Raw genomic sequence first — 72,089 nt, forward strand, 5'->3', positions numbered from 1 at the left:
TTTGGCTATTATACTGTTACCAAAGAAGAAATATATCAGATGCCTGCTCATCTAGGCATAACTCTAAAAGATTCTGAGGCACTGTAAATTGTATATCACTAAACCGTAGAACATTTAAAGCAACTAACTTATTCATTAATTATTATATCTTACTGACTAGAGTCAAGAATTATGACAGACAATTTAATCGTTAAAAACCTCACGCATAGTTACTTGAAAGTGTTGTTTTCTTTTAAAATAAAACACATCCCTAGGTAAAAAGTCAAAGATTCTGCTTCTCATGCACACATTAATAACCATATAGCACTGGATTGTGAAGTTCTTAGTAATCAAATTATGTTTGTGTTTTATTGTAAGTTTCTAGATCCTCATAAGAAGCTTAATGTTATTATGCAGCAAAAAAGTGTTAGGGCTCATCATAATAGCAGATAAATTAGCTTTAATATGACTGTGGTTCAATTAGAGTTGAAATTAAAACTTTAAAATATGTGATTTGAGTTTTTTTTTTTTTTTTTTTTTTTGCGGTACGTGGGCCTCTCACTGCTGTGGCCTCTCCCGTTGCAGAGCACAGGCTCCGGACACGCAGGCTCAGTGGCCATGGCTCACGGGCCTAGCCGCTCTGCGGCATGTGGGATCTTCCCGAACCGGGGCACGAACCCGTGTCCCCTGCATCGGCAGGCGGACTCTCAACCACTGCGCCACCAGGGAAGCCCTGATTTGGGTATTTTTATCTTCATCATATGCATTACCATTATGCAGGTTCTTGTAAACCATCTTTTTGCTGCTCTCTTTTCCGTGGTCACTGAGTTACTAAAGTTAGCTTTTGTGCTGTCACCTACCCTGAGACTTTTCTGTGATTATTACATGCAGTCACGGAGAACATTTACAACTGACTGTGCACTTGTAGAAGCATAGAAACAGAGATTTGCTCAATGCGGTAAAATTTCTTTATGTACCTCATGCCCCTCTCCCTACCCGCATTTAAAATTCACCACTGAGTATCAAACAGTAGGTTACATACAAGAATTTCTAATCATGCACCATAACAAATCATTCCCCCAAGGAAAGGAGCAAAAAAGGCATCAGAATGATCAAATTTACTTAAATCTCTAAACCAAGGATCTCTTCCGTATACACTTTACTCACATTGCTAGTATTCATTCATTCCACAATTATTGATCAAGCCCCTATCATACACAGCACGATGTGAAAGGCACAGATACAACTTGTCTTCAATTATTTCTCTGATAAGCAGACTTTGAGTCAAGGGTTTGAGAATATGGCCAAAGCAAGACAGAGAAGGAAGAGAATCAAGCAAAGCTGTAATTTTAGGTGAAGTCCCAGCCTCAGCCTGTTCCCACGCGTAGGGGCTCTGGAGTGGTTGGTCACCTCTCAGATGAAGGAACTAGGATTTCCTCCCTCGCTCCCTCAATGTTACCAGGAGGATTAGTCAGTCACTGCCTTCTGGCCTGGCTGCATCAACAGAAAATAAACTCCCAGGCACTTGTTGCCTCTAGCTGGGCTTGGCAGCTTCAAGCACCCTGACCATCTTCTGAAGGTCACAGCAACACATAAAGGTGCTGGGAATGGGTGCACAGGCTCTCAGGGATCTGGGGGGAGTCACCATGGTGTCAGCTGCACAATTCTAACAAGAAACAGTATTTGTACTAAAATGACTTTATAGTGGGTTTGAATTTAAGAAGCAAGCCAAAAATAAAAAGTTCCATTCTTTGGTGTTTAGAACTGCTGCTGATAGACAAGAACTAATATAAATTGATCACACAAAAGGCAAGCCTATACCCAGTGTTTTACAAATGGATGCTATCTGGCCTATAGCAAACTCAGTTTCGTAGTTGCTAACGCTTGTCCTCAACATCACCCAAATATATTTTCTTTTTTTTCTTATTTCTCCATAAATGTATATGGAAAAGAGCCATTTTGGAACTGTACATGCAAAACCCATATGGCTAAAGGCTGCTAAATGCCTGGAAGATTATCCTGAGAAGTTCTGTAGTTAGTTTTATATTCACTGCACTCAGTGCTAGTTTGATAATTGTAAAATTAAGGAAGAGTAAGTGGAAAGAGATAAAAGGTATTGTAACTACCCCTTAATTAGTATGTTTTAAATGAATCTGAATCTTTGCAATTAGATACCACGTTATTTCAGTTATTTTGTGGGAAATAGATGACAAAAGAAAAAACATTCTCCAGTACTGAGGCATTTCTGTGTGTGTGAAAGCTGTTCAAATAGAAGTTTTATCCAACTGGCTAAGCACCCATCTGCTGGGCAGATGATAATAATTCCGATTAGGTGCAACCACAGCAGATATCCATTGCAAGACATCAAATTATTCATTAGTCTCTATGTGTTGGCTTCTGTCCTGATTACGTTAAAAATACTGCGGTGTAAAAGACTCCTTAATAAAAGCCCAACATTATTTGTCCTCATGCCAAATAATTCTATTAAGACAGTAAAGTCTTTAAAGAAACGTCTTTCAGGAATTGATACAAGGACATTTACTTTTCTCTTTACATATGGAAAGAGAGAAGAGGCTAAGAGTGACCTTACCAGATGCAAAAACATGCCCTCATTTTCAGAATCATGAGGTAAATTCATTTACCCTATGGAAGTTTCTTATATAGGCTTAAAGTACCACTTGAATTCAGGTTTCGTCGCTATTTATGTACGTGTTTATAGCTATTAGAAAGCAAAAGTTGGCCGGTTTCCTAGCTGCAGCCGCCGTCTCCGTCGCCTGTGCAGGTGCAACGCGGCCGCCTTCCGCCAGCTCGCTCTGGGGAAGGAGAGCGCGCGCCACCGCCGGCGTCCTAGCCCCAGCCTTTCCGCGAGCCCTGAATCCCAGCCGCGCCCGGGGCGGCGAGATCTTGTACCCCACGGAGAAGGTGAGCTGTCTGCGTAAGTTCTGGCCTAAAGCATGCTTCCACTACGAGACCTGCAAGATGACACTCCACATGAAGAACTACAAGGGCTATGAGAAGAAGCCCCGGTGCAATGCACACTACCCCACGGAGTCCTTCACCACGGCGGCGACATCCCGGAAAAACAACAGAGTGAGCTCCAGAGTCAGGTGCGCTGCTCTGTGCTCCCCCCGCCGCGGCATCCTGCCCATGCTCACTCCCCATTTACTTAAAGCCTCCTTGAAGCAGAGGGAGAGGGTCCCAGGGCTACAGAACTGGAAGCACAGATCCGGGATGAGGAAGGGAAAGATGCTGCCACCTCCAAGTCCCTTCTCTTGCCTGTTGGGGGCTGTGCTGACCCTTGCCTGGCTTTATTCATCTCTGGGCTTTCTTGTCACCCTTCTGGGTCTCCCCCTCCCATCTTCACCCCGAGTCCACTGACTCAGGCCCCACGGTTGACATCTTTGCATCCTTGTGCCCTGCCGGAGAGGAAGGGGCCTGCAGGCATACTTAGCATCAAGTCCTCACTGCTTGTGAGTTGACTTGGGAATATTTACGCCAAATCAGAGGCTTGAGCCCCTGTCTGACCAGCCCCTTTCCCTCCTTGGCCAGAGCCAACGTGAAGACAGGTGGAGTGTCTTATATCGGGCAATTTGGGGGATGAGGGAGGCAGTGAGGGAACAATTGTGGGAGCCTTGGGACAGGCGCTGGTCCATTTTGTTTTCTCTTGATCTCAAAGCACAATGTGGATTCTGGGACCAAAGGTCAGAGACACATCCTGTTGGAGAACCTGCGGTTGGCAGGGTAGTGAGAGGGCCGGCGGAGGACCTGGGGGAACAAGAAGTAGCCTGTTTTCACTCAGCTTAATTGTCCTTCCAAAACAAGGCAAGCCAGCTGCTGGAATCCTGCTGCCAGCCCTCTGCTCCTCCCATCCCAAAAATAGGGGACCTTTTCTGACACACTCCCAGAGAAAGGAGGGACTGTCACAGTGGTGCTGAGGGACCCAGGGGCTGCTGGCAGTCCTTATTCCTTTCCAGGACCGTCCATCCCTAGAAGAGCACAGAAGCTGAGGGCTGGGCTGAGTCCCTGGTCTTTTCTTACAGTTCACAGAGGTGTTTTAGTCAGTCTAATCCCAGCAAAGAAGATGCAGCAAAGCTAGAATGTGAATATAACTTTAGTGGACCAATAATAAAATGCAAGAAGCGCAATGGTGAGAAAACTGAATTCTCTCAATATTGCTTCCTGTTTTCTTCCTCATATCCCTCCAGGGAAAATTACTATATTGCTTAATTTCTGCCTCCTTCCCCTCACATATGCACTTTTGGGCCTTTTTTTTCCAATAGCTGGAAAAAAAATACCACCCCACAGACCTGTATTTTAAAAGAAACAGAAATGACCATGTGAAATGTACCTCTGTCCAAACATTTCGTGTGTGTGTGTGTGTGTGTGTGTGTGTGTGTGTGTGTGTGTGTGTGAAGCTGTCCGCTCATCTTTTTACATGGGGTGTTGTCTTTCCTTGGTCTGTTTTGGTCCCCTCCCTCGTGGGCTTGTGCTTGGGATCAAATCTTTCTAGCCTGTTATGATTTTGAACATTTGACTTGGACCACAAGTGAATCTTTCTCCTGGTGACAAAAAAAAAAAAGTTTTCTTACAAAGATGAGTGGCAAGACAAAGTATTCGTTACATCCTAGCTGTGTATTAAAAAAGCTGGATTGACTTGATCCCTCTGGCAATCCTCATCATTAATATAGTGAATGATGATGTCTGGGAAAAGTTACCTACAGTCAACCTCTAATGCTTATTTCATTTCAGAGCCAGTAAACTCCATTTTCATGTTTAGCTCACCTGGACAGCAGAATAAAAATCACAGCTTGTTAATGGTGCTATATCATCCATAAACTAAAATTTAAACAGTTGTTTAAGAGAAAATGTGCAGGCCTCCACCCCACCCAATTTGCCTAAGTGTGTGAAAGTGGAGTGACTAATAAAGAGAGCAATTAGACATACAACCTGAACAATGCCATTAGGCTTATTATAGAGTTATTTTGCCACGTTCCTCATTTACATAAAAACAGATCTAAAAGCATCATCACCAAATAATATGAGTGATTATATGCAAATTATAGGGTAGGCAGTAACTGGGCTTACCTCATACTGGGATAGTACAGAAAGCAAGCAAACTAGACCTGGAGGTGAGAGTTCTCCAAGCAGCTCTCGAGCTTAGCAGAAAGCAAATGAACTCACCCTCTCAAAGTTACAAATACTTAATTCTTTTATGCAGAACTTCTCTGTAAATACACTTTGCAGAATACCACAGCAGGAAAGTGATTGAGTTTCAGATGTTTTATTCCTTCAGAGATGATATAATTTTTAGGAACATTAAGGTGGTGTAAATAACCTGTCCTTATGTTTATTGATTTATTCCCTTTTAAAACAATTGTTCTGTGCCAGTCATTCTATGTAATTATCACTCAGTCTGTAGTTATGTGTATTTTTCCTCTAAAAAGTAGACATCATCTGAATGAAATAAGTGGCTAAGGCAATATAAAAGAAAGGATATTATTGATAAAGACTTTAAGGTAAATGTATGGGCCACCATGTATTTTTTAATGTATACCAGAATTTTTAATAATTACCAGAATAATTTTGGTAATGGAGCCATTAAAAATTATAGATATTTAAACAGTTTAGACCTACAAAATGACAGTTTCCTATGAGTCAATGTAAGTCTTATTTGACATGCTCTCTAGTCAACATGAAGGTAACAAAACTTCCCAGACTTGCTGTTTCTAGGTTTCTTAGTTTTCTAAAATGTTTAGAATATAAACTTAGTGATAGTAATTACCATTATCGTTATTAATATTAGCAATGGTTTCCAGAGTGCTTTACTATGCTAGACACTGACCAAGAGCTTTAAATGAATTGTCTGATTTTACTCATAAAACATCCATGTTAAGAGATTAAATATAAATGGGACAGACCATACGATCAGACCACATGTGCACATACTCTGACCCACCAATGCTGCAGCAACCAGCCCAGGAGGCCAAACAACAACTTCTGTAGCAACTGGCTCAGAACCATAAGGACTTGGTAAGTAACTGCCAGTCTCCCTAGATTCTGCCCTGCTTCCAGTTCAGGACCTGTCAGAGAAGGTCAAATAATCTCCCCAAACCAATCACATAATACGCCCTGCTCCTAATTAGTCCCCTCCAGCCTCCCCATGCCAAAGCTTCCCATCAGCGTCTTTGAAGCCTTCTTTTTTTTTTTTCACTATAAAGCTTTCCCAGCTGGTTCAGCTGCTCCTATGCAGGACAAATTGAAGAAGGGAGGGACTTCTAGAGCAGGGAGACCCCTTTGGAGGCTATTATAATAATACAGAAGAGAGATGATGAACGCCAAACATAGTAGGGTGATACAGAAGGAAATGATGGTATATAAAGAGAAAGTAAAAGTTGACCCTCAGTTTAGAGCCTAGATAATTTGAAGAATAATGACGTTACTTACAGGATTTAGAGAGACATAAAAAGGAGTCACTTTTTCTGGGAAAATAATAACTTTTTAAAAAGCATAGTGACCATTGAAGTTTCAGCAGTGACCCACTTGAGCTGCAGTGTCCTATAGGCAGTAGGGGGCATGGAGAGAGTGGAAGAGAGACCAGAGTTGAAGTTAAAAATTATAGCTGATTGTTAAAATTTTTTGATTAGGATGACTGATTTCTGCTGAAGAGTAAAGAGCTGAGGGTAATAGACTAAATCCTTAGTGCTCACACAAATGGGAAGCAAAAAAGGAGTCAGTTAAATGACGCAGAGATGATGCAGTCAGGTGTGTGTGTGTGTGTGTGGTCTGTGCAGAAATATAGGGCCCCACTTGGCATGGTGTCACCAGCCTAGGGCTACAAAATTGATCTCACGATGCCACAGTCCAAGAGAACAATGACAGACACAACACATCCCAGGTTCCTTTGCCCAGGAATCCCAAACATCTCCAGCCACTGACCCTAATAAAGTCATGGGCCCCAGGTTCTTTCTCCTTTGCCTACACTCTGCTTTGACCCCTCCATGTGGCACCTTGAGGCTTGTGGTGTACTTCTCTAGGACCTGTGAGTAATAATCTTTTTCATTTCAATTTCTCTTGTGGTCTGTTGAACCCTGGCTCACCATGGGGCATCCTGTGCCCCACTTAACAAATGTTAATTTAACAAAGTCATAACACCTGTATAAAACCAAGATTGGTAAAGCTAACTTTTCTTTTTCGATAGGAAAAATAAAAAACTAACCTGTAGACAAACAGGATTGGAAAATATGACTGTAATTACAGATCTAGGTTCAATGTGAGGAAAAAGACAAGGCCAAACAAAACAGAACAAAATGGGGCTTCCCTGGTGGCTCAGTGGTTGAGAGTCCGCTCGCCGATGCAGGGACAGGGGTTCATGCCCCTGTCCGGGAAGATCCCACATGCCGTGGAGCGGCTGGGCCCGTGAGCCATGGCCGCTGAGCCTGCGTGTCCGGAGCCTGTGCTCCGCAACGGGAGACGCCACAACAGAGAGAGGCCCGCGTACCGCAAAAAAAAAAGTAGAGCCCAAGCAGAGGTCATGTCTCAATTGCCTCACCTTATATTCATCACCCAGCACAAGGTCAGCACTGAAACAAAAGTCCTTAGAATTCTTTTTCGTTTCCAACAATATTATAAATTTCTGTAACAGTATGAAGAAGTAATGATGATCACATTGTTAAAACTCCTGCAGTTGGCTTAGGGCTATTAGAGACACAAACATTTAAAAATCCATTGCAGAAATAATACACAAAGATTCCCTGCATCTGTTTACTGAAGTGTACCTTGAACTTTGATAATGTGTCTGTCTTGAGGATATTATTCACAATGTCATAGATGTCCTCAAAATGCTTTCACTCCATGGGAGAAATTGTGCTCATATCTTATCAGCAAAAAAAAACCCAAACAGTTATTTATGTAAAAAAACTAAGAATGTTACATTGACTATGTTTCCTGCTGTCCTTTGACATTTTGGAAATTTAAAGCCGAATTGTTTTGTTATTTGATAGCACATGAGATATCTTAATGATATTAATTTCAGTGTGTTTATCTTTCCTTTATTATTATAATACATTATTCTTCGATTATTTATTTTTAGCCTTCCAATTATATATATTTTTGAGCTTCAATTTCTTCAAATTCTTTCCAGAATAAGCTGAAAATAAATTAGCAAATCACAGAGTTTTACCAATAAGATATAATCACCTATTCCTTTCATCCTTTTAGCACATAAACAATGAGTGATTTTTCCTTCAAAGACATACAATATTTATTGGTATAAATAGTTGAGGATAATATGTAATTCTGAACTGTGAGTCTAATTTATAAATTTTCCCATCTTAAATTACCAAGAAGTACAGTGATAACTCCAACTCCAGTGCTCACTGTTCTATCTAAATGCTTCTCTTTCTGCCCCATTCCAACTCCACTCTCACCATAAATCTCATTCTCTAAGTGCATTTCCAGATTGAGTGTTCTCATGTCCAAGCCTTAGATGACCTTATTTATCATAATCTTATCCCACAGCATCTCTGCTAACAAATATAGGTCTGTCCAGTTGTCAATGATGTAGAGTCATTATCTTCCTCAAGCATCTATCAAGTGCCATATCTGTTTCAGCGCAAACTGCTTTAAAATAACAATGTCAGAAGGGACTCGTGGAAAGTTAAGAAGAAAATAAAGATCTTTAAGTTTATTATAATTGGTTGAAGTTTGTGCATGTGATATTCCAAGAACAGTCACCAGGATCTGGAAGAGTTGTAGGGAGTTCAAGTTAACTAATTTTATGCCTCAGAGCACTCAGTAAAAAAGAAAAGGAAAAGAAGGAGTTAGAGGGGGAATCATCTACTTAACTAAGCTTGTATCAAATACCACCCTGCTGGCCATGCTGTCCATTTCTGGAGGTTTGATGTGGTTAATAAATTCACAAGTCAATTCTGACTTCTGGAAACCAAAGCATTCCTCAAATGATCTAATCAAGTCTTACTGATTTTTCTTTCCTTCAAAGAGAGGTTTACAGTAAATTAGGGGTTGGTGGTATGGGAGGAGGATAGATTAAACTGCAGAATTGGGGGAGGGCTGAGAGATGTAGAGAGAGAAATCTGTAATCATCAAATAAATTTGTAAAAATATTCAATCAGAATTATGATGTTAATAATGATATTCATACCTTGGCCTCACATAATTAGCTTTAAAGATAGAGCTCTGATTTAATAGCATTAGTCATTTCCTTTCTTCTGAAGTTGCGGGAATCAGCTACAAATTTAAATTTTTTAAAAAAAGTGAATAGTAAAAGTGGTCTTTTTTCTGAATATAGCATTTTATACTGTCCATTAAAGATATAAGATTAACTATAAAGAAATGACACTGGCACAGGCAATGAAAAGATAAAGAGGAGTCCTATTAACAGATTGCAATTATTTTAAACCTTTTCATGAAGATTTCACATGTTGACAAAGCAGTAATTATTGAAGCTGTGTGTACAAGGTGAAGTGCATGTGGAGTGGACCAGTTAGAAAGAAATTACAGGTGTGCACGTTATCAGGCCTTGAATTGTGTATCAGGCAGGTCATGGTGCTACATGCATATGTTTCCAAAGCACAGCTGCCTCTCATTTGGATGCTGAACCGGATGCCTCTGTCTCCTGGTTTGCTTTGTCCCTTGCAATGTAACATTAATTCTGTTCTTCACTATATTAAGTAGGATTTGTATAAAGTCATAAAAACAAAATGAAATTTCAGTTTTCTTTTATATAAACAAGATGCCCACTGGCTTCAATTTCTTTTTACCTTAAATCAGCTCAGTTGTTGAATTTTTAAGGTATAGCATAACATCAAAGCTAAAATGATTGCAAGAGAATCTATAAACATTCTAACAGCATTTTAACTGAGGTGTCCATTAAATTCTAACCAACTCATTTCTTACTTTACTTTTTTACCTCTACAGAGTCAATAGAGTGTAGAGCTTAAGAGCTCAGTCTCTGGAGCAGGATGGTTTGGATTTAAATCCCAGCTCCAACACTTACTAGTTGAGTGAACTGAGGTAAACTATACACCTCACTTTCCTCCTCTGTAAAAAATAAGGATAAAGAGAGTAGCGTATTATGGTATCCCTATTATTATAGGGATCTTGTAAAGATCTCTAAACACTTGGAAAGATGCCTAGCTAATAAGCTACACTATTTAAATATTTACTGTTGTTATTGCTTTCTGCCAAGATTCATATGTATTTTGAATAAAAACAGTTATGTGATCAGACTTCTCACAATCAATCTATAGCATCATATTTAAGAATAAAAATTACTCTGGACCTCTCTGAATTAAAGGAAACACAACTGAAATATAGTAGGGAGAGAAGCTTTAATTTCTTGAGAAAACCTCAATAGTGCATTAAGTATACCAGTCTTTATATAACTAAGTAAATAAACTAGATAATATAGAAAATCAAAAGAAAGCATGCTTTAATAAATATAAAGCTGTTATTTTTATCATAATATGCTACTCATTATTTTAATTAGCTATGAGGGTTTAAGATTTTAAATGACTTGAGTTCAGATTATATATTTAGTATTATTTTTCATAAAAAGCCATGTCATATGTCCCGGAAATTCATTTATCTAATTATGATTTGTTTAATATGGTCATAATGAGATGGCACTGTATTTCCCATTTTAAGTTATTTTTTACATATGATCTATGATAGTATGTAGCCAACATTTTGTTTTTAATATAGAGAAATCTCACACATGATTGTAAAAATAGTCCATTAAATTATATTTAATATTTTACAGAAGTAGGTATTTGAGAATATCAATTATTTATCAAGAGTATTCCAATTCTCAAATAATGTGTAATAAATCACCCAAATATAGCAGTATCACACAAAAATACATTCTGTGAGTCAGGAGTTCAGCAAAGACTCAGTGGGTTGGCTTATCTCTGCTCTACAATGTTTGGGACCTTAGCTGCAAAGTGAAACATCTGGGGATGTCTGGTGTCTCAGATAACTGGAGATCTGTGTCATCTGGAGGCTTTTTCACTAACATGTCTGATGCCTGTGCTGCCATAACATGGAGGTGGGCTCAGATGAGACTGTTGACTGTAATACCTCCCCCTTCCTCCATGTGACTGAGGTTTTTCAAAGCAGCTGGGGGAATTCTGAGAGGAAGCATCCCCAAAAGGAAAAATGAGGATTCCAAAAGACTGAAGCAGGACTGCAAGACTTCCTCTTACCTAGCCTTGGAAAGCATGCTGCATCACTTTTTTCACCACTTTCTACTGCTATAACTGAGTTAGGAAAGCCATACCAGATGCAAGGGGAAGGTGATTTGAGTTTACCACTTGATGGGGGAGTGGCAGAGTCACATGGCAAAAGGACCTGTGTGATTGTTGATATTGGTACAGCCACTTTTGGACAAACTGATCCTGCTACAGGGATCATGTGACTTATAGGATTATTAGGTCAGTTTTAGGTTAAGCAATGTATACAGAAATTTAAAGTGCATACACAAAAATAACAAGCTTAATAAATTAAAAAAAAAAACAATTTACTCCTTATCTACAAGTAGAAAACATTTTCAGAAGGCTTCTCTTTTTAAAAAAAAAATATTTATTAATTTATTTTTGGCTGCTTTGGGTCTTAGTTGCCACACGCCGGATATTTCATTGTGGCACGTGGGCTCTTCATTGCAGCATGTGGGTTTCTCTCTAGTTGTGGCACGTGGGCTTAGTTGCCCCGTGGCTTGTGGGATCTTAGTTACCCAACCAGGGATCGAACCCACGTCCCCTGCATTAGAAGATGGATTCTTAACCATTGGACCACCAGGGAAGTCCCCAGAAGGCTTCTCTTAAGAACTCAAAGTTATAAAACTTAAGGTTCATTCATGACTTATTATAAGTAAATGGTATCTCTAAAAGAGAAGCCTCTGTAAAAATATTTTAAGTGCGGTAAAAGTTGCTAAAACTATGAATTAAGCTATCTTTTATAAACCATTTTGATGTGCAAAAAATGTTATCATATATGAATTATGATTAGTTCCAAATCACTTCTATTTAAATGAGCATGATAGCATCAGTGATCTCTGGAAACTTAAATTATGTTGGAGGGGTAGATTTATAAACAGATAAATATAATATAGAACCAGGCATTTTAAAATATGTTATCTGAGTACTTTGAAAAGAAGGAAAAAATGAAAATTAGCAGAAAACTGTGACAAAAATGCATATATTAATAGCTATAAGAGTCTTCAGTATTTTTTATTAGCCTGTCAGTTATATATAAATGTACATTTATATAGGATATGTACTTATACTTCATTATCACAGAAAAATGGATGATATTGGGTAAAAATTAAAGATTTTTTCTTCTTTAGAAAGACTAATACTGAATATCAATTTTGTATGAGATTTGAATCATTTTAAATAGTAATGAAGAAAACAATGAAAAAACTATTTAGAAACAGTTTTTGAGCATCTACTTACTAGTTGCTGAGGATATAAAGATGAATGATGTCTCCTATTTATATGACAGAAATGAAGTGATTTGCTTCATTTATCAGAGATTAAGGACAAAATCTAAATGAGCATTGGGCCCAACTCCTTCTCCACTTTTGTTTTCTCAGAAGAAAAATGAAAGGTACACATTTTAATCCATAACTGCAGCTAACAGCCAAAGGTTCCTGAAAGAAGGAAAATAACTGTGCAAGAGAAATATTTTCCTTTTTCTCTTCTGAAGTTCATTTTTCCATGTTTCTGAAGTACACATATTCCTGAGATAATTTCCAAACAGCCATGTTCTGGATATCAACATTTTAGCAACAATGTCTACAATCTCAATCAAATGTTGATATCTCCACTATTGATCCAGTTTTGTTATTTTTCTATCCTATGGCATAATAAAATCGTGTATTCAAGAGAGATTCTGGGGAAAAAAACAAATAAAACCTCAAACCAACTTTGTTATAATTCTTCCCAATGAAGGCACTCTAAGAGCAATGGCATATTTTTCTTAATTGTTTTTTATGTAATCCATTTATAATCATTAATCTGCTCTGGTTATATTTCACAGGATTTTCTTTTAAAAGTAGCAAATGGATCTTGGTGTCTAAAATGGGTGTTAATGATGGACTGATACAATGGAATACTGGAAAGGACTCTCCCAGTGCTATCTCATTAACCAGATGACCTCCAGACATTGTCAGTGCAACCCAGCCGAGGTGATTGATCACCAGAGAACAGAGGTTAGTAACTCTCCCCCAGGTATTAATGTATAGCATCTTCACTTACCCTCCTCTCAGGCTTTTCCAGTAAAAGATTGATTTATTATGCAGCTTCAATGGGGATTTGTCAAACTCTTAATCAAGGAATCCTATATTGCCACAAGTAAATCAATGACACTTTCTGGTACCTGAAAACATTACTCTGCGTGCAGGTACTGTTTGGTAACAGCAAAATATGTTCAGATATCAGTGAAGCAGAGATGGCCCAATGGAAGGCAAAAACAACACATCCATTCTTTGACAGATGCTATTGTAAAGTAAAATGTTTTTTCTGTTGTTTCCTGGAAAAATCAACACAGTTGAAAACTCTGGGACTTGGTAAAAGGAAGCACCGAAGGCAGAGGTGAAATGAGTAAGGAAGAAACATACTTTAAAGACTGAATGTTTGAGATATATATATAAAGAAAATGATAGGGAAAGAAATCTTAAAGCCTGACTGTTGACTACCTGTCCTATTTAAATGTCCCCAGGGATCTAGCCAGTAGCAGGTGCTTTGTTGATTTCATGACATATATTATGATGGGAATTCAATAATCAATGGTGTGTCTTATGATAATGACTAGAATTATTATTATTTGCCAAACCATATACCAAACAATGTAGACTTAAATGAATGTAAATAGTGCAAACTAAAGACACTAAAGTCTCCTAACCAAACAAAACATATAAACAACAAACCAAAATTTCTTCTTTCTGCTCTTTATGTCTAGGAATACATTCCTTACCTCTGAAAATAATTTTTTTTAAATAAGCAAACTATGTTCTCTGGTATTTTTTTTTGTTTGTTTGGTTTTTTGCGGTATGCGGGCCTCTCACTGTTGTGGCCTCTCCCGTTGTGGAGCACAGGCTCCGGACGCGCAGGCTCAGCGGCCATGGCTCACTGGACCCAGCCGCTCCACAGCATGCGGAATCCTCCCAGACCGGGGCAGGAACCCGTGTCCCCCCGCATTGGCAGGTGGACTTTCAACCACTGCGCCACCAGGGAAGCCCTCTGGTATGTTTTGAATTGTACTCTTCTTCAAAAGAAGATATGTTGAAGTCCTAACCCGCGATAACTCAAAATGTGTCCTTATCTGGAAATATAGTCTTTGCAGATTTAATCAAGCTAAGATAGGGCAATTAAGGTGGATCCTAATCCACTATGACTCATGTCCTTATGAAAAAGGGAAATTCAAACAGACCCACACCGAGAGAAGATGGTGTAAAGATGGCCATGTGATAGCAGAAGCAAAGACTGGATGGATATAACTACAAGCCCAGGAATGCCAAGGACTGTCAGCCAGTATCAGAAGTTAGGAAGTAAGAAAAGATTCTGTCCTGAGTTTCAGAGGGAGCTAAGCTCTGCCAGCACCTTGAGTTCAGACTTCTAGCCTCCAGCACTGTGAGACACTAAATTTTTGTTGTTTTAAGCCATCCAGTTTGTGGTACATACAGTTTGTTATGACAGCCCAAGCAACTAATACCCTCTCTGTGCACAGACCAGTCATTGTCCCAGTAAGGGAGACAGTTGCCATCTGGACTGACTAGACCCATGCAAGAATCAGCTCACAAGGATGAAGAAATAGGAGACTCAGTGCACAGAACTTAGAAGTTTCATGCCCTGGCCAAGGCTATCAGCGTGTGGAAAACAAATGGTTGAAACAAAGACCATAACTTCCCTTATCAGAAGAGAATAGTCCCACCTCAGTGATGATGGGCATCTCTGAGGAGTGATAGAGATGACTTCCTCTTTAGATATGACAGTTTTAAATATAGCATTAAAATCTAGTAATTATTGGAATTGTTTGTTATCTTTAGAAAACAAAACCAAATTTGATGTGATTGCTACAAGTGTTTCTGACACCCAGCCCCATAGGCAATGAGGATGGCTTCTTCACAAAGCCAGCAGTCAAATTATTCAAAATCCTATGAGCTTTGTAAGTCACTAGGGACCACATCAATTGACATATGTTTAATACAGTGTGTTTACCAGTAATTCATTTGTTTGAAGAAATCAAATATGACAACAAAGCAGGGGAAAGCTCAGTTGCACTGTAAACTGGTATCCTCGCTGCCAAGCTTGTCCTTATTTTATAACTAAGACCTATGCTTTAAGGGCAAAACACTACATCCTAAGTAGAAAGTACTACTTTCATTGCGAGGAGCATTTCATTGTAATGTGTTCCTTTAAAGAAGTCTACTATCTCAGAAAAATAATTTGGCTTTGAAGAACTGCAAGGACGTTTGGGAATTACTTAAAGGTTTTCTTTCCTTAAATGTCTTATAAATATATGTGATGATAAGACTTCTTGCTGAAATAGTATATGTTAATCAAAATCTCCAACATGAATATAGGCTATATATGGAGAGTAATCAGTATTAGCATTTAATAGCTCCTAATGAGTCTCTCACAATTGCTAAACTTTGTATTATCAAAATCACTACATAGGGCTTCCCTGGTGGCGCAGTGGTTGAGAGTCCGCCTGCCAATGCAGGGGACACGGGTTCATGCCCCGGTCCGGGAAGATCCCACATGCCACGGAGCGGCTGGGCCCGTGAGCCATGGCCGCTGAGCCTGCGCGTCCCGAGCCTGTGCTCCGCAACGGGAGAGAACAGGAGAGGCCACAACAGTGAGAGGCCCGCGTACCGCAAAAAAAAAAAAAAAAAAAACTTCATATCTAAATAACCTTTTACAAGTCTTTTTGCATCCAAATAGTTTGAGCCACTGATTTGTATACAATGCTGTGAATATTTAGAGATCCATCAGAACCAGAAATCCATCATAAGAGATTTTTGTCATGATGAAAACTGAAAGTATCGTATTAATATGAGATGTATTTCTTGGGAAACTATAGCCTACTATGGGGGAAAACAAATCTGTATTTTATAATGACTTACTCCAAACTTATTGAAAATAAACATTACTCTTATCACAACAATAAACATTTTGGAGATCAATCATTTTAAAGAAATTCTTCCTTAAAGTGGATTTCAGTGGTTCTCATTTAAAGTGAGCCACACAGTGCACTTAAATTAACCACCTAAATTATAGTTACACAAAGCAAGAAAGGAATAATATGGACTTAGACTTTTCACAAAAAAAGTGAAAAGCTTTTGGATGCATGAGAGAATATACTAGAAGAAACTTCCTCTCAAAATTAGAGCCCCTAAAATGACCTTATTGATTTGCCTTGTGACAATCTCCTTCCAACGCAAGGCTTCACTTCACTGAATGGATGTTCTTTGAAGTCAGTTAAACTTGGGCATGGCACTCCCAAGACGGCAGCACTTTTATAGCCGAAGGCAACAACTATTTGACAAGGTGACATGGAACTCAGACTCCTGATGCGAAGCACTATTTTCAACCTTCAAGCGCGTGGGAAATATAAAGTAAGGGTATTTATTTGATATTTAAAATTGAGCTGTTTCAGGGCTTTGGAGGATAAATATACAAATTCAACTGAGCTTTCCTTAACTTCTATTCAGTTCAGACCTAAAGAGCTTCCCTCTGTTTCCAGCTGCCAGCCCTCTCATGAATGCTTGGCCATGTCCACAAGAGTGAATATGTGAGAGATTTGAGAACAAATGAAAGAAATTTCAACAATCACAGATACTGGAAATGCCTAAATGTGGGTCACTGGGGTCCAGTTATCAAGGTGAGAAACTTCTGTTTAGTTCATTTATTGAAGAAAATCTTTGAGTGGTACCCAGTTATTCCCATTTGGCACTTTTGTCTATCAGGAGATGAGATTGAACTACTAATTCAGAATAGCCTTTGTCATGTCATGGTTGTTATTTTATTAATGTATCATTATTAATATATAAGCAAATTTATTCTAGGAAAGAGAAAATGTTTTTAAACATTCATCCAGATTCACTATATGTAATTCACAATCAAATAAGCAATTAAAGATTAAAAAGTATAAACTTAGTTTATATGTATTGACTTAGTGTAAATTAGTTGAATAAAATATAAAGGACCAAAGGCATTCTTTTAATATGTCTATTGCTCTAAATTTCAAAGGAAATAGAAAAATACTTTTGTTTCCATTTATTTATGAAAAATAGTAGTTAGCTATTTCCTGTGGATACTACCTTCCCATTTACCTCATGAAATGAATAATATAGATAACAAATTTTATATTCACCTTGGCAAATGGTGTAACTTTGCTCATACTGTGTTGCTCTTCCTGTAGGTAATGCTACCTGACATCCTATACTAAAATTAGGTTTAAAAGCAAATTTTAAAAATAATTACCTGGGAATGAGAAATCTTAAAACTCTATTAGAGAATAATCCATTAACACATTTACATATATTGTTATGGGAATAGTTAATTTATCTTCCTGTTCATATCAGATACTAAAATACAGTAAAATCCTTAGGAACCTTCAAATGCATAAAATATAATATTTCATTTTTTTAACATCTTTATTGAGGTATAATTGCTTTACAATGGTGTGTTAGTTTCTGCTGTATAACAAAGTGAATCAGCTGCACATATACATATATCCCCATATCTCCTCCCTCTTGTGTCTCCCTCCCATACTCCCTATCCCACCCCTCTAGGTGGACACAAAGCACCAAGCTGATCTCCCTGTGCTATGTGGCTGCTTCCCACTAGCTATCTATTTTACATTTAGTAGTGTATATATGTCCATGCCACTCTCTCACTTCGTCTCAGTTTACCCTTCCCCCTCCCCATGTCCTCAAGTCCATTCTCTACACCGGTGTCTTTATTCCTGCCCTGCCCCTAGGTTCTTCAGAACCTTTTTTTTTTTATTTTTTAGATTCCATATATATGTGTTAGCATACGGTATTTATTTTTCTCTTTCTGACTTACTTCACTCTGTATGACAGACTCTAGGTCCATCCACCTCACTACAAGTAAGTCAATTTAGTTTCTTTTTATGGCTGAGTAATATTAGGAAATAGCTTAGGAACTCAAAGATTTCTGCTAATTTGTGATCCCGTGTTTATTGTTATTACCATTTTTTTCACCATTGAAAAATGTGAACTATTCATCTAGCCAAAGTCATTTTAGCAGATTTCCTGTTAAAATCTGTTAAAAGTGAGGAGTTGTGCATCACCTAATTGAGGGCAGAGTATCTATATTTGGAATTCTTCTGCACAGGTTTGTATATTCTCCCCTATTTATTTATTTATATCTGCATAAGTTCATGTATATTTGTTTTATACATTGGGATATAATCCAACATTACTTCATTCTCAATTCTTTAGTGAGTGTATACCTCTGGACTTTGAACCTGACACATGTGTTTCTCAGTTTTTTTCTCCCTCCTTTGGTGAGAGAGGTTATTTGGATTGGGCTAGAATTGAGTATTTCCTTTCTCCCACTTGCAAGGCTAGAGCTGACTAGAGTTGGATACTTCCTTTCCCTAGGTCAGTTAGGCTCTGACAATACTACACTAGGTTAGCCTCTGGTGAACTTGTTTTTCCTAAGGATAGGCACTGTGAGAGTCCTCTGGCATATTTCAAAATTGTTCCTTTTCCACTCCTCCTGTAGGAAGCCCAAAGGGATATTTCTCCACTATTTACTGTGAGAACCTGGCCGAGCTCTAGAGGTAAATCTCACAAAGTTGCAGTGACTCTCCAGTGGCTGGATTCACCCTGGAGTTTTTAACTCTTAGAGTTGTCCACATTGAGCTTCCGGCAATTTGTCAATTATAGTTCAGGTTTTCCTACTCCAGCATTGGTTCCCCTGGAGATTTCCACTCATGAATCCCTGCTCAGGTAAACCATGACTCTCTGTATTCACCTGTCTCTCTCTTGTTGGGGACACAGCCTCTCTTAGGAATCCAAGAAGAGTTGTTGATATTTCAGTCTGCTCTGCTTTTTACTTGTTGTTAAGATAAAGTGATGACTTGCAGCTTCCTTACATGTGGAACTGGAAACTGGTCATGTCCTTCACTTTGAAGTGTAATTCTATGTTGAATTTACAATTCTCGGTTGGTTGTGTTTTTTTTCTTTCAACACCTTAAACATTTCACTCCATTTTCTCCTTGCTTGCATGTTTTCCAATACAAAGGTTTCTGTAATACTTTTCCTTATTCCTATATAGGTAAGGTCTCTATACCACCCCTCCCCCCACTTCCCTGGCTTCTTTCAAGATTTTCTACTTTTCTTTGGTTTTCCACAATTTGAATATGATATGTCCAGATGTCGTTTTTTGGTATTTATTCTGAGCTTCCTTGACCTGTGGTTTGGTATCTGTCATTACTTTTGGAAATTTCTCACTTATTATTACATCAGATAATTATTTTCTATCTTCTCTTTCTTCTCCATCTGGTCTTCTAATTATGTGTATGTTACAGATTTTCAAAATTCTCCCACAGTTCTTGAATGCTCAGCTTTGATTTTTAATTATTTTTTTCCCTTTGCATTTCAGTTTTCAAAGTTTCTATTGACTTTTCATCAGCTCACTGATTTTTTTCCTCAGCTGTGCCTTCTCTACTAATGAGCCCATTAAAGGCATTATCCATTTCTAGTACAGTGTTTTTGATTTATAGAATTTTCTCTTGAACACTTCCATCTTTCTACTTACATTATCCATGTATTATTGCATGTTGTCTATTTTTTCCATTAAAGCCTTTAACTTATTAATCATTGTTTTAAATTGCCTACCTTCTAATTCCATCATCTGTGACATACCTGAGTCTAATTCTGATGACTACTTTATCTCTTCAGACTGTTTTATCTTGTTTTGCAACATGTCTTGTAATATTTTTATTGAAAACTGGACCTGTATTCACTAATAGCAAATGAGGTAAATAGGGTTTTATTGTGAGTATTTATGTTAATCTGGCTGGGAGTCGGGCTGTGTTTAATGTTTGCCTTAACTAGGTTCCAGACACTTTGTATTTGTATTCCTTTAGTGGTCTTATTTTGACTCTTCTCTTGACCTTGGGTTTAAGTACTTCTTATGGAGAGCCTGTTTCTTGTAACTGTTTCAGGTAAAACCCACTGCTGTCATACTGGAGCCCTGTTGATATAGAAGTAATGTGTAGAGGATAGGAAGCCTTCTAATATCTTAAGGTTCTCTTTAAGTCTCAGTCTTTAAATAATGGGCTTGTGTCTCCGGTTTGTAACTTTCACAAGCTTTTCTCCAGTGGTTATATTATTTTTTCACCCTTTAGGTGAGATAGGACGTCAGAGAGATCTGGAGGGGGTAGAATGCCTTTACCCCAGCTAGGATAAGTCTCTGACGAAGTCTGTTCCCCTGGAGAACAGAAATGGGTTGTGGAGAACTTTCTAGGAATATTTTGCAATGATTACTCTCCCCTTCTTACTGTCAGAGCCATGAGGGGATCTTTTTTTGGATAGTCACCATGAGAACCTGGTGGTATTTCTGGAGGTAAAAACCCATGGAAGTTTTGAGGTCCTTCTAAGACTACAGACCCCAGGAATTTCACATTCTCACACTAGTCTACATGCAGCAAATTTAAGTATTTGCTAAGTGTATTTTTGGAATAGTTATACATATTGATGGTTTTTATTTTCCTCTACTTATCAAAAATTATTTGTCTTCGTTTCTTTGTTTAAATTTATAAATAAAATTTAAACCTTGAATAAAGACACAAGTATATTTAGATTTGACTCTTTTCATTTATAGTCAGAGCATATAGCATATTATGCTTTGTGGTTTTCTTAACTGTAATTATACATTAAAATATCTGGCATATTTTTCATCTAATATCATAGCTTCAGAACTAGGAGAGGCTAATAAAATTATAATTAGCTCTATTGCTATGCCTTGTAGATTACCAAAAAGATTGGTCTATAAATATTGTGATTAGGCTTTTTTATTATGATGCATATACTGGTATAGAAGAAGTGATATGGAAAAAATAACTGTTTTTTCACTGCATAAACCAAGATAATTGATAATCAATACTTAAAAGTCTTTACGGCTGTTTTGCAACTTCTTATCAGTCAGTTCCTATTACTAAATGTTTATAAAATGAGTTGGCTTCTACATTTTATCTATATTCACCTCTACATTTAAAAATTTTAATGATCTTTGTCAGTTGTAAAGTTGAATTCAATTGAATAAATGCTGTAAAAAGTAGACTTTCTTCTTCTTTCCTCTGTACTTAATGGTTTGATGGATGGGTATATCAAAATACTAAGCCTTATTGAAGTACAAATAATTAAACAAACACTTAAGTTATTATTTTTCGATGAGTATATAAGTAATTATTTTACTGGCCTTTAAACTCTTAGCAGAATCAAAATTTTCCAAAATAAAAATGGGCAACTGGTGGGAGAATTGGCCTTGGGGCTAGGATGGCCTACTCTGGTCTGTAGGCACCACAGCTTCCTTTAATTGGTCCACAAATGAAACCCTTCTCCTCTAGATCATGCACTTCTTCACAGCAGGGTCTGAGCTTCCCGCCTCTTGCTGATCTCCCACAGTTCTGATTACAGAGGTGGTGATATAGATTCTTTGAGGCATAGATTTATCCATGATGATCATATAAATGAAACATTTACTTCTTTTCAGTGAGTGTGTTTTCTCAAACAGCTATATGGTATATAATTGGCATACAACGTGTATTTAAAGTATACAATTTGATAAGTTCTGACATTTGCATATACCTGTAAAGCAGTCAACACAGTCAAGATAGCAAATATTCATCTCCAACCAAATTTTCCTGTGCCCCTTTATAATTCCTCATTCTGTCCTTTCCCTGCTGTCTCATCTCCCAAGCAACAACTCATTTGCTTTCTGTCTCTAGAGATTAGTTTCCATTTTGTAGAATTTTGTGTATATGGAATCATACACTGTATACTGTTTGTTGCTGAGCTTCTTTTACTGGCATCATTCAGTGAAATTCATCCATGTTTTTAGATGTATTAGTAGTTCATTCTTCCTATTTCTAAGTAAGAATGCAAGGTGTAGATACATATAATTTGATTATCTAGATGGACTTTGGGTTGTTTTCAGTTTGAGAATATTACAAATAAATCTACTGTGAACACCCATGTAAAATTCTTTTTATGAAAATAAGCTTTCATTTCTCTTTGATAAATACTCAGTGAAATAACTGAGCATGTGATAGGTGTATGTTTAACTTTGTAAGAAACTGCAAAACTATTTTCAAAAGTGGAATATTTTACATACAAACCAGCAGTTTATTAGAGTTCCAGTTGCTTCAAATATTTGCAACACTTGATATAGTCAACCTTTTTAATTTTACACATTCTAATATGTGTGAGGCAGTAGCTGTGATTTCATTTTACATTTCTCTAATGACTAATGATGCTGAGAACTGTTTCCATGTACTTATTTGCCATCTATGAATCTTTTTGAAAAAGTGTCTATTTAAATTGATTGCCAAATTTTTCAGTGGGTTGTTTGTTGTTTTATTATTGAATTTTGAAAGTTCTTTATATATTCTATATTCTGAATGTTCTTTATCAGACATATGATTTGCAAACATTTTCTATAGTCTTGTTTTTTCATTCTCTTAAAGTATTAACCTTTTAATTATAAATTTCTGGCCAGAAGTTTTTTTAACATTTTATAACTAAAAAGCCTATAATATCAATTTAACAATAAACTATTTATTATATAGGAATAATAACAATGCTTCTCTCTATTGTAACTTACATTATTCATCACTTATGCTAATGGTTCTAGTATCCAAATATCCCAAATCCCCCTACAGGTAAATGCTTCTTCTTAAATAAACATGTGAAATATAATCTTCATCAAATGCTCTTTGAAACATATCAGATTAAATATTTATTGAATGAGTTTTCTGGAAGAGATGCTGCCAGTTCCTAGTGTGCTTCCTTGAATGATTCAAAGTGTTTCATTTCCAGCCCAACACCAATGCCAACAAAATATTGAAATTAAATTTAGGAAAAAATTATTTACCATTGTTTATAATCAAACACACCATCTAGATGACTTTTTGATAGAGAGGAAATTAATATTATAATGTATTATTTGGGGATGGTGGTGTGATGAACTGGGTGATTGGGATTGACATGTATACACTGATGTATATAAAATTGATGACTTATAAGAACCTGCTGTATAAAAAATAAATAAAATTCAAAAATTAAAAGAATTTATTATTATTCATAATTCCTAAGTGGGTAGTAATTGTTAATCCACCTTCAGGGAGACATGAAAAGGTAACAATACATATATATATTATTTAAACTTATATTTATTTATTTATCAACAGTTACAGTGCTTAAGCATCATGTTGATTCTCCTTTCTCTTGTGGGGAAGGTGGGCTTTCATAAAGTCACAAGATTTAATCAATGTGTTCTTTTTCACTAAATATTTTAAACCCATGTCTACTATGTGTCAAGAGATATTTCATTTCTAGAAAGCCTCTATTTCTAAAATGGTAAAAACTGAATAGAGATAGTTCAGATTCTGCCTTTTTTGCTGAATGCGTTGATGGTGAATAGTGGTGCTACAGGTATTTAAAATGTTATTTCCTGGCCTTTTGAAATAAAAACAATGACATTTAGAATGCAGCCAAATAGCATTAATCTGACTTCTCTGCCTCCGAGTTATATTGGAAATTTATCTCAAGCAGGGTTTCATAGTTAAGGTGACATAACCCAAAATGTCACTCTGTAGAGAGCCAGTGACCCTGTTCTTACAGAATAAAAGCCTAAACAATGTAAGTGGTTATATTTCAAATTACACCATGTTGTACCCTAAAGAACTCTCAGAATGGAATCCAAAGTATAAGATTCCTAAGCAGGATTCATGCGTCTAAGGTCTTTAATTTATTTTCAAGGTTCATTTAAATATGGCATTATCACTAATTTCATATATTTTTTGACAAATAACTATTGATAATCTACTATATTCCAGACACTGTTTTAGTTAATTAACAGTAAAATATCACTGTTTACATAGAGCTTAGAGTCTATTAAGAGTAGTAAGAAATAAAATAAATGAGCAAATTGTTAGAAGTAAGTACAAAAATGGAGAGAAAGAAACAGGAAAGAGTTGCAGAATGGTGGAGTGAGAGATGGTTTAAAATTTTCAATACAGGGTCAGGGAAGACCTGATTAAGAAAATGACATTCTGGGAGAGGACCCTCAAGATGGCAGAGGAGTAAGATGCAGAGATCACCTTCCTCCCCACAAATACATCAGAAATACACCTACATGTGGAACAACTCCTACAGAACACCAACTGAATGCTGGCAGAAGACCTCAGACCTCCCAAAAGGCAAGAAACTTCCCACGTACCTGGGTAGGGCAAAAGAAAAAAGAAAAAACAGAGACAAAAGAATAGAGATGGGACCTGCACCTCTGGGAGGGAGCTGTGAAGGAGGAAAAGTTTCCACACACTAGGAAGCCCCTTCACTAGTGGAGATGGGGAGTGGGTGGGGGTGAAGCTTTGGAGCCACAGAGGAGAGCGAAGCAACAGCAGTGCAGAGGGCAAAGCAGAGAGATTCCCCCACAGAGTATCAGTGCCGACCAGCCCTCACCAGCCCAAGAGGCTTGTCTGCTCACCCGCCAGGGTGGGTGGGTGCTGGGAGCTGAGGCTCAGGCTTCGGAGGTCGGGTCCCAGGGAGAGGACTGGGGTTGGCTGTGTGAACACAGCCTGAAGGGGGCTAGTGCCCCAGAGCTAGCCGGGAAGGAGGCGGGGAAAAAGTCTGGAACTGCCAAAGAGGAAAGAGACCATTGTGTCATAGTGTGCGAGGAGAGGAGATTCAGAGCACCACCTAAACAAGCTCCAGAGATGGGTGTAAGCCGCAGCTATCAGCTTGGATACCAGAGACGGGCATGAACTGCTAAGGCTGCTGCTACAGCCACCAAGAAGCCTGTGTGCAAGCACAGGTCACTATCCACAACTCCCTTCCCGGGAACCTGTGCAGCCCGCCACTGCCAGGGTCCCATGATCCCGGGACAACTTCCCCGGGAGAACACCTGGCGCACCTCAGGTTGTTGCAATGTCATACTGGCCTCTGCTACCGCAGGCTTGCCCTGCATTCCATACCCCTCCATTCCCCCAGCCTGAGTGAGCCAGAGCCCCCTAATCAGCTGCTCCTTTAACCCCGTCCTGTCTGGGCAGGGAACAGATGCCCTCAGGTGACCTACACGCAGAGGTGGGGCCAAATCCAAAGCTGAGCCCCTGGGATCTGTGAGAACAAAGAAGAGAAAGGGAAATCTCTCCCAGCAGCCTCAGCATCAGCAGATTAAATCTCCACAATCAACATGATGTACCCTGCATCTGTGGAACACCTGAATAGACAAAGAATCATCCCAAAATTCAGGCAAAATTTGGGAGCAGCTGTAGACTTGGCATTTGCTTTCTGCATCTAATTTGTTTCTGGTTTTATGTTTAACTTAGTTTAGTATTTAGAGCTTATTATCATTGGTAGATTTATTGATTTGGTTGCTCTCTTCGTTTTTTTCATATATATCTGTTTTTTCCTTTTTCTTTTTATGAGTGTGTATGTGTATGCATCTTTGTGTGATTTTCTCTGTATAGCTTTGTCTTTACCATTTGTCCTAGGGTTCTGTCTGGTTTTTTTCGTTTTTTTTTTTTAGTATAGTTTATACTACTTATTATCATTGGTGGATTTGTTTACTGGTTTGGTTGCTCGCTTCTTTCGTTTTTCTATTTTTTTAAGTTTTATTTTTTATTACCTTTCTATTTTTTAATTTTTCATAATTTAAAAGTTTTTTATTTTATTTTAATAACTTCATTTTATTTTTTTTCTCTCTTTTCTTCTGAGCAGTGTGGCTGAAGGGTCTTTGTGCTCTGGCCAGGTGTCAACCCTGAGCCTCTTAGGTGGGAGAGCCTAGTTCAGGATACTGGACCACCAGAGACCGGCCGGACCCACTTAATATCAAACAATGAAAGCTCTCCCCGAGATCTCCATCTCAATGCTAAGACCCAGCTCCACTCAACGAACAGCAAGCTACAGTGCAGGACACCCCATACCAAACAACTAGTAAGACAGGAACACAATCCCACCTATTAGCAGAGAGGATGCCTAAAATCATAATAAGCTCACAGACAACCAAAAACACACCACCGGACGTGGTCATGCTCACCAGAAAGACAAGATCCAGCCTCATCCATCAGAACACAGGCACCAGCCCCCTCCACCAGGAAGCCTACACAACCAACTGAAACAACGAGAGCCACTGGGGGCAGACACCGAACCGAAAACAACGGGAACTACAAGACTGCAGCCTGTGAAAAGGAGACCCCAAACACAGTAAGTTAAGCAAAATGAGAAGATAAAGAAATACACACAGCAGATGAAGGAGCAAGATAAAAACCCACCAGACCAAACAAATGAAGAGGAAATAGGCAGTCTACCTGAAAAAGAATTCAAAGTAATGATACTAAAGATGATCCAAAATCTTGGAAATTGAATGGAGAAAATACAAGAAATGTTTAACAAGGACCTAGAAGAAATACAGGGCAAACAAACAATGATGAACAACACAATAAATCAAATTAAAAATTCTCTAGAAGGAAATAAAAACAGAATAACTGAGGCAGAAGAAAGGATAAGTGACCTGGAAGATAAAATAGTGGAAATAACTACCACAGAGCAGAATAAAGAAAAATGAATGAAAAGAATTGAGGAGACTCTCAGAGACCTCTGGGGCAACATTAAATGCACCAATATTTGGATTATAGGGGTCCAAGAAGAAGAGAAAAAAAGGGACTGAGAAAATATTTGAAGAGGTTAAATAGTTGAAAACTTCCCTAGGATGGGAAAGGAAATAATCAAGTCCAGGGAGTGTAGAGAGTCCCATACAGGATAAATCCAAGAAGAAACACACCAAGACACCTATTATTCAAACTATCAAAAATTAAATACAAAGAAAAAATATCAAAAGCAGAAAGGGAAAAGTAACAAATAACATGCAAGGGAATCCCCATAAGGTTAACAGCTGATTTCTCAGCAGAAACTGTGCGATTCAGAAGGGTGTGGCAGGACATATTTAAAGTGATGAAAGAGAAAAGCCTACAACCAAGATTACTCTACCCAGCAAGGATCTCATTCAGATTCAACGGAGAAACTAAAACCTTTACAAACAAGCAAAAGCTAAGAGAATTCAGCAACACCAAACCAGTTTTACAACAAGTACTAAAGGAACTTCTCTAGGTGGGAAAAAGAAGAGAAGGAAAAGACCTACAATAACGAACACAAAACAATTAAGATCATGGTAATAGGAACATACATATTAAAAACTACCTTAAATGTAAATGGATAAAATGCTCCAACCAAAAGACATACACTGGCAGAATGGATACAACAATAAGACCTGTATATATATGCTGTCTACAACACACCCACTTCAGACCTAGGGACACATGCAGATGGAAATTGAGGGGATGGAAAAATATATTCCATGCAAATGCAAATCAAAAGGAAGCTGGAGTAGCAATTCTCATATCAGACAAAATAGACTTTAAAATAAAGACTATTAGAAGAGACAAAGAAGGACACTATATAATGATCAAGGGATCAATCCATGAAGAAGATATAACACTTGTAAATATTTATGCACAATACATAACGCAAATGCTAACAGCCATAAAATGGAAAATCAACAATAACACAATAATAGTAGGGCATTTTAACACCCCACTTTCACCAATGGACAGATCATCCAAAGGAAAATAAATAAGGTAACACAAGCTTTAAACCATACATTCAACAAGATGGAATTAATTGATATTTATAAGACATTCCATCCAAAAAAAAACAGAATACACTTTCTTCTCAAGTGCTCATGGAACATTCTCCAGGATAGATCATATCCTGGGTCACACATCAAGCCTTGGTAAATTTATGAAAATTGAAATCTTATCAAGTATCTTTTCTGACCAGAACACTGCGAGACTAGATATAAATTACAGGAAAAAATCTGCAAAAAATACAAACACATGAAGGCTAACCAACACACTACTAAATAACAAAGAGATCACTGAAGAAAACAAAGAGGAAATCAAAAAATACCTAGAAACAAATGAAAATGAATACACGACAACCCAAAACCTATGGGATGCAGCCAAAGCTGTTGTAAGAGGGAAGTTTAGAACAATACAATCCTACCTCAAAAAACAAAAAAATCTCAAATAAACAAGCTAACTTTGTACCTAAAGGAATTAGAGAAAGAAGAACAAAAAAACCCCAGAAAGTGGAAGAAAAGAAATCATAAAGGTCAGATCAGAAATAATTGGAAAAGAAATGAAGGAAACAATAGCAAAATCAATAAAACTAAAAGCTGGTTCTTTGAGAAGGAAAACACAATTGATAAATCATCAGCCAGACTCATCAAGAAAAAAAGGGAGAAGACTCAAATCAATAGAATTAAAAATGAAAACAGAGAAGTAACAACTGACATTGCAGAAATGCAAAGGATCATGAGAAATTACTACAAGCAACTATATGCCAATAACTTGGACAACCTGGAAGAAATGGACAAATTCTTAGAAAAGCACAACCTTCCAAGACTGAACCAGGAAGAAATAGAAAATATAAACAGACCAATCACAAGCACTGAAATTGGAATTGTTATTAAAATTCTTCCAAGAAACAAAAGCCCATGACCAGATGGCTTCACAGGCAAATTCTATCAAATATTCAGAGACGAGCTAATACCTATTGTTCTCAAACTCTTCCAAAATATAGCAGAGGGAGGAACACTCCCAAACTCATTCTAAGAAGCCACCATCACCCTGATACCAAAACCAGACCATGATGTCACAAAAAAAGAAAACTACAGGCCAATATCGTTGAACATAGATGCAAAAATCCTCAAAAAAAAAATACTAGCAAACAGAGTCCAACAGCACATTAAAAGGATCATACATCATGATCAAGTGGGGTTTATCCCAGGAATGCAAGGATTCTTCCATATACGCAAATCAATCAATGTGATACACCATATTAACATACTGAAGGAGTGAAACCATATGATCATCTCAATAGATGCAGAAAAAGCTTTTGACAAAATTCAACACCCATTTATGATAAAACTCCCTCAGAAAGTAAGCATAGAGGGAACTTTCCTCAATATAATAAAGGCCATATATGACAAATCCACAGCCAACTTCATTCACAACGGTGAAAAACTAAAACCATTTCCACTAAGATCAAGAATAAGACAAGGTTGCCCACTCTCACCACTATTATTCAACATAGTTTTGGAATTTTTAGCTACAGGAATCAGAAGAAAAAAGAAATTAAAGGAATCCAAATCAGAAAAGAAGAAGTAAAACTGTCACTGTTTGCAGATGACATGATACTATACATAGAGAATCTTAAAGATGCTACCAGAAAACTACTAGAAGTATTCAATGAATTTGTTAAGTTGCAGGATACAAAATTAATGCACAGAAATCTCTTGCATTCCTATACACTAATGATGAAAAATCAGAAGGAGAAATTAAGGAAACACTCCCATTTACCACTGCAACAAAAAGAGTATAACACATAGGAATAAACCTACCTAAGGAGACAAAAGACCTGTATGCAGAAAACTATAAGACACTGATGAAAGAAATTAAAGATGATACAAACAGATGGAAAGATACACCATGTTCTTGGATTGGAAGAATCAACATTGTGAAAATGACTGTGCTACCAAAAGCAACCTACAGATTCAATGCAATCGCTATCAAACTACCAATGTAATTTTTCACAGAAGTAGAACAAAAAATTTCACAATTTTTATGGAAACACAAAGATGCCAAATAGCCAAAGCAAACTTGAGAAAGAAAATGGAGCTGGAGGAATCAGGCTCCTGACTTCAGAGTATATTACAAAGCTACAGTAATCAAGATAGTATGGTACTGGCACAAAACCAGAAATATAAATCAATGGAACAGGATAGAAAGCCCAGAGATAAACCCACACACATATGGTCACCTCATGTTTGATAAAGGAGGCAAGAATATACAATGGATAAAAGACCACCTTTTCAATAAGTGGTGCTGGGAAAACTGGACAGCTACATGTAAAAGAACAAAATTAGAACACTCCTAACACCATACACAGAAGTAAACTCAAAATGGGTTAAATACCCAAATGTAAGGGCAGACTCTATAAAACTCTTAGAGGAAAGCATAGGCAGAACCCTCTATGATATAAATCACAGCAAGATCCTTTTTGTCCCACCTCCTAGAGAAATGGAAATAAAAACAAATGGGACCTAATGAACCTTAAAAGCTTTTGTACCACAAAGGAAACCACAAACAAGATGAAAAGACAACCCTCAGAATGGGAGAAAATATTTACAAACAAAGCAACTGAAATAGGATTAATCTCCAAAATATACAAGCAGCTCATGCAGCTCAATATCAAAAAAAACTAACAACCCAATCCAAAAATGGGCAGAAGACCTAAATAGACATTTCTCCAAAGAAGATATACAGACTGACAACAAACACATGAAAGGATGTTCAACATCACTAACAATTAGAGAAATGCAAATCAAAACCACAATGAGGTATCACCTCACACCAGTCAGAATGCCATCATCAAAAAATCTACAAACAATAAATGCTGGAAAGGGTGTGGAGAAAAGGGAACCCTCATGCACTGTTGGTAGGCATGTAAATTGTTACAGCCACTATGGAGAACAGTATGGAGGTTCCTTAAAAAACTAAAAATAGAACTTCCCTACAACCCATCAATCCCACTACTGGGCATATACCCTGAGAAAACCATAATTCAGAAAGAGTCATGTACCACAATGTTCACTGCAGCTCTATTCACAATAGCCAGGACATGGAAACAACTTAAGTGTCCTCCAACAAATGAATGGATAAGGAAGATGTGGCACATATATACAATGGAATAGTACTCAGCCATAAAAAGAAACAAAACTGAGTTATTTGTAGTGAGGTGGATGGACCTAGAGACTGTCATACAGAGTGAAGTAAGTCAGAAAGAGAAAAACAAATACCATATGGTAACACATATATATGGAATCTGAATTTAAAAAATGGTTCTGAAGAACCTAGGGGCAGGACAGGAATAAAGATGCAGACGTAGAGAATGGATTGAGGACAAGGGGGAAGGGTAAGCTGGGACGAAGTGAGAGAGTAGCATTGACATATATACACTACCAAATATAAGATCGATAGCTAGTGGGAAGCAGCCACATAGCACAGGGAGCTCAGCTCCGTGCTTTGTGACCACCTAGAGAAGTGGGATAGGGAGGGTGGGAAGCAGAGTCAACAGGGAGGGGATATGTGGATATATGTACACATATAGCTGATTCACTTTGTTATACAGCAGAAAGTAACACACCACTGTAAAGCACTATACTCCAATAAAGATGTTAAAAAAAAAAAAAGTAAATGACCTCCTGTATTATTTACAAAAACACTTGTATAATACCGTCTTCCAGGCTAACTGCTTTTTGAATATTAACGCACTTAATCCTCATCACAACTCTTGAGGAGGAGGTACTGTTATTAACCCCATAGTATAGAAAATGAAAGGGAAGGACAGAAAGGTTAACAACTTGCCCAAGATTCATAAAGCTGGAAAGGGGCAGAACGGGACTTAACACAGGTAGCCGGGCGCTGGGCTCCAGGCTCGTTGCCTTTAACTCACTCAGCCTGTCTTCTCACGTCACAAAGACATGTAAGGAGCAGGAGAGCAAGCCATGTAGGTATTTGAAGGAAATGTATTTTAGACATAGGTAAGAAATAAAGGCCTAACTTGTCTGTAAAACCGTCTGGAGTCCAGTGTGGCTGGTGTAGAATGTAGACAAAGGAAGGGTAACAGGAGTGAGGTCTGAGATGTAGTGAGGCACTAGACCACGTAAACATTTTACTTTTACTCTGAGGGAAATAGAGAAACAGGAGAAAGATCTGAGCAGAAAGGACATGTTGAGTCTATTTTAATCACTGTGGTTACTCTGTTGAGAACAGACCATAGACAGTAGGAAAATAGGACCACTAGTGGGGAAACCAGTCTGAAGATTTGCAGTAATGGTGATGAGAGATTATCATTCCTTGGATGAGGTAAAAAGTGTTGGAGATTATGTAATAACCGGATTCTGATATATTTTTAGTCTGGCCAATAGAATTTCTTGGTGGTTAGTTATGGGATGTAAAAATAGACAGAAAACCAGCATGACATCAAGGATATTGACCTGAATAACCAGAAGGATAAAGTTGCCATTAATTGAAAAGGCAAGGCTGTAGTAGAAGAAGATTAGATTATGGATAGAGACAGCTTTGTACCTGTTCAATTTGATGCCTATTTGACATCTAAGTGGAGATGTCAGTTTGGCAACTGGATTTATGTGTCTGGAGTTCAGAGAAGAGATCTACGCTGGAGATATAAATTTGGGGTGATCCAAGTACAATTAGTACCTAAAGGCATGAGGCTAGATGAAATAAAGCAGTAACTGTGGAGAGAGAAAAGAAAGGGTTCCAGGGCTAAGCTAGATCAACAGTTGAGCATTTTTTCATTTGCTAGATAATAAATGTAATGTGTCACATATGAAAAGGTAAAAAAACAATCAGAGAGCAGAAGCTAAACTGTGTTTATAATACTTTGATATTAACACATATAGAAAATACTGATATATATGTATATATATAACATAACACAGAAGACTACAAGTTTAAAAGGCATTTGAACTTCGCCTCAGTACAGGTTTAAATTTTCTCAGAACTCTGGATTCTCAAAATTAATAACACAGCAACATTCCATTTCATGTAACTTCTATAAATGTTCCTCCTTTGAAGATCACTTGGATTAACTTTGATTGACAAGAGCTGTCTGATATTGATACAAGTAAGTTATAAATGGGCCAGTAAGATGTTTGTTACATTTATTATTAAGAAGAAGGAAGGAAAGAAGGGGGAGGGAGGCAGGGAGGAAGGAAGGAAGGGGAGAGGAAGGAAATGAAGGGAGAGAGGGAAGGAGAGAAAAAGAGAGAAAGAAGGAAGGACAGCAAAACTGATGGATGAAAGCAGCCAAACTTGCCAGGTCTGTATTCAGAATTTGAATGGCTAGTTTTACAGGGAGCACCTGGATTCCCTAATCACCGCCCCCCACCAATCAAGTTAGTAATAATCACAGCAAAAACACACTTTCAGAGCTTCTGATATTGCAAAATAGCTAACTATCTTTGGTATTTAATTGACCCGTGGAATTAAGCCTTTGTTAGAGTTGATTTTGCAAAGGAATTTGGCTTCTGAAGCCCATGAAAAGCAGATGGATTCTGGGAAGGAATTAAGTGTCTGCTGGTAGGCGGGTGACGGGGTTGTTTCATCAATAAAATGTGAACAGCAGGAGGATGTTAATGAATAGACACCCCAGAACTTGCATACCAAATTTATTTCATGAAAAAAAAACTTGAATATGATAACAAGCAGAGGTATTTTAGAAAAGGAAATGCCAAAATAGGGGGAAAATTCATTACTTAGAACTGTAAGGTTTTTAAAAAATCAGTTTCTGCTACTTTCAATATAGCATTCCATTTTTTCCAACTTGTGGTCTAAAGACAAACAGAAAATGTAAGTAACTAATATTAATTAATATCATATATTCCATAGTTAGAATATTGATCCCAACATTTGGGAATTTGTGATAACTGGTTATTTATTTTATTTAGATAACATACTTTCTTCTCAATTTACTGGATTGACAAATCCTAAAAAACTTAAACTAATTTTGTTTATGTCACAAAAGTAACTCATACATACTTGCAAAAAGTTAAAACTACAGATAAGCCAAAAAAGAACATTAAAATATATCATAATCCCACCATCCAAAGGTTATCACTGTTAACTCACTCTCCTCTCAGACCTTTTCTATCGAATAAAATACTGACTTACATGCATCACCTAAAATTAATTTCTGGAGAATGCTTCAAGTATCTGGACACAACAAAGTATGGCAAGCAAGATGGGAGTAAAAACCAGTGCAATGATACAAATGAAGGGTCTTTATTCCTTTCAACATTCTATTTGTTTGTAGTCCACTGAGGTGAAGGCATGTCAGGGCAGCAAGGATACTGCAAAAGTAACTCTTCTGGCATGCCTCAACATTTAACTTTATAATTTTGCATTTACAGTTAGTGAGGTAAAGGCATTTTCTGCACATTCTGCAGTCCTCTGGGGTCCCCAGCTGGTAGGCTGCTCTGCTTCTCCCCGCAAGATAGACTCGCAAATGCACTCCTGTAAGGTATGGTGTGCTGCCATATGTGGCCATCGGCTCGTGACTGCCATGCATCCCCTGACATCCTAATGCAGGAAGTAGGAGCTTCCCTGGATGAGTGACATTCAATTATCCAAGAAAGAAATTCTTAAAGGACCACATGATACAAAGATAAATCACCTTGGCTGACAGCTTCATTACAAAACTGACACATGGAGAAGAGAGGTAGCCCAACTGGCCTAAAGGTATCTTCTCAGCCACTCCCTCAGCAATAGTGATGTCTGGCGAAAGGAGAGCCTTAGCCAGATGATTTGGGCAAGACCGAGGAATCACATCATGAGAGGATTAGATTTTCCCCACAACATCAAGGACTGTGTTTTTGACGTCAACTATTTGATAAATCACCCCTGAGAAGTTCCTGACAAATAAATATAATAGTATTTATTATGATATGGTCCCTGACTAGGTTATCCAAAGCTACTCCCTCCTCCTAGCACCCCAACTCCCTACCATTAATCTAGGATGATCTCAGTCTCTCATTTACTTCTACACTTTACCAGGCACAGTCCATGTCTGTCTTATTCTTTATGTTATCTCTATCAACGAGCACAATGCTTAGCACTTGGAAGACAATGAATAAATATTGGTGAATGGATGAATACATGAACGAATAACAGTATAAATGGTGGAATGCCTCACCAGCTGAACACAGACTACTGGTACGTGCCTTTGCGCACAAAGCAAGAGGAGATAGCCCGCCTCTCCTCCACACTGACGCCATGGTAAGAAGTCAGATCTTTGGCTTACACTGTGCATCCTCCACCAGCCCAACGACTTTCACACTGTCCCCTGGCATTAGTAAGAAACAGGACTAAGTAAGGCTTTTGCTTTTGTCAAAAGGAATACTAATAGTATTAAAATCCTAGGATTATAGTGAAATTTAATTTAGATAATGTAACTAAGACAGTAAACACCATGTCTGGCACATAACAAGAGTTCTGTAAACAGGAACTATTTGGTTGTTGGCCACTAATGCTAGAGGCTCAAGGCCACAACAGTGAGACTCTCCCAACGTCTGGGAGAAAAATATCATTTGGCTGGTGGAAGAAAACACAGAACATTTTAAAAGTCCTCGCTTCACACTTATTTTGTGGTTATGCATCTGTCTCAGAAGGACAGGACAAAGAGGAAAACTCCCTCTAAAAGGCTACCTGCTAGTTGTGTAACCATAGTAAATCACAGAATATTAGAATTATTGATAATAATTATTATTAATGATAATAAATCTAGTCTCTCACTGCACATTTGAATCCTCACTATAACATCCTCAGTGAAGGGTACTCAGCTCCCATAGCCACTGGTGAGAAGCCTGTTCCCAAATATATTCAAGAGACAGGTCCCCAGGGAAGAAAAAAGAAAAGTTGCCTGTATTCTCTCCTGTTTTTTATTAAATACGATAAATTCAACAATATGAAATTCTACACTGCATATCACAGTGCATAGACTGACTGCCATGGAGGGTTCCTTTTAAACTTCTGAAATAATCTTATTCTCATTTTGATTCCAGTAATAGAGATGTAATGAAAATGTCAAAAGAGGTTACTAAACGATTTAGCCACATTTTCAATTCCTGTGTTGCATTTTTAATAGTTACATTAAAAAGCGAATACTATAGGGACTCTTTCTCACTCTCTCTCAGGGAAAATGAGGTGTTCTGGAGATAGATCTTTGATATAAGTAAAGGCTTTAAAGAGACAGCTACTTAATTATGCATTAATATAAATAATGAATAGGAGATGTTTCATAATGAAGGGAGCCCCTATTACAGATTATATCCTACTCTTCCTATTAATGTTTAGTTCCTATTACTGACCGTAGGGCTCACCAAGGCTGGAAAGAGCAGAGAAGCCTAATTAAATCAGGCAGTTCCTTCGGAGGTGGGAGGGGAAAAGGAAATTGATGCCTGCATGGGAAAAACAGTTAGTCATTGAGATAAAATGAACCAGAGGTTTATAGTGAAGGATCATGTTGCTTTATCACTTGATGTGTCAAAAACACTATGGTTAGAACCAACACACTAACACACAAATACTACCACCTGGCAGAAAAGGGGTCTGAAAACACTAGTGGCATGGTACAAGTCATGTCTTGTACCTTAAAAGGAAGACAGTCAGAAATCCCTGAGACCTCAAAGGACTCTAGTCAGAAGTGCAGGCTGACTTCTTCGTGAACTGGGAAGCCTAAAACAGGTTTCACATGTGGCTGCTTTATGCTTTGCACTTTAGAATGCCATAGTGCAAGTTGTGTTGTGTTTTTCTTTCCTACCACTATCATATTTATAAAGATAAAATTTAGATTAAATATCTAAGTAGCCTTGAAAGCAAGAAATAACACAAGGGTGGGATTTGATGTGTGTATGATGCAGGTAAAGACTTTGGATATGGTCTCCACAGACGCTGTTATTCTTAACTCAAGCAGGAACCTCCTTGACTCAAGGATTGTATCATAAATGGAATTCCAAAGTTATTAAAGACAATAGGGCTTTCTTTTCTTCCCTAAGTTTTGAAGTTTTTAAAGAGACCAAACACTTGTAAAGGCCACCCCTTTAAAGAACACAACAAGATGGGGTGAGAGTCTTTCAGGAAAACTAAATGCTAGTGAAGGGATCAACTTCCTGAGATTAACAAGCCCTCAGTGGACAGGTCCTGGAAGAGAGTGGTGATTTAGAAACCATTTGGTGAGAGATGAACAAAATGGCCTTGTGATTTAGAGACCTTTCATCCATTTCCTAAACACCGGTGGACTTCTGAATTTAGTGTGAATGTAGGAAAAAAGAATAATCTAAAATTTTCCAAAATTAAATAGCTACCAATTTGGTGAGATCATAGGAAGAGTCAATTTTACCTCCAATTTAAATTTTAAAAGGTATGAATATTTCTTGTGCTCCTGAGTTGTGGGCTGAGTTTCACATCAGCTACAGATGTAGAAAACCAGTTCTTATTCCAGTGCACTTGCTAAACTAGTTGGAAAGGCAAGATACACATGGTAGATTACAGGATCAAGATGGTATAGGTCAGGCTCTAAAGCTTAAGTCTTAAATCTGAGTATGCCTGGTTTTATAACGAAATTGTTAAGTAAGTGAAGTCCTTCATATCCCCTTCATATGGCTCAGTGCTTCTCATACGTTTCATTCACAATGAAAGGCAGCCTTGTCATTGTGACTGACAAGCCTTGTGCCTAAGTCTGTTACTCTGACACCACTGAGATGTGCTTCAGACCCATTCCCTCCTAACTTCATTTCTCAGAGAATACAGATACATAATTTGATAAAATCGTTCTAAAGCATTATTATCCTTTGGATTTCCACAGGATATTTCAGTGCTCTAATTTAAAGGGGGAATTCTAAGCAAGGTAATCTGAAGCTCTGTGGCAGGAAATCATGGGACATGGTGGGGGGCAGACAGGTGGGAATGTGTGTCCTCACATGGATAAAGCTCAGGATCAAGGGTTAGGTTGCCTAGAATCTATGCTACTGTTTTTTCTGGGTCACAGTTCACTCATCTTTAAAAAAAAGACTTGAAAGCAATACTTTCTAATGTTTGTCATTCAACAATTCTATTTTGCTGCCCATAACTAAAGTATCTGTTCAATATCCATCTCCTTTTCACACACACACACTTCCCTTTTCTCTCAATTTGCCTCCTACCCCACAGCATGTCTATTTCTAATTAAATGAGTGGATATATGAATATTCAAATAAAATAAAAACGAATAGAGTTTCTGTACTCATTGAGAGCTATCTTCCTGTGCTCAGATGTCAAGAGATCAAAATACTAAACTAACAACTATAGAATTGTCATATTTATGTTTTATTTATTTCTGAGATTTTTGTATAAGGAAACTATTTTCAGAATTTTTCAAATTAATGACATGAATCTATCACAGTCCTAGGGAATGATTTTACAAAGAGACATAACCTTATAGGTCGAGTGGAATATGGTATGAATATGCTTGGTGAGAAAAAGCAAGCCCTTGTTGTAGAGACAAACTGGCCACTAGCCAAAGGTGGTGAGCAAACTTATTTCAGAATAACTCAGCGATAAGTGGTGTTAGGCCACAGTGTAAAGTTGATGGAATCTGTTCTTGATGCGCCACTTCATATTCACCTTTCTGTGCAGGTAACTCCATGTATCCCTGGTCTAGACTGCCCTCGTTATTACTGCACTTGATGGATCTCTGTGATGGCTGTATGTACCTGTCATCGTGTTTCCTGGGGGATGTGTACCATGGTGACATTTCTGACTTGGGGGAAGGAAACTGAACGTGAGCATCTCAGTGTCACTCTGTGCTTCTTTAAGAATAGTTTCATCCCTGGACCGCTAGGTGCCTTCTGCTGTGTGTCTGCTTCCACCTGTAGAGCAGACTTTGGTCAGGCCAGACTAACTTCTAAGAGGCAGGTCTTAGAGACATTTTTTTCACGAGACTCCTCCTATCAGACTTCAAAGATAAGAGAGAATGATTACCCTCATCTATCTCTGTTTAGGTAGACATACTTTTCCTCAGATGAATCACCTCAACGTTTAGACGGGGGTGGGGGGGAGGGGGGCGGGGTACAGATAATGTTTGGTAACCAATTTGGCTTTAGATTCCAGTCATGTTCTCCATTCCAGCATTTCCAGAAATACAACTGGTATTTAGAGGTACACTCTTCTGTTTATCAACTAGTTCTTAACTGCAGGGGATGGGGATGGGGTAAGAGAGAGTGTTTAATTAAATACCAACTTTAAAAACTAACACTGTCAACCATCTATTATTAGCTTGTCAATATTTTAGCTGATACAGGTTAAGAGATGTGTTTTCTGAAATGATAACCTGTGTTAGCTTGAAATTCCATGGTGGTGTTGATCATTCTATTATTAATTAATTTAAGAAATTTTATCTGTATTAGAATAAGCTTATTCTTATAAGCTTATGCTTATTCTAATTTTTTACAACCTTATAAGGTGGTAATTATTGTCTCTACAGAAAAACAGGATCAGATAACAGTAACTAGGTGATAATTAGCTGAGCCAGAATTTTAACCAAATACATACTTCAAAGTTCTTACTCCTGAACATCGCTATTATGAAAGATAAACTGTATATACAAATAATCATTTAATGTAAAAACACATGTCTACCACTGAGAGAAATACAAACACCAACCTGACTTATGATATAAATCAGAAATATCTGAAATCACCTTTAATCATACTCTTAACTTTTCCTTCCGAGCATTATAACCATTTATAATTAAATGTTTCTATGGCTATTTAATGTCCATTTCCCCAAATGAATCATATATTCTGTATGGAATAGAATTGTTTCTATTTTCTCCACCACTGTACCCTTAGCTCTCAGCTCACTTTTTCACTCATATTAAATAACCAATGTTTGTTGAATAAATTTTAAAAATAGAAATTCAGCCCTGTTCTCCCTTTTAGCAACTGCACTCTTTTTCAATGAGAAAGATAGTATGAATGGACGAATCAATTTTCTCTCTCCAGAATCTATTTTGGATCTATGAGGAGAAAGTAACTTATTTGCATTTGAAAATCCAAGCAAAAAGACACAGGAAGAAACAGAATTTTCAGAATTCACTTGAATGTGCTCCTGCCTTTTTATTGTTATTGATACTTCTCCTCACCTTCCCAGTACCTTTGTGCACCACCTGCCGGGTATCCCCAGACTGCTGTGTTTTTTAATAATATGGCCACATGACCAGGTATTGGAGACTAAGTTTGTCTTGTGCTCAAAATGTTTACCTCATCATTCTCAGCTGTCAAAATACAGCCTTTATTTGAGGTGCAGCTTCTATGTGAAGACGTCAGCTTCTCTTCCCAGCCAAAGGTAATTCTATCTTCTGATCTCCCATCAAATATCCTTAAATTTGTATTATAGTATTTATCATAGACTGCCTGGCATTAGAGTTTGCTTTGTACAACTCTCTCCCTAACAAAATTCAGAGCTCCTTTGTGCCAGGAGCTATGTACCCTCAGTTCCTGGCACTGTATCTTGGGCCAGGAACATAGTCAATTAATGCTTATTAAACTGAATTCTGTATCTTTATTTAGAGTACGGAGATAATGACTAGCTTATAAATAGTAGGACACTTCATCATGCCAGAATCACGAAGCACTGTCTATAGTTGAAATGACAACTTGTTCAGTCATCAACTTGTTTGTTTTGTCAGTCCTTTTTTAAAGTGTGTCTTCTAGCTGTTATTACCCAAAAGAAATAATGATGTAGAACGCTCCCAGAATAGTTTACCATAATGGGCACAGATCAGATGACTATTGATACAATTGTATCTAATCCCCTATATTATTTATTAGGAATAGAATTTTAAATTACCTGAATTTTGACAAAATAAGTCATATACATCTTGTAAGCCTCAGAGTAGATTTACCTTTTTCTATTTTAGCAAACATCTCTCCAATGAATTCATTATTTTTTTATCTGGTTTCATTGAGATATAATTAACATACAGCACTGCATAAGTTTAAGGTGTACAGCGTAGTGATTTGACTTACATAATGAAGTAATCACCACAGTACATTTAATGAACATCCATCACCTCATATAGATACAAAAGAAAAAGGAAAACATACTTCCTTATGATGTGAACTCTTAGGATTTACTGTCTTAACAACTTTCATAGGTAACATGCAGCAGTGTTAATTATATTTATCATGTTGTACATTACATCTCTGGTATTTATTTTTCTCATAACTGGGTGTTTGTACCCTTTGACTGCCTTCATCCAATTCCCCTTCCCCTCAGCCCCCTCCTGTGGTAACCACAAATCTGATGTCATTTTCTATGAGTTTGTTTGTTGGTCTGTTTGTTTATGTAGCATAATTGACCTACAACACTGTGGTAGTTTCTGGCACACAACATAAATGATTCAATATTTCCATACATTACAAAATGATCACCACGATAAGTACCATCTGTCGCCAGAGATATTTAATGACTATATTCCCCACACTGTACATTTCCTACCCATGACTCATTTTTTTTTTTTTTTTGGTAACTGGAACTGTGTACCTCTTAATCCCCCTCACCTATTTCTCTCATCCCCCTGCCCACCTTCCCTCTGTTTGTTCTCTGTATCTATGACTCTATTTCTATTTTATGTTTGTTTTGCCTTTTAGATTCCACATATATGTGAAATCATATGGTATTTATCTTTCTCTGTCTGACTTATTCACGTAACATAATACCCTCTAGGTCTATTCATGTTGTCACAAATGGCAAGATTTCATTCCTTTTTATGGCTGAGTAATATTCCACTATATCTATCTTTATGTCTATCTATCTATCTATACCACATCTTCTTTATCCATTCATCTATCAGTGGGAACTTAGGTTGCTTCCATATCTCGGCTATTGTAAATAATACTGTAATGAACATAGGTGTGCATGTATCTTTTTGATTTAGTGTTTTTGTTTCCTTCAGATAAATATTTATCTAGGAGTAGAATTGCTGGATTGTATGGTAGTTCTATTTTTAATTTTTTTGAGGAACCTCCCTACTGTTTTCCATAGTGGTGCACCAACTTACATGCCCACCAGCAGTATATAAGGGTTCCCTTTTCTCTACATGCTTTCCAGCACTTGCTATTTGTGGTCTTTTAGATGATATCCTTTCTAACAGGTGTGAGGTGATATCTCATTGTGGTTTTGATTTGCACTTCCCTGATGACTAGTGATGTTGAGAATGTTTTCATGTGCCTGTTGGCCATCTGTATATCTTCTTTGGAAAAATGTCTATTCAGGTCGTCTGCCCATGTTTTCCATGGGGTTGTTTGTTTTTTGATGTTGAGTTGCTTGAGCTCTTTTTATATTTTGGATATTAACCCTTTATCAGATACGTTGCATGCAAATATCTTTTCTCATTCAGTAGGTGGCCTTTTAATTTTGTTGATACTTTCCTTCACTGTGCAAAAACATTTTAATTAGGTCCCATTTGTTTATTTTTGCTTTTGTTTCCCTTGCCTAAGGAGGCATATTCAAAAAAAAACATATTTCTAAGACCACTGTCAAAGAACATACTGCCTATGTTTTTTTCTAGGAATTTTATAGTTTCAGGTCTTACATTTAAGTCTTTAATCCATTTTGAGTTTATTTTTGTATATGGAGTGAGAAAGTCATCCAGATTGATTCTTTAGTCCATAGTGTCCAGTTTTTCCAATGCCATTAATTTTTTAAGGTTAAATAAAAGGATGAGTTTCTGGTATTTTCAACCAAAGTGGCCTAATTGCCACAGTTGCTGAAATAGAAGAGAGGTGACGTTTACTGGAAATATTAGAAAAACATAGGAAGGAAAGTCAGGGAGGGATGATGTTTGTGAGCTGTCTAGATATTTTCTACTATGCATGGATTGTTGTGGTATTTGGGGGGAATGGTGGAGAATCCAAAACATCTAACTTTGATTGGTTATTTCATTTCAAGATAGGTGAATTACCTGTCTATTACAGCTTCATTATTGTTTTCTTATGACACCAATGCTCCATTTTCACACCATGGTATTGCTTATAATGCCCTTCCACCACCAATTATATAGTAAACTGAGTCAGATTCTTCCAGTAGCCAATCCTAAATTAGATATCTTTGAAAGCTATATTAAAATTTTAACTCAAAACATTTTCAGAAGTTGCTTAATTATTATGCAAACACTGGGGAAATCTGACTCAACACATCTTAAATAATTGGTGGCATATATTAAGTGTTAGCCGAGGGCAACTTTCAAAAAACAAATTACTAAGTTGTCACACATCAAGGCAGAATTATGCTTCCTATTAGCTAAGGTGCAAGCTATCCTCATACCAAACACAGAATCTACATCTTCAGTCAACGTAGACAAAAGAGTGCACACACATATAGTTGAACTAAACTTGAGCTTGCATCAAAAATGACAGGCGTTTAGTAGTGATCTAATACTGAATGTGGTATGTGCCCATCATTTTAAGAAAAACAATGGACAGCACATTTTCTCCAATGATAAAATTTGAAATCAGGAGTAAAAATTATAATTGTGGAACACTTGTACTCACCAAGGTGAGTTTGACAGCTTTCCAATTCTAAAGACTTTTCTGATGAGATTTGTGTGATAGTAACAAATATGATTTTTGTTGTTGTTGTTAAATAATAGAATCTGTCAACATTTGGAAGATGTACATAACCCAGTGAACCCATCTTCCCCAAAGAAGCAATGCATGATATCCCAAAATCTGTTCAAAGTGAAGCTATAATGATAGACTTTAACAAAACAGAGTATGACAAATTATTTCTTTTAGAATTTTTCAGATTTCAAAATGCAGTTTACATTTAAGAAACTACCACATGTTGAATTTGGTGTAATAATAAAGACTCTCCATGATTAATCTGCAAAAGCTTTTCCTTTTTCAACTATATAATATGACAAGCTGGATTCCTTTACATGTTTCAACCAAAGAAATGTTTCACAACAGATTGAATGAAGAAGCAGTTATGAGAAGCCAGATGTCTTCTATTAAGTTAGACACTAAGGAGAGTTGGATAATTGTAAAGCAAAGCCACTCTTAATGTTAACTGTTTTTGTTTTATAAAAGAGTATTTTGCTTTTTAAAAAATGTTATTTATATTAATATGCAATGAGATTATTAATGTTATTTTTAAAGAATTAACATATAAATAATTTAAAGCTTCTCAGTTTTCATTTTAATATGATAAATACTGACAGATATTGTCCACATTTAAAACAGCACTTTGGTGTCCTCAATAATTTTTAAGAATGTAAAGAAGTTCTGGGGAAACCAAAAGTTTCAGAATTAGTTTCTTATAATATCTATAATATATAATACAGTGCTGAATAAACACTTGCCACTTCTTATTAATTAATTGTGATATCATCAATTTAATCTCTGAGATTGAATTCCAAATAATGATTTAGTTACATGTTTGAGTTTTTCTAAATCTTATTTTCCAGTTTTAAAGATAAAATAATGTATTTGAAAACTTTTTCTGCATTTCATTTTCCAGTCTCAAAGATATACATCTTTAACCCACAAATTCTACCTGTAGCAATTTACCTTAAGAGAAAAATTGAGCAAATGTATCAAAGATAGGTATTAAAAGGTCTTCACTGAAGTGTTTTTGTGGTAACAAAAAAGTAGAAATAAATAAATCCTGATCTACAGTGCATTAGTTAAATAAAGTATGGTACGGCCATATGAAAGTCTATTACAGAGTCACCGAAAGAATAATACAGTTGTAGGTGTATTGAATTAAGTATGTATTTAAGACATATAAACTGAAAAGCAGGTATCAAGATAATATGAACTCTGGATAGTACTGTAAATGTAGGATTGTCCTCCCCCTTCACCTCCCACTCCAAGTTTTAGCAATTGTAGGTAAATTGTAAAAACAGAAATTTAAAAAGATATAACTGGACTCAAAAGAAGAGAAATATTTCCATGTACCAAAACATAAATGTCAAACAGAGAACAAGCCTGAAGCTGTGTGTTTACTGGGTCCTCGTTCATGTTGAGGTAAAGGGACTATAAGTGCCCTGTGATGGTTCCATGACCAGGATCTGAGTGAGGTTCTCCCACTTATAAAAGGAGTCTGGAAGAAAAAAAAGAAAAAAACATCTTCCAGCAGCTGCCTGGGTTTTCAGATTAAATGAAGCAGCATGTCTGGGGAGTAGGAGGACAGAAAGGATAAAGTTGAGAGAATTGAGCCAATCCTTTTAGTAGGTGACTGAATTCTCTGATATCTCTGAGGAGATACATAAAATCTGATTCTTTTATTTTTTAAATTGAACTATAGTTGATTTAAAGTGTTGTGTTATAAAATCTGATTATTGACTGACAATCCTGAAAAGCAGAAATGGAAGTAACTGCAGAACAGACAAACAGGGCTGAATCTAGAGCGAATGATAGACCAGAGACAGTAAGGCGGGAGGGGAGACGATGGAAGGAGATGACAGAGAGGGAGATAAAAGAGACAGACAAGGAACACTTCCCAGTCAGGATGAGTCACTTAATGAAAATAAACGAATAAAAAGCAAAGAAAACTAATGCGTAGAAATACAATAATGATAATAATTGAAAGATAAATTCATGAAAGAGGAATAAAAATTCTTTAAAAACAAGAAATAGAAGACTATGAAGTGTGTAGGTTTGAGATCCTGAAAGAAATAAGTGTTGAGAAACTAGTAGTTTTCTAATCTTAATTTGGGTGTGTAAATATATAAAATAACCTGGTTTTTAATTTTGTATTATCAAAGAAATTGGCATCATCTTTCACAGTTGCACTTCTAGGTAAACGTTGAACATTTACAAGAGAAAATTTTGGACATATATACCATATATAAGGATGATCTTATTTGTTAAACACACATTCAAACAATAATAACAAAAAAGAATCTAAATTATGCTAGGAGAATTAAAGAAGTGGTACCATATTTATACAATGGAACACAAAGGAAGTTAAATTAAATGTCCTAGGTATTACATAAATTACATAAAACATAAATTAAAAAGAATAAATCCAAAAACAGAATACTAAAAGGCAAAAAAACAAGTTGCATAATGATGCCTGCAATATGAAAGCACTTGTGTAAAACTTTAAAATATGAAAAACAATGCTACATGACATTTGCAGACACATATTATGTAGTAAACATGGACAATATCCTGGCAGCAGCCTGTGATTGACCATGAGCCCTCCTATAGGAAGGACAGAGCCTGGGGGTGGTCCTGCCCTGACACCATCTTTAGAATGGTGATTAACACTGGGAAGGAAAGAAGAGACAAGAAATAGGAAAAGCTACAAACAAAAGCTTCAATTGTGTATTTTATATAATAAATATATAAATATAATATTTTTTAAAAAAAATCTAAAGGTAATGGGGCAAAATGTTACAATATTTGTTTCCTTTCTGTATATGTGAAATATTTCACCATAAAAAATTTTTACATTATAATTAATATAATTTCATTTCAGGATAGTTTTATAGATAAATGATGTTTATCTTTACTTGCTATTTTTTCTATAAGGGACATACATTTGTTGACTAATAAAAATAGAAAAAATAAATATAATTGTTTAAATATATTACATTATATTCAGAGGCATATAGAAGTTGTCAGCCGCCTGACATGTATGGTGAAATAATAAAGATAAATAATCTTTAAATTCATTTCAGTGATTATTTCTTGGCTGAAAGAATGTAGGAGTTTAACCAATTTTGCCCAACTAGCTAATATTTGTCAAGAATGTTTTCAAGGTCATAAAAGAAATTTTAAAAATTGATGTATAAACCCTTAGCAAATATCTTAGTACTTGTAACTGAAAAAGTATGTCACATCTTTAAACTTAAAGGTCCAAAATTGCATTCTCTAAAAATTTTTTTCTCGAACAGTAGGAATAGCATAATATCTGCTGTTTTATGAATACATTATTCCATTAAAATAAATTTCCTTTATACCACATTTTACTAAAACATACGAAGTCCATTTAGGAGAAATAATTTTACTCATCAATTGTAAACATTAACTAATGGCAAGCTGTCACTTTAAAGATTGCTTTGGGACTAAAAATATAAACAGGAGTATAATTTCCTAAATTTACAGTCAATTTTCCTGCCTGAAGATTAATATAATGCTATGATATATACATTTTATTAACAGAAGAGTGCTATGTGTGTTCAGAAAATCCTCCTTTCTTTACTTTTATAAAAATTTATAGTAGCTACACTCCATCTTCCCACATTCTGCAGCCAGTCATAGAGATCCCATACTTTGGCTTTCAGGCTTAGCCAATACAAACAAAATGATTGAAATTGTTTCTAATATCTTCTTACATCCTATACAAATCTTGAAATATTGCTTTGAAAAGACTGATAAAACAGATGCATAATAGGTAGGTTACGCTCATTTAATAGGTCCACTCTACTATTTGGTAAAACAACAGGCTGAACTAGAACAAGTAATGATATTCACCATCTGAATTAATTCATCAATATTGTGTTTAGACTGGCATTGCCTAGGAAATGCTCTTCCTGTCAAAACAAACAAACAAACCAAAAAGCAAAAGAAACTGATTGAAATGGTGACTTGGGTTGGGTTTCCTGTAAACAGGCTCTGAGACAAGGAGTTGTGTACATGTTTATCTAGTAGTATTCTTGAGAGATTCTCCTCAAGGGACAAGATAGAACAGGGGGAAAGCTGATCTACAATGCAGTTGCAAGTGAGGCCTCATCTGATTGCATGTGGAGCTCTGGTGTTAGAATGGCCCTTCAGTTGCTCCAAATTGAAATGAATGGCACAGCCTTATATATCCTGGCAGCAGCCTGTGATTGACCATGAGCCCTCCTATAGGAAGGACAGAGCCTGGGGGTGGTCCTGCCCTGACATTGAGGGCAATCCTCAGTGAGTACAGAGCTGTGAGCTGGTAATGGTCTATATTCTTAACTGCTGGATGATGGCTACAGTAGCCCAGACAAGAGAAAGGACGTGGAGTATGTGTATCCATTACAATAGTATATCCACAAAACAAAGTCTGAATGGATATTAAAATTTTAAATACACATGCACCTACTTCTATGTATATTGAAGATGCCTGAAATAAAACTTATATTCTTCACACAGTATTTTTTAAAGGTCAGAATCAAATTAGACAAGTAGCCAGCAGGAAAGATGAGAGCTAAATTATAAAATATGAAGGAGCTTTTGCTGCAGATTTACTTTTAGGTTTGAAATTTGTGGCCGCCAATGTAAGAAACAAACTGAAATAATATGGCTTCTTGTCATCCTAAAAGAAAATAATTAGCTTTCAGGAAAAATAAACATTTTCTTGTTTATAACCTTAGAAATAATTTATCACATGTAAAATATATTAACTATGTCTTTAATATCTGCAGAAAGTGTCATCGTTCAACTATATATTGGTAAAATTGAAAAGCTGACGAGACAATCAATTGCAACAGATCATTGCTAAGGAGAAGTAAGCCCAACTGTATTGTTTTCTAGTGCCGTAACTTGATCCTACCTAGAGAAATGAATTGGTACCCTGTCTTTTAGATCAATATTGATGAGAAGCATTTGCCTAACCATATTTTGCCTGCAGCTAAATAATAGTTATTGCAAGATAGAGCTCTCAGGCAAGTACCTGGCACACACATATCTATGTTGATGATTGAAAAGATACCAGATGGTCTGGCAGCAAGGTTACATTCTGTTATGGAAATTAAGGAGTTGAATTATATTCTTGCCCACTTGGAGGATCATCCCCTGTCCACATGGAAGTAAACAGTAGGGGACCTATGGGTAGAATCAATGTTTCAAAAGAGCTTTTACTCTCTGTCGACTGAAGACATGTCTCTGTTTTATCTTAAAAGCCATCGCGGATAAACTGGTACTTCCCAGAAGTCTAGCTTGAGAAGAATTTTGAGATAGTTTCAGTATTCTGTGGCAAAAACTGTCATGACTTATTAGTAAAATCTGCCATGGACAAGAGGGTAAGCATGCTGTTTATCTGCTAACCAGGATTTAGTCCCACGGAGCAATGTACCATGCGGCTTGGGAAGGCTCTGGATGAGATCACTTTTGGAAGAGGTAACATCTCAGTTGGCTTCTCTAGAACATATGATTGTGACTAGTACTGCTTCCTTTTGAGTTCATGAGCTGCAAAACATACTCCTCAGGGACTCTTGATAGAATTATTTACTGTGGCTCATGTAATTAGATGATGCCAAATGCAAATTTAGTTTTAGCCTAGCCGCCACAGAATTGATAGTCTCTGAGAATCACATCCAACTTGTTTGGCTGCTTAAGAAGCATTCTGATTTTTGATAGTGCAATGATGTCATTTGGAAAGAAGAAAATATCTGCCTTTCTGATTCCTAATGGCAGGAGAGTAGAGTATGTGGTTTCCATCAAATTATTTGAAAGTGTTAAGTGATCATATTCAGGTATATGTGCATATGTAGTAGGAGCGTTAAATACAACCCCATTTTAATCCATTCATAAGTATTTCATCTTCTCATTGAGGACTTTTCTAAATACCCTCTTTCCCATTTAAAATGGTAACTCCATCTCACTACTTACTCTGGCTTCCATATTCAGCTTCCCCACTTAATTTTTCCAAGTAACACTAATCATTGTTTTCAGTATACTGTATAATTTACCCATCTATCTTGTTCATTGATTTTTCTCTCCCCATGAGAATGTATGCTCAGTAAGGGCAGGGATTCAGCCTACTTTGTTCACTTTTACACCCCGGGGTCTAGAATAGTAGCATGACACACACTGGGGAGTCAATAAATAAATAGCTGTTGACGAAATTAATGGATGAACCCACCAATAGATGGTGCCTGTCCATTCTGAGTCTATAATTATACTGATTAATATTGATTTCAAGAATAAATAAGATTGAGATCATGTGGAAATCACATGGCTTGGCCCAGACACATGTCCTACTAATATAGAATGTGAGGAGGCAGATGATAGATCAATACACAGTAGTATAAGAGCGCTGGGTTGTTAACTGCTTTTTTAAAAGATAAAATAGAATACTTGAGGAGATGATTCATTCTATAGAATACTGCAAATACACCTCCCTGAAGTTCAATCCTGATGAATACTTCTACTCTCCTCAAAACTCTTCAGAGAAAATCAAAAGCCGTACTCTTGGCCTGGAATTCATTGCCTTCTCCTTTCCAGACAAATTGCTCCTGGACAAATGTTACAACCTCATTTCTATTGCTACAGTATCTTATTCTAAGATCTGCTACTACCTTCTACTAATACTATTTCTCCTCGGCATTTTGTACTATTAAAGTTTGAACCAAAGATTGGCAGGATGTTGAGTTTATCCACACCCTTTCATATTCTGGAAGAATTTTAGAGGAGGTACATTTGTTTGAGGAACCAGAACTAGAGATAATGGTTTCATTAGCTATTATGTGTTAAGCTTAACTGATTCCACAGTTACTGGTATTGCATTGTACAACTGTATGAGAGTTGACACATCCTACAAAAAAAAAAAAAAAATGCGTAAGGTTCCTTGACCAGACCACTTAAACAAAAAGGTATGATGAGAAATTCATTTATTCCAGAGAAGTTGACAACTGATAAAGTTACTTATCAATTTGTTTATTGTTTGTTACCAATTCCTGTATAACGGATTATAAACTCTATAAGAAACATTATGATCTGTTGTTTTCTTTGTTAGTAAATACCCAGAAATTAGCACAGTGTGCTAGCTAAGCGTGCTTATTAAATAATTGTGAATATAGGATTAAGGCAGAGACTTTTAGTTTATAGAGCAATTACCAATAATTTATTCTTCCAAGGTTTCTAATAAAGACATTTTAATGTCTTCTCTAGGTTATTAAAATTCTCATTGGTTGTCTTCTCATTCCACAGCATGGCCCATGTGAAAAGCACAAGTAGAAATAAATTTTATGTATTGAAGAGCATGGTTTTTAGTTTCCAAATGCTCTCATATAGGGTTGTGGAGGACCTATAAAGGCAACAGATACCTGACTTTGTTCTTAGATGCTGTCGTTGTGGCTGCTTTTCTTTTCTTTTCATCAAGTAACAAAGGGTAAAGAAAGGCAGTCAGACATATTCAAGTCTGTGAGACTTTAGAGTCTGTTTGGGTCCTAATGACAAACTCCTCTTTGTCCTAGGATGGTTCTGGGCATGTTTAGTGGGAGGTAACATTAGGAATGCCCCCTTTATACTGACATTCTTATTGTCATTAAAGGTAAAATATGAAAATGCACATTTATAGTCATTAGATAAACGTACTATACTTCTAAAAGGAAAATTAACCTACTCTCAATAGTAAAGGAAAAACATAAGAGAAGAAAGGTCAGAGAAGACTACACAGATAAAGCACTGAAAAGCAGCTATTAAGCTGACATCTGAATAAGTAGTGATAATAATAATTACAATTTAGAGTTTACTATATGCTAGGCACTGTTCTAAACACTGCACACATATAGACTAATCCTACAATACCTTTGTAAGGTAGATACTGGTATTATATTCATTTAGCTAAAGAAGAAACTGAGACTGATGGAGGTTAAATGATTTCCTCAAGGTTACACAGCCAATACATGTTAAAGCCTGGACTTGAACCCAGGCAGAAGGTACAAAACCTGTGCTTTCACCACTATAAATCACAGGGTCTTGTAAACTGGCAGTCTTTGTTAAAATAAAAGATTGATGTCCTTGTAGTGATCCACATCCATGTTCCTATCATTATCTGTTTCTGTCTCTATCTTTATAAATAGTTAAATTAATTGATGCAGTATTTGTTAAAGTGTGACCTAGAATCCACCTACCTCAGAATCACTTGAGGATTGCAGGTTCCTAAACTCCATCCCACATCTACCAGATCAAAATATATATGGGAGTGGGTCCATATATCTATGTTTAAAAATGAATCTCCCTTTTTTATATAAAGGTCAAAGACAGAAAATCTAAATAATAATGGATTCACACACATTTATTTATTCATTCAATAAGTATTAATTGAGTACCTATTATGTGCATTCATATTAGGTAAATCATAAACAAAAGCCATGGGGTGATTAACACAGAGCTCCATAGAGTGGTTACACCTGGTGGGGGAGAGCGTGATGGCCTAAGGTGAACACACAGAGGGGCTTCAAAGTAATGATCAGTTTCTTAAGCCGGGTTTGGGTAATCAAATATTTTTTTCTTCTTTTTTAATCATTTAAAGTTAAAAGTAAAAAAAAAAAAAGTATGAATAAATAAATTTTCCTAGTAATTTTTGTGCAGACTAAAGTTTGAAAGCTTCTGTTTTGGTCAATGCAGAGAACTTTCTCTTAGAGGAAAAGCATGTTTGGCTTGCCCTTAAGAAGAAAAAATGCTTATATTTTATTTCTGTTTAAATAATTAGCATATTCATTTGACAAATACACACATCTAAGTAGGCAATTTCAATCTGAAATCATTTCTTTTTTTCCCTAAAATAGATAGCCCTGAACAATGCTATGATAGTACATGTATTCATTTGTTCAAAAAATTTTAATAAAATGCTACTATATTCCAGGTACTGTTCAAGGCAATGGGAACAGTATAACAAGACAGGCAAGTCCTTGAGATAACTTTTAAGTCATATTTATATACAATGCATGTAGAAAAGTGAATTATTTGTACAAAAAAACTTGACATAATGTCCAAATGAATGTATGGGTTGTATATATTATTGTGCAGGCATTATTCTATACAATAAATTAGCTTATTTACTGAAGTTATTACATTTTTGTTTTTGTTTTTTTTTGTTTGTTTGTTTTTTTGCGGTATGCGGGCCTCTCACTGCTGTGGCCCCTCCCACCATGGAGCACAGGCCCTGGACGCGCAGGCCCAGTGGCCACAGCTCATGGGCCCAGCCGCTCCACAGCATGTGGGATCTTCCCGGACCAGGGCACGAACCCGCGTCCCCTGCATCGGCAGGCGGACTCTCAACCACTGCGCCACCAGGGAAGCCCTGAAGTTATTACATTTTTTATGTAATTTTATTTTATTTGCACAGTGTTATTTCTCCCATGATATCTTTACAAGTCACATTTTCAGTAGCCACTTCAATCCTATTTTGAAACAAGACCTTATCTGTTTCACAGAATCATCATAGTACAGGAAGGAAACCAAGGAAAACTTCATTTCAAAGAAACACATAATACATTCATCGAAATGGGTGATGTGCTACACGGAGCATCCTTTTAGGGCAACATTTGTCTCAGTGATGCCAAATGCAAATGACCAGAAGAAACAGCAATAATCTACAAGGCCTATAGCAAGTACATTTGGGATTTCTTATGCCAGCGCCTTTAAAGTCTTAACTAGACCTGGTATGAAAAATGTCTAAAACATCTCTAGAAAGAATCAAAACCTCCATAAAATATGTAGTAATGCATCTAAATAAGCAAAGGGAAAAGAAAGGAGAAAAAGATTAAATACATGTAAAAGTCCATTAAAATCATTCTCCTTAAGTGTAAACTTTTATGGCATTGGGTAGAAAACTGTGCCTTCTCAGACTTATAAGTATTTCCTATGAATCATTTGTTAAGTGTTTGGGCTACATACAGCATTATTTTTCATGTACTGCATATGCCTCTGCATTCTCTGGCAATGAATTTTGAACACTTTCACGTGCTGGTAAACAATAAACTCAGCATCTCACATGTACAATATGAAATTCTGACCTGGCATTTACTTACATACTAACTGAAAACACAGTTGCTCACAAAATGTGGTAGCTTCTAAAATCAATACATAACATCCTTGAAATCTTTTGTGGGTAGAGTTATATATAGGAAAAAACAGTTGAAGATGTTTAAATACCTTTTTAAAAGTTTTTTTGAAACTATTATTTTATTTAAAGCAATAAATAAAAGTGTATAGTATTTATGTATATAGGTATATGCTTATATGTAATTATTTATTCACTAGTTCTTCCAAAAAGTTCTGAGGCACTTAAAGAATGGAAAAGGTACTGTCATTCATACTGATGCTTGAAATTGAAGGAACTTATTTTAAATGAGTAAACAGAGTTGACTTATCAAAACTTTAGGAATATTGCATAATTTAAAAAATATATTACTTATTACTTACTACACTATATATATGTGCATATATGTGATATCCTAATCACTTTCACATAGATCACCTCATTTGATCATCATGATAATTCTATTTCATATTCTTACTATATTAATTTTATATATAAAGAAACTAAGGGCAACAACAGAGAGGTTACCCAGTTAGCCGATAAACAGTTCTATATGCAAACACAAGACTTTGGTTCCTAAGCAGTTAGATCTAGAGGGAAGATAATCAGAAAAGTCTAATATAAATTATTGAAAAGGAAATCAGTTTTTCCCATAAAATGATTTAATTATTATAATTAATATCAAATTACTAAATTCACCACTTGACACTTAATGGAAGAGCGATGTTATACAGATTATAGATTATAGTATCTCACAAAATACTCCAGAGACACCTGTACTGCGTCTTTTTTCCCTATTAGTTATTTAGAACTATGGGATGAGGAAATCATACTGTCAGATCAAAAGCAGGATAAAAAGAGAAAGCAATGTTCTCTACAGAGATCCTTTCATATGATATGAGTTAAAATTCCAAAGACTAGAGTAGGTATCACATTGAAGACAAGAAACCAATTTTAAGATAAATCATTAAAAAGAACCTCATTTTCTAAGTAACTCCTTTCCAAAGAGACTCATTGGCCAAATCAGTACAGGAAAATATCAAACTTATTTGCAAAACATAAATCCTTATATGTCATCTATCCGTGTATCACCATTATTCTCTTGATTAGATGATAGGCCTTTATAATCCCCTTACATTAAAAAATTCATCTTTTTGTATATGATAAACATCCCATAGTAGATTAAAATTATTAGACCTATTTAGCCCTTCAAAAGCATTATGCAAATTCTCCTTCAATTACAACTGTATTTCAAACAGCTAGGAGCAATGAAAGATAGGCTTGTTTTATTTTAAGGAAAGACCATGAGATTATTATTTTTACAGATAACTAAAAGTAAAATGTAAATGCCATTCTGTTTTATAGTCAAGGTTATCAGGATCATAGTTAGTGAGCACTCCATAGGGATGTTCACTTAGCATTACTGCAAACTAACAATATGCATGAGTGTCAACTAATACTAATTAATGATCTAAGTGACTCTAACACTGTAGAAAATCACACAAGTGAGTCTTTTGTTCCCAACCAGTACTTGTCTCTGACTTTCAGTGTAATAATATACACTGCAAACTCTTTAGATTTTTCATGTGAGATGACCAGATGTTCAAATGAGTATGTTTTACTATTTTTAGAACTATGAAATGTGCTTTTCTCCCATCTGAAATGTCATTATGATATGTATTACTCTTTCCTAATATTTAGCTGTAAGACCACTTATCTAAATATTGATTTGTGATCTTTGGATAACAATTCAGAGTGCATATTATTTCTTCAGGTGCTACTGAAATATAAAATGGCTTCTGCAGAGAAGCCTCCATTTACATATTTATTCTTTCTTTCATACCCTCCTATCTTTCTTTATTCCTGATGAGTTTATATTCAAGAATGTATGCTTTATCCCAGAGTATGCCATTTTATTTTTATTTTCCTTTTACCTAGTCCCAACAAATTTATTGTGTATTTGTTCTTGGGGTCGCCATTCCAAGGAAGGGTTCTCTGTACACAATAGTTCTGTCCTTATGATAAAGCCTAGTCAAAATATTGGCTATACTTTGCAATTAAAAAGTTTCCTCCTAGAAATGGGATCTTAAGTTCCCCCACTAAATCTTTCAAAACACTAGAAATAAATATGAATATTATTTTAGATTTAAAACGAGTAAATTTGACTTTACTCAGAAATAGTTAAATAATTATTAATAAGCAGAAATATTAAATATACTTCTACTGTGTCTGTCAGGGGAGTGCAGAATTCTAAGACCTGACTTCTCTTCTGAATGTCTTTAGACCAAGACCCAGTCTGTGTTTGGGGATCTTGTTTTGACAAGAACAGATAATTTTAGGGATCTTCCCAGATCCTATCAAAATACATATTTATTTCCTGTGGTATAAGATAGGTTCAAAGAAGGTGTTTCATTTGCAATAAGCAGACAACTTTGCCTCAACTGATGTAAGCAATAAGGAATATTTTGTTTCATAATATGCCAGAGATTTACTCCTCTTACTTATTTAGAGTTAAGGTTTAGAGGTAGGGACCAGCAGCATCAGAGGGCTCAATGATCTTTCCAAGGACACAGTTCCTTCCATACCTATGTCCTATGGCCCCCAGTCTTAGCCTCATCCTGAGCCTGTTTGCTCTCTTGTTGGCAAGATAGCTACAGCAGTTAGAGGTCCAGACACCCTATGGTAGGAGAAAGGTTGCTTCTTTCTTGTGTCCTACTTTATCAGTAATCCTTACCAAGGACTATCCTCAACAGACTTCTCCTCACATCCCAGAGAGCATACTGGGTCATATACCCACACCTAAACTAATCCCAGAGAAAGGGAATGAGACCACCATGACCCATTTCAAGCCATCAGGTTAGCTGACAAAACAAAAATCAGAGCTCTGACTTTGACATTGAAACATCCTGTACGTTGAAATAAAAGCAGGGCTCTGCCAGCATGGCAAGGGGGAAATACTACTGAGTAGACAACCAGCTGATGCTACAGGCCAGTTTGTCTATCCAAGAGATATTCACATCCTTCATTCTGCATACACATCTAAAAATTGGTCTAGATGAGGGTAAAGCAAAGAGCACAAAGGAGGGGGAAAGACCCAGCAAGATGGCAAGCTAAAAAGAAGACACAGGGCTTCCCTGGTGGCGCAGTGGCTGAGAGTCCGCCTGCCGATACAGGGGACACAGGTTCGTGCCCCGGTCCGGGAAGATTCCACATGCTGCGGAGTGGCTGGGCCCTTGACCCATGGCCGCTGAGCCTGTGCGTCCAGAGCCTGTGCTCCACAACAGGAGAGGCCACAGCAGTGAGAGGCCCGCGTACCGCAAAAAAAAAAAAAAAAAAAAAGACACAGACTCTTCCCAAGATATTTTCAAAAACTGCAGCGTGTAGTTTGGCATGCCCTGGGAAGTGATTAATTGGCAATTTGATTCATTTAGGTACCAGAGAAGAAATAATTTACCATTAACTCCCTGGTTCTCTGAAGGAGTTAATTTTCACCACATGGATGAGCACTTTATTCCCAGAGAGTATCTTACTCACTCTGCCCGATCATGGAAAGAGTCTCCATTCAAGGAAATATTGAACCATTTGGGAAGAACATTAGACTCAATTAAACACTTTCTGTGCTCACCCATATGATGCAAATTAATTCATTGTATTCTTTTAGTCTGTTTGCCAAGAAGCAAAAGAAACAGGAATATGTACTACCAATTTAATTGCATAGTTAACCAACAATATTTATTAAGCACCTACTGTTTACAGAGAACTATTCTTGGAATGATGAAAGTCAAAAAGGAAACAATATTCATGCAGAGACAAGTCAGATAAAAGTCCTTCAAACTCTTTCTCAGTCTATTTGTAAAATTAAACCCAGCAAAGCCTTCCATTTGCTTATTTCACAGAACTGGTAGGTCACAATAAAGAAAGAGGCAAATAGCTACCTTTCCATCACTTACAAAGCTTACTCAGTGAGTTTTTTAAAATATTTTTTAAGTAAATTTAAAATAAGTTTAAAATAACTTCTAGCATCCTGCCTCACCCCATCCCAGTTCACTCTTCTGAAAGCTAGATACTAAGCATTAATTAACTTACAATACAGTTGATAATTATCATTTGCATATATAACATAATAGGCTTATTCTGTTTTTTCATATAGCGACATCTTAAATGTTGAGATTTCGCAACAATATTTCATTTTTAACTTTGTAAAAGAAGGAACAGAAGGAAAATGAAGTGTAAAAATGTTGATATGGCAAAAAATATATACATTAATGATACTGTTTTCTTTTGATATGGATAAATACATCAAATACCATACTATAGAAAAAATTCAATATTTTATAGTATGTAGAATACTATCAATTTCACCCACAATTTCATAAAAAATAAGCAAATATTGGGAATTCCCTGGCAGGTCAGTGGTTAGGACTCTGCACTCTCACTGCCGAGGTCGCGAGTTTGATCCCTGGTGTGGGAACTAAGACCCTGCAAGCCACTGGGCCAAAAATAAAAAAAAAAAAAGCAAGTATTATTTTATATGCTTTATGGAGAAGATATAATTTCCTTTGGTCAAGTCAACTATCTTTGATTCAAATATTAATACTAATTTGGCAACAAGAGGTGGTAAATTCAGTGTAAACAAAAATGTTTTTGTTTTTCATGTTAATTCAATATGACAAGGCTGCTTTAGTATAGCACCTCCCATGCTGTGTGTTGCTGAACGCTCAACAACATGCCACTGCCTGATACCATGAGACATTCCTGGGGATTGGCACAGGGCCCATTTGCATTCTACAGAGTAGAGCACTAAGAAAGAATTTATGGAGATTGAAATGTGAGCTACATTGAGAGCAAAATTCCATACAGATGATTTCAGTTAATTAAAGCTAGTAGTACAGGTCCCATATAAATGGGTGCTGGTAATTTCCAGAATATATGAGGACATCTACTGAACTATATGTTTTATCACAGTCTTATAAGCTGTGATAAAATGCTTTAACTACTGTGAGGATTTATGGAACCAACTGTGTTTATCAGACTGATATTCAGTCAACTCTGACATACTAAAAGAGGGCCCAATTTGGTTTATTCATGGCCTTACTTCTCTTTATCTTCCTTTCTACTTACCCCTAAGCTCATTATATCCTCCATCAGAGGAATAACAAGGAATCACTCAGTTGCTTTTAATGTTTTTCGTGAAACTTGCCTTGGTTAAGTGGGAGCCTGGTAAACTTGCCTGAGACTAGGCTGGAGAATATGTCCATGTTTTATTCCTGACATACAAGAAAAAACTAATCATTAATCTCCAATGATCAGTGGATAATGAGATAATACCAAATCAATTTACTGAGTATTTTCTAGTGTTCTTCCTTTGTATCCATATTATCTGGTTGGCTTATCTTATCCATCTTATCAAGATATCACTAAGATCGGCCATTTTGTAGGTTGTGACATCTGCTAGATAACTATTTTTCCCAGATTGAAACCATTTTTTTCATATTCTAATATGAAGCTTATTAGAGCATCAACTAGGAATATGAATATAATGCCATTGGTGATAGCTATCCTCTTCCATCGATCTCTGTTATTAAATGGCGTCATAAAGTATCCCGACTGATGTTTAACTTTGGTCATAAAACCCCGACCAGTTTGTGCAAAATTACATTCAGGACCTAAAGAATTTGGATTGTGGAATTGATCCCTGAAACTTCCAATCCACTAATACAGGCAATATGAGACCTCACATTTTATTTGATTATATGTTTTATATATTTCAGCATGTTTTCATTTGAGTAGATTTGAAACTGCTTCTTGAGGAAAAGTTCGCTGTCATGAAGGTCCCTCTTGTGTCCCATCTCCATGCAGAAATCCAATAATGAATGTTCAGTTTACTTCTCAGTCTTAAGGAAATATCAAACTTTCCAGTAGTACATGTGGTATTTTCTACGATCTTACTGGAAAATACCTCTTTGATGAATTGTGTGTAATTTGGCCATAAAGCAAGCACTTAATGAAAGTGTGCTATAATATTGTAATTATAATCATAATTAATAATTAAATAATATTGTTCTAATAAATATTTTTCAAGCTAAGTACTATATATGTTATATATATATATATATGAAATCTTATTTAATTCTCATACAATATTACAAGGGCTAATACTAATAAATAGTATGTATTTAACTCTTACTCTCTGCCAGGACACTAGGATGTGGGCTTTTTTTTTAGTATTAACTTATCTAATTTTTAATAAGCTAACATTTAACATGAAGTAAGTACTCTTTACTTCCTCTTTACAAATGAGGATACCAAAGCTTATAAAGTTATGTGCATTGCATGCTAGCTGCTCTAGACTCTAGAACATATTCACTCAATGTTGACAATCCAGGGTAGCACATACAATAGCCATACCCTTGAATCAGCTGTTTATTTCCATCCCCTTTCCCCTAACTTCAATGATCAAAGCAGTGACATCAATAGCTGACCTCCCCTGCTATCCTCCTCTTGGTCTCAAAGCAGGATATTCCCCGTGTCTGGGCATCTTTGTCTATGGTGAATGTGACCATAACTGGAAACAGATTAGGCAATACTGATGGAGCATCAACTGACTATGGCGGTTTTACTACTTACTTTCATACTTTAGTAACTTATTTAGTGGGGGAGCCAAGGAGGCATACCAGTCTCTATCTGAATAAGTAGAATATTCATGACAACAGCACCAGTCTGTGTTCAGGCTGACTCCTTTCACAGCTTGCCCTTCACTGCACCTCATTTATCTTATCTTAAGTAGGGCTCTATTCATGATTGAACCATCTTCCCCAAGATTGATATATTAAAATGTGTGAGGGGCAAAGGTAGCACTTATCAGCATTAATGACTAGCCTGATTTTATTGATGATAAAAAAGCTTAAGAGCATTAGAAAAGAAAACAAAGTGGAATGTTTGCTTAATTAATTCCAGTTTCATTGGGAATCTAAACATCATTAACTTTCTCACAAGCCTTCCTTCCACTTTTCCAAATTTAAAAGAATAAATAATTTATATAAGAAACCTGTTATGTTGGGATGGTTATAAATGTGAATTCTTAACTCAAAGGCTTATTTGTGAATCCTAGTTCCATTATTTATTAGCTGTATGAACTTGGGAATTCACTTAACTTATTCCTGTGCCAGTTTTTTCATCTATAACATAGAGTAAGTAATACTATTTATGTCATAGGATTTCTGTGATGAGTTAAAACATGAAAGAATTTAGAGCTCTACTTAGCACACATCAAAATACTCACTAGGGGCTTCCCTGGTGGCGCAGTGGTTGAAGGTCTGCCTGCCGATGCAGGGGACGTGGGTTCATGCCCCGATCCGGGAAGATCCCACATGCCGCGGAGCGGCTGGGCCCGTGAGCCATGGCCTCTGAGCCTGCATGTCCAGAGCCTGTGCTCCGCAGCGGGAGAGGCCACAACAGTGAGAGGCCCGCGTACCGCAAAAAAAAAACACCAAAAAAACCTCAATAAATATTGGTAAAATAATAATGTTATTATTAATTCAGAATGGCTTTCTCAACAGAGTCTGCTGATTAGTCAAAGTTTCAAGATGTTATAGGAAGGAACTCAAGCCCTAGGTCCTAGAGCCTCAAGGAACTGAATTCTGCCAATAACAACCTGAGTGAGCTTTGAATGGACCCTCTCCCAGTAGAGTCTTAAATGAGACACCAGGTTCTGGATGACACCTTGTTTACAGCATCATAACACCCTAAAAAAGGGCCCAATTTTGCCATACCCAGACTCCTGACTCACAGAAAATGTGAGATAATAAATGTGTCATCCTTTAGACAACTAAGTTGGTATTACAGCAATAGATAACTAATCACTGGCAGTGGAGAAATGGAGTAATTATGAGATTTCTAGTTTGAGAGTCTACATTTATAACTGTGTTCAGGCTGAGATATTAGTTGCTATATGGAAGTCAGACGATCTGGTGCTAAGGACGATTTTACTTGACAGTAGTGATAATCTTTTACAGAGCAGTTTCAGCAAGTCAGCAGGATCTGAACCAGATTTAAACCAAAGTTTAAAATTGGTGACAGAAAGTCCAATGGCTGTTCCAAAAAAAAAAAATTTTTCTTCACTGAAGGAATAAAAGGAAATAAGTAGCCTGAAGAAAAGAGAGTTGAAGGTACATTATTTTACGGTGAAGTAAGAAAAGGGAGTAGATAACTTAGGGAAAGTAAGAAAAGGGGAAAAGGACTACATTTGTTAATGGAGAGGATGAAATCTCCTAAAGACACAGATTGAGAACAAGGCAAAAGAAGAGTCAGATAACCCTCTACATCTGAAAAATTGGGTAAAAGTTGTTGGGGAAATATAACAAGACAATAAATATCAGTATAAAGCTTTTAGCACATTGTCTAACCTAGCAAACAAGAAAAACTATCACCTGCTACTAAGTTTATAATTATCAGAGATATCAAGAGATAATTAGAAGAACAAGAATTGCAGGTAGCAAAAGGAAGGGTATAAGTGTATCAATTAATATCTTTCTTTTTCTTTTTTTTTTGTGGTACGCGGGCCTCTCACTGTTGTGGCCTCTTCCGTTGGGAGCCATTACAGTAACTTGCATATAGGATTATTGGGGGAAGCTTGTCTTCAGTTGCAAGCTCTATGAGTGCTCAGTTATAAAGGCATGAATTTGGGGGCATATAACGAGAACCAAGGCCATGTTCTATTCCGTTTTCTCTACTCCTCCAGTTGTTAATCAAACTTTCTGAACTTCAGCTTAACTCCAATCTTTTCTTTTATGAAAGGAGAGACACCAAAACATCCTAGAGTAACTTAATGAATCGTTTAGGATAAAGATAAGTTCTATTCTGAAATGTATAAAAAATTATCTTTAATTCAGATGCAAGGTATGTTATGCTTCTTGTTTTCAGAAATTGTTTTTAACCATGTAAAAACAACAAGTAATCAAAACCTCCTTGTCTTAAATTTTGAATCTTCAGTTTGTATTAGCAACCTTTCACACACGTCTAGGCTGAAGTGTTAATCTTGTATTGAACTCTGGGTTGGTTAATGTGCTTTTCTCATCATGTTACCTTCACACTCATCTCCAATTTACAAATCTCACCAGTATAGGCAATTTTGCTATCTTTTCACAAGATGACAGAATTCTTGGTTCAATGCTGAAGTGTGAAAAACTTTCCACTATAATAATAAATGTGATACATGATATTAGAAGCTTTATTTTTCAAATTACTAATGTAGCTTTGAGTTGTTGGAAAGATTTTAAAGGAAAGAAACAGTTTAGTGCACCCCCCAAATTTTCAAACTACATAAAAAAAGAAAAATCAAGGAACACAACTGGACTGGAAGTGTGTTTTCCTGATAGGCATCATTTCACATTTGCCTTATTCATTCTATGGGGACAATTATAACTAGAATAAACAAATATGGAAAACAATCTAATGAATGTAGAATGGACAACTATTTAAATAATTCAAAATAATTAAAATGATATGTAAATGATATTAAATCTATAAGTATTTTTTATTGGTGCATACCAAATATGGACATTTTTCCTTAAAAATGCATACAGCAATAACTAGTACAGGTGTTATATAAGCTCTGACAGTATTAAAAATAAATGCCCAAAGAACCTATGTTTTTAAAATTGTCCATTCTTTTCTTCTCTTAGAAGGAAAGAGAATGAGTTCATTCTGATTGGCAGAGGTAGATTTAGCATAAAGCTAAGGAAGCGCTTTCAAACTTCTGAAGACATGAAGTTTCTTCACTCGCTTTTGAAGAAGAAAAGCGCTTTCTGACACCCGCTTTTCTGTGAAGGACCCGCGTGTCAGGCACTTCCGACAGTCACATCAGTGCATTTCAAGGCAGTGTGTTCATACATGGCTTCTTTCTCTGTTCCCCAGGCCACATACAAGTAAGGGGTCAAAACCATATCCATGGCCATTTCCATTAGTTTTGTCTATGAAAGTGGAGTAAATGAAATTTAAAATCTAATTTTTAGTTCAATTCTTTCAAACAAAACCACACACTGAGGGGAGAGCTCAGTCACTGCTTCCTTCTGCCACTAGCTTTGTATGTGTTCTGAAGTTGTTCCCACAAAGAAAGGGAAGAGCAGCTGAATCTCTGTGAATTTTGGATTCATATATCTTTTCGTCTATATAATATCTTAATTTTCTTTTCCTAAATGTTTGGATTTTCTCTTTTATTACTAAAGAATGAAGAATTCACTTTTTTTCCCTTTTTTATTGAAGTATAGTTGATTTACAATATTGTGTTAGTTTCAAGTGTACAGCAAAGTGATTCAGTTATATGTATATGTACATATCTATATATATAGATATATTCTTCCTTCTATTCTTTTCCATTGTACTTTATTATAAGATATTGAATATAGTTCCCTGTGCTATACAGTAAACCCTTGTTGTTTATCTATTTTATATATAGTAGTGTGCATCTGTTAATCCCGTACTCCCAATTTATCCCTCCCCACCCCTTCCCTTTTGGTAACCATAAGTTTGTTTTCTATATCTGTGAGTCTATTTCTGTTTTGTAAATAAGTTCATTTGTACTGTTTTTTTTTTTGGATTCCACATATAAGTGACACCATACAATATTTGTTTTTCTCTGTCTGACTTACTTCACTTAGCATGATAATCTCTAGGTCCATCCATGTTGCTGCAAATGGTATTATTTCATTCTTCTGTATGGCTGAGTAGTGTTCCATTGTATGTATGCATTTTTTACAATAGCCAAGACATGGAAGCAACCTAAGTGTCCGTCAATAGATGAATGGATAAAGAAGAATTCACTTTTAATTGTTGTCTCATTGCTTTGTCAATGAAAAAAAATTCTCCCCATGTATTGCCAAACAACACTAAACTGCTCAATCTCAGACACTTCCTTACCCAAATTAGGACCACCTGAAAGGCCAAAGGAAGTATATTCTCATAAGGTGCTCTAGGCAGGGAAGAAAAAACGAGAGCAGTTGTGATTTTGTTCATAAACTGCAGCAAACTGAGTTTACCTTACTTTCTTTCCATTTCCTTATACAAGATGTCATCAGATAGGAGACAAAGTGAAAATACTTAGTTCATTTAATGAAATTAAACCTAATAGGAGCTTTCTTTAATTATCTAAGAGCAGAGTCAGTGAGAGATTGGTGCTGAGAAAATGATGGATCCAGTGCAAGCACTTTAATCTGGTGCTAACCTGCTAGCTGCAGTTTTCTTGGTGTGCATATTAATTGTAAAGGGGAGATTTTATGTATCATTTAGATGGACCCTTTATAATTCAAGCCTTCTTTACGTACAGTGCAAAATGTATGCTTAGTTTTTCCAGTAACACTTGGGGAAATGCCTTGTAAATGGTGTATAAATTTGCTTAATTAATCAAACAAAGGGAAAAGCTTTTAGAGAGCAAAATCATGACGGGAATTTAAAAGAAGGAAATTAAAAAGATAAAGATTACTGCCTAGTAATTTCAATTTATGCTGTAAATAAAATAGGTCTAAAAGCAAAGCCAATGCAAATATGCCTCTATAGCAGGTTCTCCGGTAAAATTGGCTGTGACCCAAGAATTACCAACGGGCTCTGAGTTAATATTGTTTTTTGAGTGTCCTTGGACTATTTAATTTATTAAGTCGTTTGTGTGTAGTGAAGATATTCTCTAGGTAACCTTGCCTAGACTCCACATGTGATCTCTAAGTCACCAGCTAAGCGCAGGGGGTGAATTCTGATAGGCAAAAGTTTTCATGTTGATCTTGGAAATAATACTACTCTACAGTCAAAACTGATTTTAAAAATCATAGTGATTTGGGGATTATTGTAAGTTACTTCTATAAACATATACTTCGAATGTTTGTCCTTTACTTCCAAGAAATTTGAGCAAAACGTTAGAGAAACTAACTTCAATTAAATTCCTGGGCTTATGGCAAATGGGCCATATGAACCTGCAGTTCTGGTGGGTGATGGTGACGCTCCACCTACCCCTTTGTCTTCAAAGTGGGTCTATGAGCCAACGACGTGTGTATTACTGGGGGACTTTTTACAAATGCAGAGGCTTCCCATGACAGAACTACTGGATCAAAATCTACACTTTAACAAGATCCCTGGTTAGAGAACAATCATTCCAGCTAATGTAGGGAGAGTGAGAACTCTTCTTATTCCCCAGGGGATTTGTATTTGTATTTGTACTTGGCACTGTGTTGATTCATAATTTTTTTTTTTTTTTTTTTTTTTTGCGGTACACGGGCCTCGCACTGTGTGGCCTCTCCCGTTGCGGAGCACAGGCTCCAGACACGCAGGCTCAGCAGCCATGGCTCACGGGCCTAGCCGCTCCGCGGCATGTGGGATCTTCCCGGACTGGGGCAGGAACCCGTATCCCCTGCATCGGCAGGCAGACTCTCAACCACTGCACCACCAGGGAAGCCCCGATTCATAATTTTATGGCAGTAAATGTGCCACCATTTTTTTTAATGTCTTGAGGGATTTATTTCTCCTTTCTTCTAATGGTTTGTAATAATAATTTAAAATAATTCAGAATAGGCAAATGAATTGAGAAATAATTTGAGCCATGGAAATAAAGAACTCTAAATTGGTCTCAATTTGGGTTAAGCATCATCTCAAATATTATCCAAGTTCTAAGAGTATAGGAGAAATTAAGTACTTGCCATTTTTGCAAATTATTCCCTCCCATGGGGGGAAAAAAGGTTTACCTCATTTTCAATTTTCTCTATAGGTTACAATTTACTACCTATTTGTAATAGAAAGTGATTTTGTTCTTATTATGTGCAATGATTTGATTCAGTGATTTAATTATTTGTCATTACATTTCTAATCTAGGCATTTGTATAACAGTTGAAAAAACCAAAAACATGGTATACAGTATAAATAGCTAACATTTATTTAGGACTTTTCTATATGCCAGGAATTCTAAGTTTTTTATATATATTAACTTATTTAATCCACACAATAACCCTATAAATTAAGTACTATTGTTAGACCCATTTTACCCTTGTAGAAACAGAAGCACAGAAATGTTAAGTGACTTTCCCAAAGTCACACAGAAAGCTTATAATGGAGTTGAAATACAAATTTAAGTAGTCTTTCTTCAGAAATTACACTTAAACATTTATAAACCCTAAACAGTCTAAATGCCCAATAACACAGAGATGGAGGCTCTGGGGAAGGGGATGCATTTGAGTTGGGAGAATCCAGTCCCTTGTTCCTATAAGACTCAAGCCCTTGTTTTCTTGCTGCCTAACACCCAGACATTGCTCTCAGCTTCTATAAGCTGCTCTCAGGTCCTCTTCACAGAGCTCTTAGGTTGACATGCCAAATCCTAAGAAAACAGGCTTACTGCTTTCACATGTAGGGAGTTAAAATGCTCTTTCTGGGGAGGGGGCTAAGGAACAGAAAGAGCTGCCATTTCTGTCAAGTTACTGAATGTTTCATCTGATTGCTAGAGTCACAGGCAAAATAGCTGGAGGCTAGACAGGTATATTGCTCTTTTAAAAACAGATGGTAGAACTCACAAGAGATTTGAGAGGGAGGGAAAACAGAAGCTTGAACAGAGTAAGAGATTTCTATAAAATGAGTGATCTTATATATAATAGCAGATACAAAATCACCAATGTATTCTTCATGCTATATTACCTTTATAAACGTTGTATGGTGCCTATTAATAAAATGTTCACCTTATGATCATTTTTGCCAGTGTGTTTTTTAATATCAAATTTTGAATACAAAATTTTATATAACACTTTTATTGTTGTATTCACATCTAAAAATGATGGCATAAAACTATTACTTAAGAGATTTGAAAAATTTATTGCTTGAATATATGTATCATAATTGAGGGTATTGACTGCCTGGTAAATATAAATATATTTATTAAATTAAATTACTGCTTTCGTGTTGATGTAACATTTAGTTTTGTAGTAAAATACATCATTGGAAAAGCAAAGTTGGAGACAGCAATCCTAATTCTATGCAGGAGGGCTGCTTATTGCTAAGTTGGAATTAGCTTATTGCTAAGGTAAATTTTCTTCAAAATTTACCTGCAATAGGTATTGTAAAATGATGAGATAATAGACAAATATTAACATGGCATGTACCTTAACCTCAAAAAAGCAAATGTCTCATGACAATACATTTCAAAAAAACAAACATTTATTTAAAGAAGAGGACTTACCCTCTGTAGATAAAGACAATGCTACTGGTCAACTTGAAAAGCATTTCTCCCCAACGGGGATATGTGTTGAAACATTCACAATATCTAGAATAATCATCCTAGCAATAATTGCCTAGTTTTAAGTGTTTAGGCTACTATCATGGACAAAGAATAAGGTAAACTAATCATGATGATCAAACACGGGGTAATAGCAACATAGGCACAGATTTCTTTATCTGTGACCTAATTATCTCACTTTTATTAATGTGTCATAGTTTCATTTTTACTTAATATCATCATCAATTGATTAGACAAAAATATCTATAATCAATTCAGAAGCCATTTAAGTGTGTATAGATGGAGAGATTTACTGGCATTTTGCAAAGAGTACCATTCTCCACTATAGACTCTCAGATTTATGAAGGCAGAGAGCATCCCTGGCTTATATTCTATAAGCTCACATCTGTAAGCTACTGGGACACAGCACGGTGTTTGGCACATAGTGGCAAACACTCTACATTTATTAATTAATGTTAGGTCATCACAGAAAATTGTGAAATAAAGAGTAGTTAGTAGATGGCATCATTATGGAACATCTAGAGTAGAAAACGTTTGAGAAGGAATTTTCCTTATTTTCCTGTCTTTAGAGAGTGCCATATTTAAAAATATGACAGGAGAAGAAAAATAATATGTAAAAATAACAATTGGCTCTATTTAATGGGACTGAACAAAATAAGGTTAATAGTTGGTTCAGTTGAATGAGTTAAACATGGTCCTGCAATGTGACTGCAGATATAAGAATACTATTTGGAACAACTAGTATTTCTGTAAAATTAACTTATTTATTACAAACTTAGTCTTGCTTTCCTCCAATTACCAAAGTTTAGTATTATATCTTATACAGGCTGTTTCTTTCTTTATTAGTAGTATTAGCATTATTCTTAGAAAAGGAAAAGTCAATCTAATTATATAAATACACCAAATAAATTTTAAAAGTTGAAAATAAAGTTAGAGAGGCAAAAGACTTAGAAGAAACAAGTTATTTAATCTCATCAAATGTCATAAAATATTATCTGAATATATGGGAAGACCATGTGTCTCTATCATATGAAACGATTTTTTGCCATATGTAGATCAGCTTTCCAAAAGATAATGCATATGCAGATCCAATTGGAAACTCAAAAATGATATTAGGGGGGAATTGCATTTAGCGATTTTTTTGTGTGTGTCTGTATGTTTCATATTTTAAATAACAAATACTATCTGAGACTAGCCAAGAAATTTTAAGAGAAGAAGAATCAGGAAAAGAAAAAAAATGTATATGATGGCAGAACATAGTATAAAGAAATGGTAATCAAATAAATAGGATTTTGGCCAAAGTAAAACAAATGGTGTGGACACAAAGTGACTATCCCTCTAAAATTATAAAATTGAATCCCAATATTATACCATATGTATTAGTTTCTTAAAGACAAGCAAAACATAATATTAAGTTTTAATTATTTTCCCTGCATTTAATTTAGTGACATGCACAGATATAGTGTCTGCTTAAAAAATATATGTTAATTTGTTTAAATGATAAACATTGAAAATAATATTGTATCTATCAATAACTTAATTTGTCGAAAATCTCAAAAGTAGTAAAAAACAATGATAATGATGGTAATGTTAGCAACTAACACTTACAGAAAGTTCCCTTTTAACCAAGTTCCCTTTTAATTTGTTTAAATGATAAACATTGAAAATAATATTGTATCTATCAATAACTTAATTTGTCGAAAATCTCAAAAGTAGTAAAAAACAATGATAATGATGGTAATGTTAGCAACTAACACTTACAGAAAGTTCCCTTTTAACCACGTAAAATGTGAAGAATTCTATAGGTATTACCTTATTGATTCCTCACAGTAACCCCATGAGGAAGAGTCTGAGAGTCTCTACATTTCATAAAGCAGGAATCTGAGGACTGGAAGGGTCAAGCCATGTACCCAAGGTCACTCATACGAGAAAAAGTGGAGCCAGGATTTGAATACAGACCGTCTGATTCCAGGAGCCTCATCCCAAACTATAAAATTTGTACATATGAATATTCATACTCACTCTCTCACCTTTCATGACAATGTTCCTGTTAAAGATAATCTAAAATGTACATGCATGAAAGACTTAAAGCAAAGATAATGATAAAATAACAATTACAGGGAAGGCAAAGAAAAAAAGAAACCAGTTAAAACTTCTGCAAGAAGAATTTCTTGAATAATTATTTTATGATTTATTATGTTACTTATTATTCTATTTTTTTTTTTACTAATTATTTTAATGCTACTGAAATAACTTCCTATGAATGTAAATAAGAAGAAGATATATTTATCAGTGAGGTATTACTTAAATATTACTATTTCCTATAAAAGCATTCCAAATGGTCCACCACAATTCATTCTTTACTCAAATTTTAAGGAAAAGAAAAAAGATTTGAAGTATCAATAATGACATGTAATACAACCTGACTTTGAAATGTTTGGCAACCAAACACATGATAATGATAGGTATATTCTCATAGTGAATTTTATATATTATAGTTAGTACAGAACGAAGTAAGATTTCTATTCTTTTATAGAAATAAACCAAAAATATTAACCAGATTGAGATATAACTTATAGTTTCAACTGGAACTGAGATTAAAAATTCCTACACTCTGAGGAAAGACTGGTCTTTTGTAGCCATAGTAACAAGTAGCCGTCAGAACCAGCTTAAAATCCATTCCTTGTATGACAACAACTTGCAAGCTGACTAATAAGAAAGTCCTTCCTGAAATTCAGTTACTCAGGGACTAGGCACTCCATTAAACACACCTCTGAGGCCAACAAGTCAATAACAGCCTCACCCAGTTTTCAACCCACTTCTGCCCCTGTACTCCACCAATCCCTGAACTCCATGCTTCCCCCAAAACATTATATATGATTTGCAGTCACCTCTGCTCAAAGAGAATGCACCTGACCCGCATGGGTGTCCCTTCCTGGTGTGCAGGATAAATGCAAACCTGTCTTTTCAGTTGAGATGATTGGTCTCCTGAGCCTTTGATAGACTCCTCCAACTAAGGGTCTTAATTTTAAAATAAAATTATTTTAAAATAATTGACAATTATTTTGGATAGAAGGGTCCTAGTGAATGTAATTGAAACTTGCCATCCTTTTTAAGATTTGGATTTGTAAAATAAACGTTAGCGGACTGGAAATGGTAGCAGTGATTAAGAAAGAGAGAAGAATCTAGAGTCAGACCCACCCAGGTGTTTTAAATTCTGGATCTAGAATTTACTAGCTGGGTGACATCACTGGATCTCTGAAGTTTTAGTTTTGTCATATGTAGAATGAGGTTAATAATAGAATAACTCCACAGGGATTACGTAAAGAACACATGAAGTAGTTTGTCTAAAACACAGAGATTAATCCCTAGCACACTGCAAATGTTCGATAATGCCAGTATTTTGTTATTGTATTTCTTACTGGTCTTCAGATTTAATCCAGATTTACCACTGATAAGTTTTAAATACATTTAATTATAGCAAATAAAGTTTTAGAAGAGATACAGATAGTTTACACATTTTATAGGACAAGAATTTGATAAATATTCTGCCTTTTCACTTTTTTTTTTTTTTTTGGTTTCAGAAAATTATGTCTTGAAATTAAAAAGTAAATAAAAAGAAGAGAAAATGATGTCTTGGTAGAAAATAACTATTAACAGTTACATGTAGCAGACATGCTGCAAAATAACCTCAAGATATTAGAGACAACTGTTTTTCCCAATAGTTGATCATTATATTTGATGATCAACAACCAAAAATCAACAATCAAACATCTTCAAATACTGGCTTAAATTCTCAGTACATTCTCTATATCTCAGAGTATTCTTTTGTGTTTCTGAGTTTGGATTCTCCTTAACTTTCTGATTCCCTGCTGATGCTGCTGCTTTTGCCCCCAGGTAATTCAAACCCACAGTCCTTTCTTTCTTTGCTCTAATTTCCAAAATATCTCCCACAACCTAAAAACAAAACCCAGACGTGTTGCACCTGAGTGAAATAAATGCAATGAGATTGTCAGAATGAATATGTCTTTGTGAAAATTACATAAGACAATGGACTTCTGGGACTTGGGAGGATGTTATGTGAGGGGAGTGGAGGGCATGGGGTCATGGTGCCTATCACAAAGTGGGCATTCAATAGTAG

General features: G+C 36.2%; 1 long non-coding RNA gene across 1 annotated transcript; it reads left to right on the forward strand.

Annotated features, from left to right (window-relative positions):
• The first annotated feature begins 2,812 nt into the window (after positions 1 to 2,812).
• Positions 2,813 to 31,417, forward strand: LOC132597369 (uncharacterized). Its single transcript, XR_009564121.2, has 5 exons — positions 2,813 to 3,086; positions 13,036 to 13,207; positions 16,744 to 16,881; positions 24,277 to 24,456; positions 25,976 to 31,417. It is a non-coding gene; the product is annotated as an uncharacterized lncRNA (long non-coding RNA).
• The last annotated feature ends 40,672 nt before the right edge of the window (positions 31,418 to 72,089 follow it).

This window comes from Globicephala melas, chromosome 5 (genome assembly GCF_963455315.2).
Source record: "Globicephala melas chromosome 5, mGloMel1.2, whole genome shotgun sequence".
Lineage (NCBI taxonomy): Eukaryota > Metazoa > Chordata > Mammalia > Artiodactyla > Delphinidae > Globicephala > Globicephala melas.